General features: G+C 33.3%; 2 protein-coding genes and 1 long non-coding RNA gene across 3 annotated transcripts; 1 reads left to right on the top strand and 2 right to left on the bottom strand.

Moving 5' to 3' along the window:
* Positions 1-14,400: 14,400 nt before the first annotated feature.
* Positions 14,401-16,206, bottom strand: LOC18595729 (glyoxylase I 4). The gene is made up of 3 exons (XM_007023807.3): positions 15,830-16,206; positions 15,606-15,711; positions 14,401-14,901 (listed from the first exon to the last, which is right to left on the bottom strand). Exons 1-3 carry the CDS (start codon positions 15,982-15,984, stop codon positions 14,650-14,652), a joined length of 513 nt encoding a protein of 170 aa, XP_007023869.1. The 5' UTR covers positions 15,985-16,206; the 3' UTR covers positions 14,401-14,649.
* A 26,324-nt stretch (positions 16,207-42,530) lies between these two features.
* LOC18595728 (Pentatricopeptide repeat (PPR) superfamily protein) lies at positions 42,531-44,684 on the top strand. The gene has a single exon (XM_007023806.3). The coding sequence runs from the start codon at positions 42,919-42,921 to the stop codon at positions 44,479-44,481; it is 1,563 nt and encodes a 520-aa protein (XP_007023868.3). The 5' UTR covers positions 42,531-42,918; the 3' UTR covers positions 44,482-44,684.
* A 9,376-nt stretch (positions 44,685-54,060) lies between these two features.
* On the bottom strand, positions 54,061-55,829 carry LOC148762103 (uncharacterized). Its single transcript, XR_016026957.1, has 3 exons — positions 55,739-55,829; positions 55,043-55,118; positions 54,061-54,177 (listed from the first exon to the last, which is right to left on the bottom strand). It is a non-coding gene; the product is annotated as an uncharacterized LOC148762103 (long non-coding RNA).
* Between the last annotated feature and the right edge of the window lie 16,260 nt (positions 55,830-72,089).

The following is a 72,089-nucleotide window of genomic DNA, read 5'->3' as shown; positions in this document are numbered from 1 at the left end:
AAGATTAATTGAAGATTCTGAAAGAGCCAATATTTTACTACCAGAAAAGAACAAAGTTTGTAAAAGATGCATTATTTTCTACTAAGTCTCAAAATTTTTTTTTAAGTTTTAAAGATATTCATTTGAATGGATATCATATTGAGACGACGAATGAAAGAGACATCTAATAACTTAATATTCTTTGATAAAAAGTGTGTGTTGAAAAAATTACCTTTTTTTCTTTGGATTGTGCTACACAGATATTATAATAATTGAAACTCATGTTGTAGTGAACCAGAAGTTTACCAATGGTTCTAATGTTAAGCATGACTAGTTAGGTCGTCCTGAATTAGTAATGATGTGAAAAATTATTGAAAATACATGTGGTCATCCACTGAAAAGCTAAAAGATTTTTCAATCTAATGAATTCTCATGTGCTGCTTGCTCTCAAAGCAAATTAATTATAAGACTATCACCAACTAAAGTTGTGTAACACCTCTGATTGTCGATGTAAATTAAGTAAACTAAAGATGATTTATGAATATGTGAAGTCTTGAGGCCTTTGATGATATGTTGTGTATGTCAAGTGTTTAAGAGTGCATATATTGACACTTAGGCAAATTTTTAAGGAAATATGTGATAAATCCCATAGTTTGAGGTTTTGATCAAAGTTTAATGTTATGTTTATGAATGTATGTGCATGGAATTAAGTTAAATGAATGATTCGAGGTGTGATATTAATAACGAATGATTTTGAGGTGTTAAACTTGGATTTTTGGAAAGCTTTGGAAGCTTAAAATTACCTATAGGGGGAAATGTATCGATACATCTCCTTATGTATCTATACATTCTTGGCAAGAAGAGCAATATAAGGTGTTCTAGAGAAATTCTATCAGTACATTTTAGAATGTATCGATAGACTTGGCAAAGGATAAACATGTATCGATACATTTGAAGTAGAAAGTACCTAGGACAATTGAAGCTCGATAAGTGTGAATTGAGGTTTAATGAGGAAAATGTGAATGATAAAGGTATATTGGCCTTATTTGTGGATTTTTTTTTCCATTTAAGGAGCGAATTCCGGACGTTGATCTAATTTGTGGTGGAGTGCAGTTTCGTCCCCCATGACTATGTGTGTGCTTGCAGGGATGGTGATATGTAAGGACGATGGCACTAGTCTCGCCTATGATTCCTTTCTACAGTGCTCTAATACTATCCATTGAGATTACTCTAGCAATGCCGATGTTGGGAGATTACTCTAGTCAATGATTTGATTCTCCATAAGCTATTTCGATGCTAAGCTTGATTTTTTCTCTACCTATTCTTCGGCAAGTGTGTGATCTGTTTCTCTACCCACTACTTCAGTGTTTAGTGTGATTTTTTCTTCGTCCGTTGCTTTGGCATGTGCGTGAGCTGTTTCTCCACTAGTGACTTTGCCTTGAGCGTGATTCGATTCTTCGTCGGTTGGCCACTAAGCATGATTTGACTATGTCTAGGGGAGGACCACTCATTAATTTGACTTGCATATGGCGTGAGATAGCTATGGAGAGGCTTAGATAAATATGATATGAATATGATGTAATACTTTGGCAACTAGAGTGTGCCATGAAGAGTGATTTGAATAAATTCCATTGGTTTCAAGGGTAAGTCTAATGATATGTGTGATGATCTTTGGAGACATTAAGGGTGATGACATGCCTTCATATTGGAAGTTTTAAGGATCATGATATGCCCTATGTTTGGAGATGTTTGTTGGATTATGTGGTTGTATCAATAATGCAATATTAATTATGTGATTATATATATATGTATATATGTATGTATGTATGATTTTGTTTATCTGTACCACTCACTGAGTATTATTGTACTCACCCATTTGTGTAACATGTACATATATATAGGCTACAAAGCCGTGTGGTCAAGGTCATAATGCGATAGACCAATTTGCACATTCGGTAGGTCTCAGTTTTGATGATTTCACTCTACTGAGTCCATCACAAGCTTTCACATAGGGTTGGCTGTGGTTATGTATGTAGGCATATTGTGCCGTATGAACTTATGTAAGGGTTGTTATGTATGAACCTATCTTGGATGGCCAATGTATGGCCCTATAAACATTTGTATGAATTATATGCCATGGATAATGTATTATATTTGGTTTTATTATCAATATTTGATTATTAAATCCCTTGGCTTATGTTATATGATTTTGGATTTTAAGGCTTGCTTAGGTCAGTGGCCTTGCTAGTTAAGCTCGTGCACCAGTCACAAACCCTCAAATTTGGGTCGTGACAAGTTGGGACTGAATCCTTTACATTTTTGGAACATATTTAGAGTGATATACATGGATCCATACATCCACCATGTGGACTATTTAGATAGTTTATGATTTTAATCGATGCATTGACTAGAGGGTCATGTTTGCTTATTATTAACTTGCAATTTGGCATTTTTAAGATAACTCGCCTAAATCATTCGTTTGTGAGTACATTTTCTAGATTATGCAATCAAGACAATTCGTCTTGACAATGTTGGTGAATTTATGTCTTAAGCTTTTAATGAATATTGCATATTAGTTAGAATAATTGTTGAACAACATGTTGCTCATATTTAGACAAAAAAGGTCTAGCAGAATCGTTTATCAAACACTTGCAACTGATTGTAAGGTTATTGCTTATGAAAACTAAACTTCCCATTTCTACTTGGGTGGTACGCAATTTTGCAAGTAGCAGCACTTGTATGCATTAGGCCAACAAGTTATCATAAATTCTCCCATATCAATTGATTTATGGTCAAGAACCAAATATTTTTCATCTAAGAATTTTTGGATATTGTGGTATATGTTCCAATTGCTCCACCACAACGCACAAAGATGGGTCTTCAAAAGAGGTTAGGAATATATGTTGGATAAAAATCTCCATCTACAATTAAATATTTAGAACACTTAACAGGAAATTTATTCATGGCAATATTTGCTAATTGTCATTTTGATGAAACAAATTTTCCAACATTAGAGGGAGAAAAAAAGCAGCTGAAAAAGAAATTTCTTAGAATGTATTATCATTATCTAGTTTGATCCTTGCATAAATTAATGTGAACTTGAAGAGTTCAAAAAATAATTCATTTGCAAAATATAGCAAATCAGTTGCTAGATGTATTTACTAACTTAAAGAGAATAACTAAATCTCATATACCAGCTACAAAAGTTCCTATTAGAATTGATGTCATTGTAGGACAAGGCATGCCAGAAGCGTGGGAAATCAATAGGTTCCAAAGATAAAATCCTCGAAAAAGAGAAAGATACAAGATGGAAAAAGGAAATAGAAACTCTAAAAGAAACCCCTAACATAATTGATGAAATTCTAGAAAAAATTCAAGTACCTAAAATCATAAAAATTAAAAAGATCTTAATAAATTATGTCATGATAAAAAAAGATGAAACTGAAATGAAATAAATATCAACAATATGTTTATTATGCCATTCTTACATAAGAAAGCATATTTGCTTAGTTGGTTACCTTGGAAATTGTTAAAGGACGGTATTGTACCAAATGGTACAATTAAGTTGAATTAAGCCTCGAACTAGTCTAAATAGAGATTTTAAGATGAAATTGAGAATTTTGAAACCCCAGAATAACTTAAAATGGTGATTTGGAGTTCGAGGACCGATTTGGAGTCAAATTGGAATGTTCATGACCTAGGGGCAAAATGATCATTTTGCCACCCGAGGTTAAAATTGGAATGTTGGAAGAAGCTTTTAATCAAGATTGACTATTTAGAACATAATTTGAGTTTTGAGAAGTGAAAAATTTTAATTTCGGCATTTTTTCCAGCATAAGAGCAAAATAGTGATTTTGCCACCCCAAGGGTAAAATTGTAATTTTACACCACCCAACACTTGTCCAGCACATGGATTTTACCCAATATTATTATGGATAATTGAAGGATTTTATGTGGTGGAGAAAAAAAGCTTAATAGTTAAGAATTTAAAAATGGACCAATGGTAAGGTGACAAGTGTCAAGCTTTTATTTCTTTATTATTTTCCTTATAAATCAGCACAAAACCAGCCCATTTCTCATTCTTATGGCAGGCCAAAGCAAGAACAAAGGAAGAAAAGGAAGAACAACACCCTAGGTGAAAAAATTCAAGGGAAAAGTGTGAAAATTCAAGAAAACAAGTGAAAAAAAGGTAAGATTTTTCAATTAAGCTTTAGATCTCTCTTTCTTAAGCATTTTTTCTTGTTTTCCATGGTTGAATCAAACGATTTCATGATGAATCCCATGCTAGCCGAACACTTAGAGGGAGGTTTTGATGCTTGATTTGGTTAGATTTCAATGTATTTTAGTGTTTTTAGTTAGTTAGTGAAGTGTAGTATGAAAAGCCAACAAGAAAAATTCACTTCCTCCCATCACCCATCATTGGCGAAATTCTCCATGTAGAATATTGATGATAATTTTGATTTTATTTCAAGTGATTTGGTTAGGAATTAGTGATTTATGGTGTCAGAATCAAGCTTGAAAAATTATAGTGTTGATGCACCCACCATGGCTGAATTTTCCAAGAGAAAATGTGAGGATGATTTTGCCATATTTCAAGTTATTTAATTTGTGTTTGATGATTTGGAGTATTGAGAGAAAAATGAAATTATTTGGAGTTGAATTGGACGTATTGGCCAATTAATCGAGTGATAGATCGAATTAGGCCAATACCATTTTATTTAGGTACATAATTGAATATATATTGAACACTATATTTAAATAGTTACCCGAGTATTTCACATCCCATTTCATGCATTAGTATGGAGCCTGAATTGGTTTTATAACAATTTAGCACAAATGTAGTAAATGGCTTATTGTGCATTATGTCTAGGTGGCGAGCAATCTGGCAAAAGTAAAGAGATAGTACTCGAGGATCAAGAATCGGAGTGCTCGAAATTCGACTCCCGAAATAGTGAGTAATCTTGTTATCGTCTTAATTATCTAAAGTAGTTTTTATTCGTTTTTGTGATTTGATAGAAAAATGAGTTTATGTAAAACCTGACCCTATAAACACATGTCATGACATACATGTACTGAGCAGCATGTTACTATGCTAGGAAAGTTCTTAAGAATAGACGAAACTCGGTATTGTACCTAACGGTACACTTGAGTTGATTTAACCTCGAACTAGTTCAAATAGGAATCGTAGGATGAAATTTAATATTTTACAGTCCATGAATGACTAAAAATGATTGTTTGGAGTTCAAGGGTTCATTTGGAAAAAAATTGAAAATTTTGATGTTCAGGGGCAAAATCGTCATTTTATCATCTAAGACAATAATTTGATCATGGAGTGAAATTTTTGACCAAGATTAACTATTTGGACTATAATTTAATGATAGGAAGTGAAAAATTTCAATTTCGGTAATTTTTGAAACATAGGGGTAAAACGGTAATTTTGTCATTTCAGGGTAAAAACTGTAATTTTCACCACCCAAAACTTGTCAAAATTATAGGATTTATTTATTTTTGGTATGAATAACTGTGGTATTTCAAGTGGTGAAAAATAGAAGTTTAATGGATGAAATTTTAAAAACGAGCCAATGGGAAAGTGATACATGGCACTTTTTAATGATTTAATATCATTTTAATGAAAAGTCAGCCCATTTAAACCCTATATTAAGTGATGGCAGGCCATAAGGAAAGAACAAGAGAGAAAATAGAAAGGAAAGGAAGAAAAGAGAAAAACCAAAGGAAAAGTAGAAAATTCAAAGGGGAAATCGCGTTTTTCGTCCGTTTACGCGTCTAACGGTAAGATTTTTCGACTTTAGCTTGATTTCTACCTTTCCTATGCCTTTGTTTCCATTTAGCATGCTTGAGGAGAGAGATCAAAAAGTGATATCAAGGGCTGGACGAAATTCAAGGGGGAGGAATTTGAAATTTTTATGTTTTGATTTTTAGTTAAATTGATAGTTTTAGTTAGTTAAATGGGTATAGGAATCAAATTAGGCAAGAAAGCATGAAATTTTCACAATACCCACCCTTGGCTGAATGTTCAATGATGTACATTGATGATGAACTGATTTTTATTCTAAGAGAAATGAAGAGAAAATGATGAAAAATGGTTAAATGTGATAGAAAAATAAAGTGGAAGATTTACCGAATTAATGTCCCATTTTTGACCGAATTTTCCAAGGAGGAAAGTGAGCTAATTTTGATGATTTTAGTGAGTTATTGGCTGATATTTAATGGTTAGAAATGTTGGAGAGAAAATGGGACAATTTAGAGCTAAAATGGAGCGCGTTAGCAATTTATCGAGTAAAGTGCCAAAAATAAGTTAATATCGCGTTTAAGCCATTTTAGGCTATTGCATTTCATACCATGCATTAGTATAGGATTTAAGTCAATTATATAGTGATTTAGCATCAATGTGGTGAATTATGTAATTTTTGCAATGTGTCTAGGAGGAGAGCCTTCCGGTAAAGGCATGCAAGTCATACCCGACGAACAGTGATTGGGGCACCTAGAAAGCATTTAGTTTGTACAAACGGTGAGTAAACCTATTATTATTGTAAATTATCTAGAGTTTATTTTTAAATGCTCTTTATGTATTTTATGAAACGAAAATGAGATTAAAATGAGATTTTTGATGTTTTAGAAATAAATGTGACAAATAAATATATTGTCTTGATCTTCTGAAACAAGAAACTATTTATTACAAAATTGAGTAATTGAAGGCTGTCAATTGTCTTAAAAAATATATTTTTCTATGAATGGCTTATGATATATGAGTATATGTGGCTATATTTTATAATTGCATTGAGAATTTATGTAAGCTGTCTTTTACTATGCAGGCTGGGTAAATAAATAAAAGTCACATTATACTGTCAAAATTTTATTAAAATTGGTGGGTTTAGTCACTGCAGTGATGGATTTCTGTGGACTGCCTATTAGAGGGGCATGGTAAACCCAGTTATATAGTTACTCTGGTTGTAGAGGTGATGAGGGTAACTCCCAGGGTAGTGTTAGAGCTCACTTCACCTCGAACCCCCACGTGAATGTGTAACTCCGCTAACGCCAAGGAACGGCTTGTTTTCAAAACTAACATGTGTTTAACATGTAAATATCTTAACAACCTTGGCGGACTCGGTTAGATGCCTCGGCCAAGGTATCCCCGAGGACTAGTTTTGGCTTGAGCCCTGTTTTTAATAAAAGTCATAAGCCTTAACAATTGTTTTAGTAAATTACAAATATTTTATGGTTTAAGAAATAAATTGAAAACCTTATGAAATGGTTTGTAATTTGTTATTTAAACTTGCCTCCATTTTACTCGCCTTTAGATATTTATGATAATGTCTGTTTACTCATTGGGATTGCAAAATCTCACCCACCTCTTTTCCAAATATTTCAGGCCTATGGTAGCTTGTAGATACCGATTTTGTCGAGGATTCCAGTTGACCCCTCTATCACACAGACAGTAGGTTACTATCACCAACACTTGGTGTATTTATGGGCCACTTGTCATTGTAATTATTATTGTACATTATAACTTTGTAAATTATTGTATGTATGAATTTATTTTACTTTTAAGTTACAAAAGATTACTTACACGTGTTTCTATAAATATTGTTTTATATAAAAATGCTATATTTTTGTCTTTTGATTTACTTGAGCCGAAAATGATTGAAAATTGTTTAAAACTTATATGTAAGCCTTGCAGGATTTCGATTGGTATTCTGGGTAATGAGTATCAATCGGGATGTCGCGGCAGTTGTCATGGGCCCAAGGGAGGTTTCGGGTCGTGACAGTTTAAATGGTAAATCTTTATGTTTTAAAAACAAAATGTGATTAAATGAAATGATTTTATAAAATTGTTTTGAAATTGAAAGATGGTTTTGAAAATGGAGTAATTGGAGACTAATTGCTGTGTTATAAATCATGGTTTGAATTGAATGGCTTATGATAATATTGGCATGAATGGTTGAATTGGTAAATGTGCTGAAAATGTATGAACTGTTGATTTGCCTTGAGAGGCTGTAAAATAAAATAATTGCCATGTCATGCTGTTGAATTTTATTAAATTGGTGGGTTATAAATTGGTCGCTGCAGTGGAAGAGTTTCGTGGACCAACCTATTTGAGGGGTACGGTAACCCTATTATATTCATACATCAGTATGAGAGGCGCGATTGGATAACTCCTGAGGTTAAAACTTTAGAGTTCACTTCACGCCAAACCACCACGTGAGGGTGAACTCAGCCAACGCCAAGGAACGACTATGTTTTCAAAATAAAAACATGATTTATGCGTACATGACTATTTAACAGCCTTGGCGGACTCGGTTGGGATAGCCCTCGGCCAATGTATCCTCGATAACTGAGTATGATAATGATTTTGGCACGAGCCAAACTTTTCAGGAAATCATAAGCCTCGTTGTTTATTTTGGTGAAATGAATTTATTTTATCTTATTAAAATGAGTTCGAAATGTTGTGAATCATTTTTATGTTAAACTATTTTATCTGTCTCCATTTACTCTGCTTTAGATATTTTAGATGATATTTGTTTACTCACTGGGATTATATAATCTCACCACCCTCCTTTCCATCCATTTCAAACTCATGATAGTCGGTAAATAACTCATTTCGTTGAGGGCTACAGTTGGATTTGTATCCTCAAAAACTGTAGGTTTACCGCTTTTGATACTTTTGGTCATTCGTGGGCCCACATGTCACTGTAAATTAAATCTTGTGCTTTGGTTATCTGTATTACAATATGTATGAATTTATTTAACTTTTACGCTACAAAAATATTTACCGAGAACTCTATAAATATTATTTTATAAGAAAATAGAATATTTTATTGAATATTTTTATTATATTCAAATAGTTCTAGTTTCGCTTTAAATGAATGTTTTAGACATCTAAACTTATTTTTTATTATGAAATATGTGTTTTCCACTCACATATTACATTTTTAGCTGGTTTCGAGATTTTTGAGAAAAAATGACCAAAATGCCCTTGTGAGAAAAAAATTATTTATCTATTGTTTTGATTTGGAAATAGTTTATAGTCTCTCAAAACATGATACTTAACAATTGTTGCTCACAGGGGAGGTGCGAAAAATGATATTAAAGCCTTGCGAGGTTTCGGTTGGTATTTCGGGCAATGAATATCTATCGTGACGTCGCGACGGTTGTCACAGGCTCGAGGGGAATACCGGATCGTGACAATTTTATCTTTAACTTTGCACATTCAAAACAGAATGTCCCGTAGGCTTTGATTTGAACAGATAACTAGAGAATATTCCATTATAGGAGGATGGTCAGCAGAGGGTAGAAAGTGGGCCAAGGGATCCAAATGTGTCAGTAGGCATTTTGGAAGGCAGTGGAGAACACAACCCAATGGGGGGACAGAGTGTAAATCAGACTAATAGCTTAGTTGGAAATAATCAAGTTGTTCCAACAAGTGTATGCCCACGGGAAAGGATGGAAGACTATGTTGACATTCCTCCCACCAAAGAGTCCGCCTCGGGAAAGTACATTTACAATAGAGAGCTAAGTAACATTCCTTTTGTTTTAGGAACTAATCTCGCAGAAGTGGAAGTTCATCCACAAGTGTGGCATAGGAGACATTCAGCCTCTGCAGCTTCAATTGGTAAAATACTTAGCCTAGCATCAGAGGAAGTCGTGGATATGGGGGAAAATGATGGGGTCTCAAACGATGATTCCATCGCGGTGAGTTATGAAGCTAGAACCCAATCATGATTAGTGCATTAGTATGGAATGTGAGGGGTATTGCAAGTGCAGTAATTCAAAGAAGATTAAAAACATTACCACTTCTGCATAAAATAAAAATTCTAGCAATTATGGAACCTATGGTTGATAGTTCTAAAGCTGATTTTATCATAAGAAAATTAGGTTTTGAAAAAGTTTTCAAGAATTGCTCCCAGAAGATATGACTATTTCATTCTTTTGATTTGAGTTGTGAAATGTTGCTAGATCATGTTTAATGTCTGCATGTTGAGCTCACCATGCCATGGTTGGAAGTCCCTTTGTTGGTATCTTTTATCCATGCAAAATGCACCAGGTCAAAGAGGTTAGTATTTTGGGATTGCTTGAAAAGCTTGACAATTAATATTCATACACCGTGGATAGGTGGGGGCGATTTTAATGCAATTATACACAGTGGAGAATGGTTGAATAGAGTTGTGCCACATGCAGGTTCTATGGAAGACTTTGCTACTGCTTTGCTTGATTATGGGTTAAGGGATGGTGGCTATGAAGGAAACCCATTCACCTAGACTAATAACCGTATGTTTCAACGGTTGGACAGATGGTGTATAATCATCATTGGGTAGACTTTTTTGTTTCTACACGTATACAGTACCTAAATAGGGACGGATTATACCACTGTCCATTGCTGGTTTCCTACTCTAAGAACCAGGATAGAGTTCCCTCATCCTTTCGGTTCTTTCATGCTTGGGTTTTTCACCATGGGTTTAAAAATTTTGTGGAACAAAATTGGACTTCTCCCATTGTTGGCTTTGGATTACAAGCTTTCTGGGCGAAGCAACGATGTTTGAAACAAGCTTGGAAACGGTGGAATAAGGAGGTTTTCGGAAACATCTTCCACAATTTGAAGGTGGTAGAACAAAGAGCTGCAAATTGTGAAATAAGTTTTCAACAGGAGCAGTCAACGAAGAACCGAGCTACCATGAATAAAGCCTATGCCCAACTTAATCATCTATTCAGTGTTGAAGAATTATTTTGGCAGCAAAAATCTGGTATTAAATGGTTAGTGGAGGGTGAGCGTAACACCAAATTTTTCCACATGCGGGTCAAGAAGAAACGAATCAAAAGCCATATCTTTAAAATACAAAATTCATATGGGAGTTGGATTGAAGAACCGGATGCTGTGAAGTCTTCTGCAGTGGAATTCTTTTCCTCCCTCATGAAAAAGGGACCATGTGACATGTCCAGGTTTGATACTTCATTGATTCTTGCTATTATATCTGAGAATGATAATCTTAGTTTATGTGCAGTGCCATTAATGGAGGAGCTGAAGGAGGCAGTTTTCAATATTGACAAGGACAGTGTTGCTGGCTCTAATGGATTCTCTTTTTATTTTTATCAACAATGTTGGGATATCATGGCTAATGACCTCCTGGATGCAATTGTTAATTTTTTCCATGGAGCTGACCTCCCAAGGGGAATAACATCTACAACTATTGTGTTGCTGCCCAAAAATAACAATGCCTCGAAGTGGAGTGATTTCAGACCGATAAGTCTTTGTAATGTTTTAAATAAAATCATTACTAAGATTTTAGCTAATTGTCTTGCAAAGGTGCTTCCCTCCATGATTACAGATAATCAGAGTGGCTTCACAGGGGGGAGACTGATCAGCGACAATATCCTTCTTGCCCAAGAACTAATTGGGAAGATTGATCGAAAGTCAAAGGGCGAAACTGTAGCTCTCAAGTTGGATATGATGAAGGCTTATGATCGGCTTGAATGGGATTTTCTTTATAGAATGCTACAGCAGTTTGGATTTAATTCTCAATGGATTGGCATGGTTCGCCGATGCATATCTAATTGCTGGTTTTCTTTGCTGATAAATGGTGGTGTTGTGGGTTATTTCAAGTCAGAAAGAGGTCTAAGATAGGGTGATTCCATCTCTCCGTTGTTATTTATCCTGGTTGCGAAATATTTATCTCGGGGATTGAATGCTTTGTTTGCCACTTATCCTTCACTGCATTATCTTTCTGATTGCTCTATGCTAGTAAGCCACTTAGAATTTGCAGACGATATAATTATATTCATTAACGGTGCGAAATCCTCCTTGCAGAAAATACTATTGTTCTTGCAAGACTATGAGGCGATTTTTGGGCAGCGAATAAACCATTCAAAGAGTTGCTTTATCACTCATCGAAATATGGCAAACAGTCGCATCCAAATCATTGCTCAAGTCACTGGCTTCATCCATAAGTGCCTGCCTATCACATATTTGGGGGTGCCTCTTTATAAAGGGCCAAAAAAGGTAATGTTATTTGATGATTTGGTTACAAAGATCCAAAACCATATAATAGGATGGGATAACAAAGTTCTATCTCCGGGAGGGCAAATAACACTATTACGTAGTGTATTATCTTCTCTGCCTATCTATCTACTCCAAGTCCCTAAACCTCCTATTTGTGTGATTGAAAGAATTGACAGAATGTTCAATAATTTTTTGTGGGGAGGTTCGGCAGGTACTAGAAAAATCCGTTGGGCTTCGTGGCATAAGATCACTCTACCATCTAATGAGGGAGGATTAGACATCAGAGGCCTAGGTGATGTGTTGAAGGCCATTAGCATGAAACTTTGGTGGAGGTTTTTAACTTGTAACAGCATTTGGACGCAATTTATGCGGAGTAAATATTGTACGGGTCAAATTCCAAGGAATGTACAACCAAAGCTTCGTGATTCACAAACATGGAAACGGATGTTAGCTAGTTGCTCAGTCACAGAACAATACACTAGGTGGCGGATTGGTAAAGGTGAGTTATTTTTCTAGCATGATTGTTGAATGAATGTTAGCTTCGATTTCCACCCTTGATTCACAGACAAGAGTTTGCTATTTCTATGATAATGGCAAATGGGATGTGGGTAAGCTGAATAATGTGTTACTAGAGGATTTTGTGGTGAAAATCTTAAAAATTCCAATTGATCCACCCGGTGATGATAGGGCATATTGGGTACCTACCTCAGATGGGCAATTCACTACTAAGTTCGTTTGGGAGATAATTCGATAGTGACAGTCGGTAAATCCTATATTCAATTTAATTTGGCATAAATGCATTCCTCTTACTACTTCCTTCTTTCTATGGAGGTTATTACAGGATTAGATCCCAGTTGATTTGCGGCTGAAAACCAAGGGATTGCAGTTAGCTTCCAAATGCCAATACTGTAACTCAAAAGAGTCTCTCTTGCATGTCATGTGGGAATGCCCAATACCTACACAGGTTTGGAGTTATTTTGTGAAATTTTTCCAAATCAACATTGTTCATCCCCAGACTGTCGATCAGATTGTATGGGCATGGTTGTACTTTGGTGATTATACGAAAAAAGGACACATATGCACGTTAATGCCATTATTCATTTTTTTGTTCTTATGGGTTGAAAGAAATGATGCGAAGCATAGGGACCTTGGTATGTATCCTAACAGAGTGGTGTGGAGAGTACTCAAACTCATCCACCAATTATTCCATATGAGGCAATTCCACTGGTGGCAATGGAGGGGAGATCTACGAATTGCTCAAGTATGGGGTCTAATATTTCAGTAGGCAACCCTACATCCGCCAAAAATATTCTCTTGGCATAAACCATCAGTAAGTGAGTTTAAGTTGAATGTTGATGAGAGTTCCAAGCATAATTTTCAAAATGCTGCCGGAGGAGGACTTCTTCGAGACCATACAGGTACCATGATTTTTGGATTTTTTGAAAATTTTGGACCATGTGACTCATTACAGGCAGAGTTAATGGCACTACATAGGAGTTTACTTTTGTGTCTTGAGTACAATGTTACTAGACTTTGGATAGAAAAGGATGCAAAAGTAGTGGTACACATGATAAATAAGGGTCATCAGGGATCCTCTAAGACTCGGTATTTATTTACTTCCATTCGTAGATCCTTGAGTGGTATCTCTTTTTGGATTTCGCACATCCATCGAGAGAGGAATCAAGCAGCAAACCATCTCTCAAATCAGGGGCATACGCACCAAAACCTGCAAGTATTTTCAGAAACTGAAGGGCAACTTAGAGGTATTCTTAGATTAGATAAAGTTAGTTTTCCTTATGTTCATTTTAAATGAATGTAAAGGAGTAGTACTCCTAGTTTATTTTTCTTATTTTGTTATTCACATAGATTTTTGTAATATGAAAGTGTTTCGATTTTATGACGATAGTAAAAAATATGGTAATAAAATGAAAAACCCCATTCTAGGTGCTTTTCTTATTATATATTTTTTGTTTTAAATTTTACTTTAGTTTATTGTCTCAATGTAATAGTAGGGAATATCTGTTTTACTGTACCATCAAAAGCTATGCACGTAAAATGGTTTTCCTTAATCTAGGTGTTTCTCTTAAATTTTCCCATGATCATGTAATTTGAAAGTACGGTTTATGTCTCCCTCTTTTGTGTTTTATTTTGTAATTAATAAAATTTAACAGGATAACTGGACCCTGCGTGAATTTCCAACATAAAAAAAAAACTAGAGAATATTCCATTTAGTAAATAAATTAAACTCCTCATATAATGATTTCCCCTTAATTATTGTTTACACTGTGTATCAATTAAAACTAGTTCCAAGTTGTTTATTAAAGTAGTACATTTTGATACCCCAAATCATTCACAACAAGAAAAGGGGACCATTGATAAATACTATAATCTAAACACGTTAGAAAAGCTTTGGAGAATATTCCATTTTTAGTTTATTAAAATCAGCTCATAAAATGATCACTTCCCTTGGGATCACATCTGCCTTGTCTTTATTACAGAATTTAAAAGAAAAACCTACTAAACCAAATGAAGAAAAAACAAACTACTCATGCGTAGAGTACTTAGACAAAAGAAAAAGACACAAAAACAAAGCAGATTGGGGTGCTTCTTCTCATGATTTCGACTAAAATACACCTAAATAAAAGGACTGCTGGTCTTTACTGCTGGACCACTCGCTGTATCTGCTGATGCTGCAGCATTTGCAGATTGAGTCGAGAGCATGATCGAACCATCTCACCTGCCAGGGGGATCACAGGTAGGTTATCACAGTTGCATATCTCAATCATGAACCCATCTGGATCATGGAAGAACAGCTGTTCAACATAGATCCCACCTTCTTCCACCATTGCCCGAACGTACTCCAGTTCCATCTCCTTCAGCTTCTTCTCCACTGCCCCCATGCTCTCACACTACACACGGCAAAACCCAATTAATACTAGGATTCCTTATCAATTTATAATTAATTCATCTTGTCATCAATTCTATCACCATAATATCAAATTAATAGAGGAACGGACCCATATGCATACAATGAACCTTTCAAGCGTTACTCTTTCCTACCTACTAATTAATAATCCAACATGATTACTCTGTGAAAGAAAAAGGTAGGTAGGTGAGTGGATTTAGAATGAGAAAGGACAAATAAGATAAACAGGGTATATCTTGATTTCTTTGACTAATTGCTGCATCAGAATTCAACTCCTTAGAAGTTACCTTCGGATAACTAAATGTGAAATTGAGTAAATCTCCTAGGATTATCATCCCACTTCAGAGTATGCCTTTGAGTAAACCTCCAAAAGTTATTAAACTGAGACAGAGCACTGTCGTATATCTAGCCTCTATATTATTTTCCAGAACAGCAGGATGCCTTCCTTTTCAAAGGAGTAACGAATGTTGCCATGCATACGTCCAAGTCTCAACAAAATAAACCTTAAAAATTTTCTATTTCGATCTTCAGTTTATGAAAAGAGATCTTGTTCTCTTTTTATATTAAATCAAAGATGAATGTCAAGAAAGGTCTATTGTCCCATTCTTAAATGAAATCCTTAACAGCCCAAAGACTGGAAGGAAACACAAACCCAAATAAGGGAATAAAGGGAAAGAAAGAATTAACCTGGAAAGAAATGTGGTTGTCCTTGGGATTGATTTTCTTTTTCTTTGGCATGTTATCTGGATCCTCAGATTGCAGAAGATGAATCCCAATCCCATACCCAAACAACCTGCATAACCAAATATTCACATAAACATAGTCATAACCAGAAAAATAAAAATCAACCCAAGAGTTCTTGTGCTGTTTTTCATCAATTTGTCCCAGAGAAGAGGATCAGTTTTCATTACCAAGCGCCATTGAAGTCAAATGATCCAGGCCTCCTGATTGGAACAAAACCAAGAATATTCTGATAGAAATTGATGGATTCCTCAACTGATCTACACACGAGGGAGACATGGTTCAAAGATTTAAGGTGAAGAGGGTTGTCCACATTTTCCTTCATCTTTTTTTTTCCTTTTTTCACGACAAAAATTTGTTTCAACCAATCCGAAAGACAAACAAACCACTGAAGCGCCGGCAAAGGTTTCTTGAGAAAATATAAATAAAAAAAAAAAGAAAACAGACAGATGTGAGAAACAGAATTTATTAGAAAAACCAAATAAACTAGGAACGAGGAAACGAAGGAGAGAAAGTCACGGCACTTCGCCAGGAGAAGCAAAAGAAATGGGCTTATGTATATGGGGAGAGGGAGGTTATTAGAGGGGAACCTCTTCATGCAGAGCCACGTGTCTACTAATATGGATTACTGTGACACGAATACACCACGTGCTGACTAGGATTACCACCAAGAACCAGCAAAGAGTTTCTGGTCATAGACACGTAAGCAGTTGAATTTTTTATGGCTTGTTGTCGGGTAGTGTGGGTAATTTTTTAACTGTCTTTTCTCCAACAAATAGATTGATGTGACCATTTTGTAAAGGAAAAAAACTTAGAGAGAGAAAGAGAGACAGGTTTCTAGAGGTTTGATATGTAGATAAGTCCGGTCAATGGTAGTGATCTGATATTGATAAGTTTATGACTAGGTTTTTTCATTTTCTTGTTGTTGCTAATTAATGAAGATCAATTGTTGCTAGTCACGGGAATTGCCAGCAAGTCAATACAAGATTTGTGTCTACACAATGGGAATCTTCCAAAGAGTTCTTTTAATTAGACTCAAAAACCACAAGTAAAATTGAGCATCAATTTGAAATAATAATGACATTATAACTTGGAATTTAACTTGGGAAAGGATCATGTAGGATTTGTTTGGTAACATGGTCTGCCACTAACAAGCTGGCAGACAACCTATTAGGATTTTTAAGTCGGGTATAACCATTGTTACCATTTTGATTCTTACATGCATCCTGGTTGATGATTTTGCTAATTTTTTTAAATTATGTAATTAATTTTTTTATTTTATTAAAGTGATAAATTTAATCTTTATACAATAATTTTAAAAAATTAAATTTTTATACTTTCCAAACTTATTAATATATCAATCTAATCGTTAATAGGAATAAGAATTTCATTTTTGTTATTAATATATGTAATAATGTCCATTGCACTCTCCAACCCTTTAAATCTCTTTCATATCAAGTATACTTATTATGTAAGTACATTTCAATCTATTAAGTTCATTCAGTGTACCTACATTCTTATCTACTAAATTCATCTTCTCTTTTTGTATTCATTCTCCCATTTATATTTATGTAAATTCATTCCCCCTCCATTTATGGAAGCATATAAATAGAAACATTGTAGTTGATAATATACACACTTGAATAAGAAATGAAATAAAAAATCTTCTTACTTTATTAATATTTTTCTTCCAAATAATGCTCTTTAAAATTATTTAACAAAAATCTTTAAATTATTGATCACTATCAAAAACTACTATTCATTATGTGTTATTTACAAAAATTCTACTCAGCAATAAAGTAGTGCCACTTTAATATTAAATTATCATCTAAAATCTATGTTAGTGTATGATAAAATGCCCATGTCAATATAATTATTACATCATTTTTGAATGTTATGTCATTATTATCATGTCATCATAATTAATATCATATTAATAAGAATATGCTCTATTATTACAAATACCATAACAGTAAAAATAATGTAAAATTTTTAACATTGATTGTACTGATATTATCAATTTTGAAAAGTATATGAATTTAATTTTTACAAATTAGTGTATAGAGATTAAAATTATTATTTTGACAAAAGTATAAGGACTAATTACATAATTTGGCAATTCAATTATCTTTCATAGTCCTTTTTCTTCCCTAATCCACTTTCTTCTTCTACATTTGTTCTTTTTTTTATAACTTTTGTTTTTTATAATTGAGAGAGGAGGGATTAAAAGAAGGAAAAGACTATCTTCTACATTTGTTTATGTATACATGTTGATGTAATAAAGTAAAGTGTCCCCGCCTAACATAGAGTTGAGGAAAGAAACGGGCACTATTGATTTCGATTGACAAAGAATCCACCAAGAGCTAGAAAATCTTCACTACCCATTCTTCCTTTTTTTTTATTTTTTAAATACTCATTGTCGGAGGCTTGGACAGAGAGGAAGGGAGTTAATCTTTTAAGTTGAAGAGTGGGATCCAAGAGATAATTGCCATTTACTTAAAAGCATTGGCCAAAGCATGTGCTTTCAAGAGAGAGACTGTAATCAAAGTATAGCTACTACAAACAGATGACAGATTGCTTTCACTAACAAAGCTTGCCTTGCCTTTAACTTTCCTGTAGAAAGAAAAATAATCAACTTGTTTGCAATTTGCAATAAAGTGATTGAAAAGGACTTCCAAAAAAGAAAAAGGCAATGTTGATAAAATTGAAGAGGAGAGCTAGTAAAAGTGAAACTGATTGTGGCCGAGCATAATGTGCTAATTAATATTGATAATTCTATATAAAACCAAACTTTAAAATGTGACTAATTAATGAATGCTTTTAGGCTAAAAAAATTCTCATTAACACTTGACAGGTAAACTGAAAATGACCAATTATGCTAGCTTTCAAGAAATGAAATAATTGCTGAGCCTAGAAGACATCTGTCCGGAAGAAAACATCAGAAACGACAAGAGAATAGAAATAAAATGAAAAGAGAAGACAAAAAAAATGGAGCAACTTGCAAGACAATCTAGTTATTGGATCAATGTCCCAACTCCCAATGACAACTGATCGAGCAGCTTTCACATTATATGCATATTTCATGATTCATGCTCACTATTAGAGATGATTTTACAAATATATTGTCACGACCCAAATTCGGGGATCGTGACCGATATATGAATTTAATAGGTGAAGTTTTTGAGTTTCGAGTAAGTCTCATAATTATTAACAAATTCAATCATGAAACATAAATTCAAAGGTTTATATAACAATCACATGTTCATTTCATAACATAACTGCAAAGTACATACACATTGCCTCTTAGTACAGATATTATAACAAGGTTTGACAATAATCGCTAGCCGTACATTGGCTAACGTAGTAAGTTTGTCCTGTATGACATACTAGACAAAATATACAGCAACACAATACTTACACAAATCCCAAGTATAACATAGCTGGGAAACCAAAACTGGAAGTAGGAAATATCACAAACTCGGACTCAGCAGAGTGGACTTGTCAGATGGAGAATGCCTACCAGATGCCAAAATTATTCATCTAGAGACGATGTTAGTCACGTAAATCCCGTAATCTATTTATCTGCACAGGGTAACAATGATTGGAATGAGTCATTTAATACTCAATGAGTGGGAGCTAAACGAATGCATAATAAAATGTGTAGAGACATAAAACAAATCATAAGGCAAGCATAATTATTTGCCAAACATCTCCAACAAATAAAATGTGTAAGAGTCATTCTAATGTTCCCACACCTGTCTCATCGATCTAAGTCTTGTCATGGATACTCTTCAAATGACAACTCCACTATTATAACCAATCCAAATTTATGTCTCCACAAAAAAAGCATATCAAATAAAGGCTTACCTGGAAAGTGGTTGTCAAAGCTAAGTTCCATCGGTAACCCGTTGTTTGCTAGTGAACCATATGCAAATCAAACTTATTTTGCTCATCTCTAAAGTTTCGGAGATTTAAAGTTCGCTCATATCGCATAGACATATTAATAATCACATATTCAATTCATATAACATGTTATTCACCCAAATCAGCTGATCATATTCAAAGCATAATCAATGAGTGTTTCCTCCCTGGACATAGTCAAATCAACGTACGGTGGCTAGTCGAAAGAAAGTCAAATCACATTCAGTGCTGAAGCAATCGGTAGAAATTCAAATCAACCAAGGTAGCAACTGGCAGAGGTTCAAATCACGCATTGTGCCGAAATAACTAGTGGATAGTCAAATCATACTTAGTGTTGAAGCACTGGCGGAGAATCAAATCACCGTTACAAGGATAGGCTACCACTTAACCTCATTCAAATCAACATTTGAAATTTCCCCTTGAATGGAACACATAATTAGTTTCTAGGCTATCACGCCTTAAACACCTCATCATATTTCACATTAAAGGATCATAACTAAATGAGCCTCGCATGCTTTGCTAATTCAACACTGAATTCTATATAACATAACTAATCAAACACACTAGCACAATGCCTTTCAAATAAACTATTCATCATAATAAGCTCCTCCCACAAATATCACATAATTCCACATATACATAACAAGCTTAATAAACATTAATGCTATGCAACAGTTATTTCATTGGTCACATAATCACAAGCAGACAACCTTACGACTAAGGGTACAAGGAATAAACAGAATATATACGCCACTACATGGCTCATAAGATAACGCATACATATCAAACATAACTCAATAGCTCGTTTTCCTAGGCATAACTATCTAGGCATTAATTCACCAAATCAAGTGCCATGGCAGCGCATTAACAATTTTATGCATTACATGCATTAATTCAAGTTCTCAAACAAATAAACCCTACTCATAGTGACAAGCGAAGGCTCCTCCACAACCAAACCCAAACTTTCCTTGCTATTAATAAATTTAATTGACTCAACAATGGTTTCCAATTCAATAATGCTCTAAGAACTTCATTTCCCCCTTGTACAAATCAAAAATAATAATTATTTCTCAGCTTTCAACAATTTCCAACATTTCAAACTAGCTCTAATTCCGGTTACTCATAGTTACAAACCTAGGTTTCAAATTCTAGGTTCAATATAATTAAATTCTTACCTTTAATGCTGGATTCAACCAACTCAAATCCTCAAATCTCTAGCAACTCAAAGGGAGATAGCAACCAAAGCTGAAGCAACACAAATTTCACATTATAACCGATTAAATTGAAAATCAATTGGTAAAAGGTTTAATCTTACCTCTATACTAGTTTTCCAAGGTCTAAATCACTTTAAATGAGCTCTAATATTTAGTTGGGACATAGGATTTTAGAGGACAGTAGAAAGCTCTTGGTTCTCCTTGTTTTCTAAATGGCTGGGCAGCTTAAAGCTTTTTTATTTTTGCAATTTCTCATGCATCTATCAATAAATCCTTCACGATTTTCAACATTTTTGCCTCCATCTATCGATAGATTTGTTGAGTCTATCGATAGATGGCACATTGAACACATTTTCATCATTCTCGTGTTGCTATCTATTGATAGATTTCGCGAATCTATCGATAAATTGCTCACGAATGGACATTTATCGATAGTTGTGTGAATCTATCGATAGATGCTTTTCAATTTGCTTCTTGTGTACTCACGGGTGGACATTGATCAATAATTGCATGAATCTTTCAATAGATGTTCTTCAGTTTGTTGCAATTTGCTTTCTAACTTTCATCTATCAATAGCTTCAAAACATCTATCACACTACAAAAAAACTAACTTTTTCCAACAAAAAATTTCCATTGGAAAATTTCGATGGATTTTCGACAAAAATATATTTTACTTGTATCGACAGATTTTTGACGAAATTTTCCAATGGAAATGATTCTGTTGGAAATTTGTCGGAAATAGTTTTGGCAAAAAAAAAACATTAATCCCACCAAATTTTTCAACAAAATTTTCAACGGATTTTCGATGGAAATTTCCAATGGAATGATTTCCATTGGAAATCCATCGAAAATAGTTTTGGTAGAAAAAAATTAATCAGCCAAAATTTCCAAAGGAACTTCCAACAAAAATTATTCCATCAAAAAGTTTTAGGAGCCAAATTTTCCAACGAAATACGTCGTAGGAAAATTCCATCGATATTATTATTTTTTATTCAAAATGTAATAATAATTATTTTAAATTTTATTCATTCTTCATATTAAGAAAATTAAATATATACATAGTGAATTTGATGGCTTTAAATATTTAAATATGTTTTCCTTTGGTTATTATTTTTAATATATTTTAAAAAATTATAATTGAATCATAAATATTATATAACAGTTTCAGATTTAGTAATGTTATTTATAAAATGTTTATAAAAATAATGTTAGTTTTAAAAGTTTTATAGTTTTGATTATGACAAAATGATTAAATTTGCTTGAACATTATTTGAGTGATCTTTGACAAGTTCTTTGAAATGATTTAACTCCCACACATTTGTTTTTCCATAGTTACAAGCTTGACTCTTGAAGTTACTGAACTATATCTATAAGCTTGTATGACTTAGGTGCATGAGTGCTTATAATTCCCATTCATTAATGTCTGATTTAAAGATTAAAGGAAAATTTAGATGCACTCATTAAGGGAAAGTTTTGAATATCTTTTGTAATGATAACAAAAAAGAAGAGAAAGAAGACTAAGTTAAATAGAGTTTGATAGGTTTTCATGTTTAATTGTTGTGTGTGATGCTTAGTTATGATTTTGTTGAATATTATGTGCTAGTTATTATGGATATTCAATATATCTTGCTTAGCTACTGTGGATATTGTATATCTTGTTTAGCTACTGTGGATGTTATAAATATTTTATTGTAAATCTTTAAAGAAAACTAGATGCCTTAACCAAAGGGGAGCAACTCATTATGCATAAAGATTTGAAGCATTCATATTGAACATAAACATTGCACACTTGATCTAGGAGTATTTTGTCATCATAAAACATAAGAGAGAGAATGTTGACTTCATGTGTTTTTTATAATAACAAATCATTCCCATTCATTGGTGTGTAATTATGTTATTTAAGTGTGCAGGAGAAAGCTTAAATTAATTAATATATTTGGTATTTGAAAGCAAGTCAAGATGCTTGTTCAGTTGCAATATGGGTTAGTTGGTTAAACAAGTAAAGAAGAAAGAGCTTTAATAAAGATAGATTAGTCTTAACCGATTTACACAAAGCCTTAATCAAGTAAAGCAATTCTGGGTGCTACACTAAGGATAGACAAAAAGGTCTTAACTGGTTAACACAAGGTTTAATTAGTTAAGTCGATGCTGGATGCAAAATAGAAGCCTTTTGATCAGTTAAAGAAAAAGAGTTAATTGGTTAAAGGTCAAAGTTAAAGTGTCAAAAAGCGTCAAAATTCAAATTCAAAATATTGATGACTGTCCAAGGCACCAAACCAAGAGATTTAAAGTTAAAGAATTCTTAATTGGTTGGAGCCCATTTTAATTAGTTAGGGATGAATAGAGAGAAGCTTCAATCAGTTAAAGAGAGCATTAATCTGTTGAAAGGAGGCTGGCCAAAAACAATGCTTGAAGGTACTTGAAAACATAAAGTTATTAATCAATTAAAGCTATCGTTAATTGGTTAACACAAAGAAGCAGTGTGCAAGGTAGAGAAGACTTAATCAGTTAAAGCTTGCTTTTAAACGATTAATGAAGCATTGTCTGCACCTTGGAATTTAAGTACAAAAGGACAAAACAACTACCAGAAACGGCTAGTTTCTATCTCCAACAGCCATAATTGATTTTTCAAGTATTTAAAGCCTCTCCAGTAGTCAAAAATCATATAGAGAAGCCATCCAAAGTGATTTTGAGTTTAGAAGACCAAAAACCTTCTCTTTACACTTGTATTTCACTTCCATCATTTGAAAAAGTGTTTAAACTTAACTTTGTACATTTTAGATCAGTTAAGTGATTAATTGTACTTCATCTTTTCTTTATTTCTTGTTTACTTAGAGTGTGAGAAACTCTTTTAGGGGTAGATAAAGCTTGGGTCAGCTTGTTATTGTTATAGGTTTTAACTTAGTCTTAGAAAAGTTAGTTTTGGGTTTTGGTTGATTTCATGAAAAACCATTGTTAAAGGTTGTGGCTGAGCTTGTGAAAAGTTATTGTAAAAGCTTGGTAGAAACTTGAGAATTTCACTAATTTTAGTGAATTGGTTTGAAAATCCTTGATTGGGAGATTAAGGTAGTGGATGCAGGTCAAGGGGACCGAACCACTGTAAATCGTTGTGTTTTATCTACTTTCTTTTATTTTCTTCTTACTCTACTCTTAACACTTACATCATTCCTCCAGCAAGCTTTAAACTTTTATTTTCAAATTCCCTTAATAAGCTCTTTACTTAGAAAGAATTTTCTTGTCATTTCAAAAGTATTATTCACCTCCCCTCTAGCATGCTTTTTGGGACCAACAAATAACATAATAAACATTTTAATTTTATAAAAAGAGATTAGAAAATCTAATATATAATTAAACAAAAACAAATAATGCTTTAGATACTAATACTATAGTTAATATAAATTAAAAAGACTACCATATATAGTAAACTTTTTCAGATATAATATATTTAAAATATATTAGTTTATTATATGTATATAAATTAGAATCATAGTAATATAATATATTAACATTGTATATGTACACATATTAATATGTTATAATTATTAGACCTATCTATTTAATAATAATAATATTTCATAATAGCTAATATTATGTAAATATATATCACTGTATAATTATATATGTATTAGTTAATTATAATATACATATATGAGATTTATATGTAAGCATTAATATAACTTATAATAAATTTTATTTATATGATTATACTTAATAATTTTATAATAAAGTTATTATCTTAGTTTTTATAACATATATATTGTTTATAATTAGTTATTCATTATACAAACTATGTAATTATATACAACATTTTAACGTCATACTTTACATTGATCATATATTCATATTGGGTAATTCTAATGCTACTTTGAGTATGTCATCCATTGCGACTAGCTTCATATTATAATTTTAATAATTGAAATCATGAATATTTATAAATATAAAACTATATATATAAGTTACACAAAAATAATAATACTTGATGTACTAATATTAGTTAATATAAATTATTAAGAAGAGTGATAGTAAACTAATTACTTAATAATATACTTAAAATATATTAATTAGTTTGTTATATGTACATATACAAATCGTATTCATAACAATTTAATATTAACTATATATTTATAAACCTATATTAATGTGAAATTGCAGGTTATATATATTTTACTTGATATAACTTAATGTTAATATTAATAAATGATAGTAAATATCCTATGTATTAATATGTTATAATTATTATAGTTACATATATACTACCAGAAAATCGAGCAACTATGACCAAAAATTTTCTATTACTATTTTTCTGTCGCAAATAATAACTTATACTGATAGATAATTATTATAGTTATAATTGTGACTTATAGTTATATAGACAAGTTAAAAAAATGCATTGAAAAGAACAAGTAAGGTTTAAAGCAAACTACAATAGTCAACTTTAAAAGTAATATGAAATTATCATCTTGGGTAAAAAGAATTGAGATAAGGTTTGATTCCCTCTTATTCTCTTGTACCTTTTATATGTATAAGCAAAATAAAAGTAATATGAAATTTTTAAAAAAAATATTAATTTTAAAAATTAAATTTTACTCGATAACAAAATACTAGTATTACTTTAATTAAAAGTAAATTCAACTTGTCTAATAAATTTTCAAGAGTTTTAAGTTCAAATTATTAATAGTAAATAATGATTGATTTAAATTTTTATATATATTTTAATAATCATATTCATATCCGATATGAGATAATTTTAGTATCAAATGCATATCCGATATGAGATAGTTTTAGTTACTTTTTTTTTATGATTCTATCAATGCTAAAATTTAAGAAAATAAAAAGATAAATATAAGTGATAAAAGGACAAAAAAGGAGGAAAAGTCAATTTTTAAAATAAAATTGTTTGAGTGTCTAACATATAGTTACAAGCTTTATTGTCAGCACCAAGGACCACCCTATCAAGCGCACAAGTTGCTTCTTCTCCCTTAGTGTCTAACATATATTTTCTTTCTTTCCTTTTAGGTTTTTTTAATTAGTGCATACAACATATCTTTTCCTTTCCCTTTTCTCTCATTCCCTGATCTCATTTCTTTCATCTCTTTCTACTTAATTTTTTTTTGGGATTTTTTCTTCTTTCAAAACTCGATTGATTCATTAAAGTAATTTTTCCCCTTTCTTTTCTCTCATTTTCCTCTTTGTTTTTCATCTTCTTCTAGATTCTTCTCTTCTTTCTAAGGTTATTAAACTACTAGGCAAAGGAATCTCGTCTCTTGCTCAACAAATCGAAGGTTTTTGGGTTCGACCATGAATTGAGGTTCGCCATTTGGAGGTTTAGTGGTTTTGAATTAAATTGAGCTAAGGGCACCAAAAGTGATAAAAATTTGCAGAACTGTTTATTTTCTTTTTTTTTTATAATAAAATTGGCTCATTTTGTTTGTTTATCTTTGTTCTTTGTCTGTTCTTCTATCTTATGTATTGAGATTAATGCTACAAACTTTGCTTAAAATGCACAATTAATCAACTCCATTATAGCATGTTTAATTGCTTATGTTCTTCTATCATTGGGTTTTTTCTTGAAGGATGAAGAAAACTTAGAAGACGCATTTAACATGTGCATAATTTGAGGGTGTCTCAACTCGATACTCCCTTTGAGCCCTTGACAATCGCTGTGATGTCTCGATAGACATTCATTACCCGGAATGTCAATCGAAACCTCGCAAGGCTCTTGCATCAATTTTACATCTTCCCTATGAGCAACAGTTACAAAATATCATGTTTTAAGGGAATATAAATTATTTTTAAATCAAAACAAACAAAAAGTAATTTCTGCCGCACAAGGGTATTTTGGTCATTTTTACTCGAAAATTTTGAAACCTGGTGAAAATACAGCATACGATCAAAAAATATACATTTCTTATCTAAAAATAATTTTAGTAATCTAAGTCATCCATTTAAAATGAATTATGGCTAATCAAACTAAATAAAAATATTAAATAAAATATTTTATTTTCTTATAAAACAATATTTATAGAATCTTGCATAAACAATTTTTGTAACGTAAGAGCAAAATAAATTCATATATATAATAGCGCACTAAACCAGGTATACAACAATATTCTACAATGACATGTGGACCCCAATATAACCGAAAATATACAAGACTGTAGACCTTCGATTTCTAAGGATGCAATCCAAAAGCAACCTTCGACAAAATCAACTGTCTATAGACTGTCTTGAGCTTGAAATGGGTAAAAAGAAGGGGGTGAGTTTTTATAAACCCAGTGAGTAAGCAAGGTTCATCTACAACATCTAAAGCCGAGTAAATGGAGACAGTTAAATCATCCCATCATAATATAATTCATAACATTCCAAAACTCATTTCAATTCATATAAAACAATTACATTTCATCAAAATAATCAACAAAGCTTATGATTCTTGTAAAGCCCAACCTTAGAAAATGCTTGTCATGACATACATGTGATGGATAGCATGTTTACATGCTAGGAGAGTCCTAAAAAATTTACAAAAGTCGGTTTGTACCTAGAGGTACAACAAAGTTGATTTAAGTCTCGAACTAGATCGAATAGAGATTTTATGGTGAAATTGAAAATTTTACAGTCCAGGAATGATTTAAAATGGTGATTTGGAGTTCGAGGACCAATTTGGAGTCAAATCGAAAATTTCACTATGTAGGGGTAAAATTGTAATTTTGCCACTCGAGGATAAAATGAGAATTTTTTTGAAAAATTTTGATCACATTTGGCTTATTGAAGTATGATTTGAGGTTGAGAAGTGAAAAATTATAATCCTGGTATTTTTCGGAGCATAGGGGTAAAATGGTAATTTGCCACCCCAGTCCAAAATTGTAATTTTACACTACCAACACTTGTCATGCTCATAAAATTCATCCATTGACTTTTTATGTTATGGATAAGTGAGAAAATATATGTGATGGAGATAAAAAGTTTAAAAAATTTTAAAGTTTTAAAAATGGACCAATGGAAACATGCCATGTGTCAAGCTTAGAATATTTTATTATTTCCTTTAAAAATCAGCCTATAAACCTTTCACTTCTCTCCAAATATTCGGCCAAGCAAGGGAAAGAGGGAAACAAAGAAAGAACGAACCCTAGGTGGAGAATTTCAAGAGAAAAAATGTGGAAAATCAAGGAAAATAAGTGAAAAAGGTAAGATTTCTCAATTTAAACTTGAAATCTATTTTCTTTAAGCATTTCTCCTTATTTTTCATGGTTAAATTTCATGTTTTCATGGTGAATTCATGGCTGACCTAATGGGTATGGAGAGAGAATGATGTTAGATTGATTTGATTTCAAGTTATGTTAGTGTTTTTAGTTAGTTTACAATGTCTAGAAGTAAAACAACAAGAAAATAATTCATTTTCCCCATCACCCATCAATGGCCGAACCTACCTTGTATTGAGTGAGGATGAATTTGATTTTTTATTTTAAGAGAATTGGTTAGAAAATGATGAATTATGGTGTGGAAAAGTAGTAGAAAAAATCATGGTGTTAATGCACCATTATTGACAGAAAATTCTAAGAAGAAAAGTGAAGATGGTTTTGCCAAATTTTAGGTTATTTGACTTGTGTTTGGTGAATTAAGGTATTGGAAAAGAAATTGAGCAATTTGGAGCTAAATTGGACGCGTTAGCCAATTAATCGGGTGATAAAACGAATTAGGCCAATATCGAGTTTAGATGGTTACCCGTGCATTTTGCATTCCATATCATGCATTAGTAGTCTAAATTAGTTTAATTTCGATTTAGTACCAATGTAGTAAGTTTCTCGATTTTATAATATGTCAAGTTGGTGAGTCGTCCGATAAAGGCAAGAAAATTGCATCCGAGGATCAATAGTCAGATTACTTCGAAAATCCGCACTCTAGATATTGTGAGTAAACTTACTGTCATTTTAATTATCTAGGGTGGCTTTTAGATGATTTCATGAATTCTATGGAAAAATAGATTTAAAAAGGTAAATTTTCATGTTTTATGAATAAATGTGTTTCAATGAAATTAATTTATAAATTGTTTTGAAATTAATAATGATTTTGAAAAATAGAGTACACGGAGATTGCTATTTGTTGCAATTTGATTATTTAAATTGATTGGGTTATGATAAATCGGGCATGATTGGCTGGTTGGCAATTGTATTGAAATACGGATTATTTGTTTGCCTTGAAAGGCTATGCATTACAATAATTGCCATATCATGTTATTGAATTTTATTGATTAGTGGGAAAATTATTAGCTTACTGTAGTAGGCGGGTTCCGTGGACCAGCCTATGAAAGGGGCACGGTAACCCCGTTTATATGTGCTCACCTCAGTTGTAGAGGCGCGTAGGGTAGCTTCTGTGGTGATATTTGAGTTCACTTCACGCCGAACCACCACGTGATGGTGAACTCAGCCAACGCCAAGGAACAGTTGTGATGTCCAACGAAAAATATGTTTTATGCGAAATGTGAATTTTTAACAGCCTTGGCTGTCTCGATAGGATGCCTCGACCAAGGTGTCCCCGAGGATGGATTTATGGCACAAGCCTAGTTTTTATGAGATTCATAAGCCTCGTTACGTATTTTGAATGAAATGTGTTCTAATGCTGTGACCCAGTTTACGACGATTTATTTTATTGTCTCCATGTACTCAACTCTAGATGTTTATGATGATGTCTGTTTACTCATTGGGATTTTATAATCTCACCACCCTCCTTTTCCACCCATTTCAGGCTCAGTATAAGCTATAAATAGCTGATATCGTCGAAGGCTACAGTTGGCTTTACTTCCTCAAAAGCTGTAGGTTTGCAGCCTTCGTTCATTTTGTCATTTGAGAGTTCACATGTCACTGTAAATTAAATTTCATACTCTAGTTATCTGTACTACTGTATGTAGGAATTTATTTTGCTTTTGCGCTGTAAAAAATTATTTACGCAGTGTTCTAAAAAATATTATTTTATAAGAAAATAGAATATTTTGTTTAATATTTTTATTTTATTTTAACAGTCATAATTTCACTTTAAACGAATCTTTTAGACATCCAAATTTATTTTTGATTATGAAATATGTGTTTTGCACCGTATACTACATTATTAGCTAGTTTCGAAATATTCAGGGAAAAATGACTAAAATACCCTTGTGAGACGAAAATTATTTTTATTGTTTTAAGTTGGAAATAATTTAAAATATATTTAGAATGTGATATTTGGCAACGGTTACTCACAGGGGAAATGAGAAGCTGATATTAAATCCTTGCGGGGTTCCGGTTGACATTTTGGGTAATGAGTGTCAATCGGGACATCGCAACGGTTGTCACGGGCTCGAGGGGAGTTCCGGGTCATGACAATTCTCTTAAAAACTTGGCTTGTGCCAAAACTCGTACTTGGTGACACCTTGGCCCAGGCATCCAACCGAGTCCGCCAAGGATGTTAAAACGACATATACCCATAAAACATGTTTTTACTTTTAAAATATAGACATTCCTTGGCATTGGCTGAGTTTCATCCTCACGTGGTGGTTTGGCGGGAAGTGAACTCTAAACTTACCTTAGGGGATACCCTCCACACCTCTCATACTAAGGTAAAATATAACAAGCTTTACCGTGCCCCTCTAATAGGCTGGTCCACGGAAACCCGCCCACTGCAGTAAGCTAATCAAATAACCTACCAAATCAATAAAAATTTCGACAACATGACATGGCTAATAGGATATTACCTAGCCTATCAAGGTAAAACAAAACAGTTCATATAATCCACAAACCACAAATCTAGCCATTCATGCCATCACATTGTCATAAGCCATCAATTCAAACCATATATATATATATAGATAACACAAGTATATAGTCTCCACTTACTCAATTTCCAAAATCATCATTGAATTGCAAAACAATTTATAAATCTCATTCATTTAACCAACACTTAACTTATAAAACATAAAAATCTACGGTTTAAGTTCATTATTCTTTAAAATCATAAAAACGAATATAAACTACTTTAGATAGTTAAGAAGGACATTTGATTACTCACAATAGCAAGAGTTTGGAGTACTCCTATTCTTGGTCCTCGGGTACGATATCTTTACCCTTATCAGAGGGCTCACCACCTATACATAATACACGACACGTAATTCAATATATTTGTGTCAAACTGTTACAAAACTATTTCAGGCTCTATATGAATGCATGAAATTGAATGAGAATTGTTCGAATAATCACTTAAAGATGGTGTTCTACGTGGGTTCAATTATGATCGGACTAAATTTGTATTCGACCTAACTCGAACTATACACTGTTGAATTAACCAAAACATCTTATTCAACTTCAAATATATTCATTACACTTCCAATATTCCAAACACACCAAAGTACCTCAATGAGCTTGATTGTGACTTAATTCATCATAATCGAAATTCATTCTGATTCCGAACTAACGTGCTAATCAGTGTTAACACAGTCCAATAAATCCATATATATCATGAAGAATCAAATCCAAGTCCATTCACTATGATTTTCTCATTATTGTTTAAGTCGTTTACTAAAGGACTATACTTTTCGATAGCCGTTTTCGATATCCGATACCATAAATCATCAATTACGAGCTAAATAACATTAAATACAACAAAATCCATCATCAACATGTCATCTATAAAATTCGGCCAAAGAGGGTTGTTGAAGGGCATGTGATTTTCTTGCTTGTTTTTCGTGCCAAACATCATCAAACAACTAAAAACACTAAGATATCATGAAATCTAGCAAAATCCATCATCAAAACCTCTCTCCCTATGTTCGGCTAGCAAGTATTCCCTCATGGAAACTTGTGTTTCATCCATAGAAAATGAAAAAGAAAGCATGGGAAAGGTAGATCTTAAGCTAAAATTGAAAAATCTTACCTTTGATGCTTTGTTCTTTGAAATTCAACAAATTTCTCTTGAATTTTCCTCTCTAGGGTTTGTTTCTATTCTTTTCTCTTTGTTTTTTGCTTTGGCCGACCATGAAGAGTGAAATGGGAGAGTTTATAAAGGAAATCATAAAAATATTAAAGCTTGACATGTGTCACCATGTGATTTGTCCATGGTTAAAACTTAACAATTAAGCTTTTTTTCACCACCACATGTAATCTCTAAATTATCCAAAGTAAAAAATAATAATAGTTAAAATTCATGGGTTTGACAAGTGTTATGGTGGTGTAAAATTTCAAAAATTCCAATTACGTCCTCGTGGACACGTAAAATGACTGTTTTGCCTTTATGTTCGAAAAAATGTCGGAATTAAAATTTTTCATTTCTCAAATTCAAATCATGCTCCAATTAGTCAAACTTGATCAAAAATTTCATCCAACATTCCCATTTTGCCCTCAGGTGGCAAAATGATCATTTTGGGCCTACGTTATGAAAATTCCTAATTTGACTCCAAATTAATCCTCGAACTCCAAATCATCATAGTAAGACATTCTAAGGTTCAATAACTCTCAAATACATCCTAAAATCTCTATTCAAATTAGTTCGAGGGTTTAATAGACTTAATTGTACCACTAGGTACGATACCGACTTTTAACGATTCTTCGAGGCATCCAAGTATGCAAACATGCTATCAAGTACATGAATAACATGGCAAGTATATAATAGAACTGGGCATGACAGAGGGTCTTACTGTAACTCTGGTACAAGGCAAAAAGCCTTGTATAGTTTGATCTAGTACTAAATAATCAGGTAAATGCTCTTTATTCCTTACTTATTGTTTGAAACCAAAGAGTTGTGATATAATTTGATGAGGCAGAAAAGGGAAAAAAAGAGTTGATGTTTTCTAAAAGGATCGTTTTCATGCTTTGGCAAAGTTGACAAAACTCCAATCCTCATGTAACAAGTATGCTTAAGCATCAAAATTCCTCACACACAGTATTTGCCCTTTTCTCGATTAAGCCATCCATGAAAAGCAAGGTACCTTTATTGTTTGTAGAGGGACCCCAATTGGCTCTCTAAAGTAACATTTTTTTTATTTTGCTTTAGATCGCTTCTTTTATTTTGTTGGTATGTATGAATGTTGCTATAGGACAAAAAGGGACATATGTTTTTTGAAAAGAGCTTTGCTAATTGGTAATTGGCAAATGCTTCTTGTTTTGATTTGGCAGAACATTAGATCAATTTTTCTTTTGTATCTTTTGTACTTTTGAAAAGAAGAGATGTTTTTGTTAATCATGGTTTTGTTAATCACATTTTCTCTATTTTCCAAATGGGAAAAATATTTAGAGACACCAAACCAAAAGAAAGAAAGCAATGTGGATTGAGGACTAGCTAGGCCATAAGGGAATAGTTACTAATTAAAGCAAATGAAGCCTTTTTTATTCTTGGATTTGTTCTTTTTTCCTTTTGGGATCATTGATTGGCAAAATGGTTGAGAAAACCTAAATTGGGCATTCATCCCCATGGCCCTTTCATACTTGTTTTGAGATCCTGGTGTACTATATTTATGTCAGTTTCTTAGACAGGAAACTATTACCTATTCACACCTATTTCCTCTGTAGCCCACGTTTATTTTTTGCTTTGGCAATGGTTTCAAACAGGGAAGAAACTGGAACCCAAACGAAAAGGAAAAACAAAACCAAAATGTGAAAGAATCTTTTGCTTTCAATGTAACGTTAAAACATATTTGGGTTTTGCATTTCAGCCATAATATTATTTTTTTTTATAACCTTCTCTTTTTTTTTCCATTAACTTCACCATGCGGGTTGGGAATGCAACTGTTAGCATTAAAAGCAATGCTTTCATTTTATTAGATAATTAACTATTCTTGTCAAATGTAATGCTTAAAGAAAACATGGTTAAAACACACTAAATTATTTAGCCAGAAACATAAAAGCACTAGCTATTTATGTACATTTCTTTTAATAAAGATGAACATTTCCACACTCATCCATCTGCTCTGTATCTTAAGTTGGAATATTTTAATTTTCTGCTACACCAATACTAGATAGAAAGCATAGTAGATGGCCACTCTTAAATTGTCTGTTAGATGTTTTCGTATGAGGAATGTTATATGGCTATTAAATACTTGAGTTTATAGTAAAATGACGTTGAATGGACTAAGTAGAAATAACTTTTTTCATTCTTTCTTTATTTTTTAACCTACCTTATTTGCACTCTAATTCTTTGTTTTGGTTAGCATCATCTATAGACCAATGTAAAAAACTTTATTTTCCTTGTATCAAAATTAAGGTTAGTAATAAGAAATTTAGCTTCTAGTTTTTGTAAAAAAAAAATTATTGCTCTTGTAATATATTAATTAAATCTTTTTGGCCAATTTCTTCTTTACATTAAGTAGATTAAGTAATTATTATTAACTTCAAAGTGATTTGCCAATACTAATAATATATTATTATCTTATTTACGAACATGAAATTTTTATGTTGAAAACTATAGATAATCTTCTATATAGTCTACTATTTGAACAAAATAATGACAATATACATATATGATGGATTTTTTTTTTTTTTTTAGAATTGTGTAATCCTTACATATATGATGGATTGTGTATTCAATAATCTTTGAACTAAAAATTACTAGTTAAACAAAATTATGACTATGCATAGATTAGGTGCATGATATTTATAGTAGAGAAATATCAGTTGTATTTTTAAAGTTAGAATATGAGTTAGATGTTTATGAAAGAAAATATTTAGAGGGAGTGATGAGCAAGGAAGTAAAATTACACTCAGTTAACTGATTAGAAGTCCACGTTTTTCATGAAAATAAGATTTGTGTTGTAATTTAAAAGCATTTTGTTAACATAAGATATTCATTTGATAATGTTATTATTATTATTACTCTATGAGTCACCCACTTTTGTGCCATAGTATTTGAATGTTTAATTGTAATATATAGTTTTTAAATTTAATTTATGCTCACTTTTCCTGTTTCAGTTACATCCTTTTGGGTTGTATTGAGCTTCCTTTTATTTTTTGCACATCCTTTTCTTAGCTTCCAACTCCAAGTTTTGAGTACCACACTACCTTTAACAATGTTACATTGGGAATTGTAAGTAATTGATAAACCATATAGCATTGAAACAATTCTAAGCTATTTCTATTATAACAAGTTATTAAAGTGATATGGTTAGTGCTTTTCCATCATTTTGCATGGTGTTTAATGCCATTATAAAAGTGCTTTAAAAAGGTTGGTAAAAGGAAAAACAATATTAAGAAAAATAATGTAATAGTCTGAGAAATTACCTAGATTTATTCATGAAATACGAAAAGGCTGCTTATATGCAAATACAACATGGAAAAATAAATTAATTTAATTTTTAATTTATAGATCAAATCCAAAAGGCAATAATATATAAATGTATATAACATTTTATATATAGTTATTAATGTTGAATGCATGGCTGATCTCTTCACAAGTTTGCATTGATAATGATTGGTTTTTATTTGCAATTGTTTCTATGAAAACAATATTAGGACTACAAAATGGAAAGAGATTGATCTTGGATGTATCAACAACTAACTCCTAATGGCTTCATGAGGGATGAATTTATGAATGGAGTTCAAGAATTTATTGATTTTTCATCTTAAAACCCTACATTTATGCGAGGAAACAAAATTGGATGTCCTTGCTCTCGATGTAGCAACCCTAGGTTTCTAAGTTCTAATAAGGTGGCAGAGCACCTTTTAAAAAAGGGTTTGGCTAATGCTTAAACAATGTGGAGTTTACATGGGGAACATGAAGTTAGACAGTCATCAAGAAGAAAAGATGGGGTCAAACCATATTTTAGTCATACGGAACATGGGGAACCAATGTATGAAGAGGAAATAAAAATTCAATATATTATAATGGTTCATGATGCTATGGGTTCAAAAATCGTTTTGAATGCTAGTCATGATAATGACTCAAGATTTGTGAAGGAAAATCCAAATCCAAATGCAACGAGCTTTACTCTTTGTTGGGTGATACAAATGAACATTTGTGATTAGATTGCATAAAGCACACAATGCTCTCAACAGTTTCACAACTTTTAAATGTTAAGTCAAAGTTTAATTTGAGTGAGTTATGTTTAGATCGTCTGATGGATATAATAAAGGATATGTTGCCATAAGATGAAACTTTACCCGGTGGCTTCTATACAATGAAAAGGAAAGTGGCGACACTTGGACTTGGATATGACAAAATTCATGCATGTAAAAACAATTACATCTTATGTTATAAGGAAACTACTAGTTTGGATTATTATATGACATGTGATCATCCTCAATATAAACCAAGGAAATCAAATGTGGGAAGACAGAAGAAAATTCCTTACAAGATTTTGTGTTACTTGCCACTTATACCAAGGCTTTAAAAACTTTATATGTCAAGAAAAACTACTAAACATATGACGTGGCATACGCATAACTGAAGTGATGATGGAGTGCTTAGACACCCAGTTGATGGTGAGTCTTGGCAACATTTTGACCTCACACATGAGTTATTTGCAATGGAATCTAGAAATATCATATTAGGATTATGATCAGACAATTTCAATCCTTTTGGACCAACTAAGAAATCTTATTCTGTTGGCTAGCAATGCTCACTATGTACAATTTGCCTCCATGGATGTGTTTGAAACAACAATATATATTTCTTAATGTGGTTATTCCAAGTAGGAAAGTTCAGGCCAAAGCATAGATGTTTTTTTTAGGCCTTTGATGAATGAGTTGAAAGTATTGTGAAATGCAGGTGTTCTCACATATGATGCTTATCGAAAACAAAATTTCCAATTAAAGGTAGCATTGTTATGGACAATTAATGATTTCCCTACTTATGGTATGTTGTCCAGGTGGAGCACTCATGGATGATTATCATGTCCTTATTGTATGGAATGGTCTAAGTCTTTTATAGTGGAGCACGTCAAAGAACCTTGTTTTTTTTATTGTCATCAATAATTCATGCCACCTAATCATGCTTTTAAAAGGCAGAGAGATAAATTTCTTAAAAAAAGAGTTAAGCGTGACTTCTCAATTCCTCAACTCTGAGGTGAAGAAATGTTATCACGGTTGAATTCACTTCCTGATATCCCTATTGGAACAAAATGTGGTGAACAAAAGATTTATGGTTTTGGTCAAAGTTATAGTTGGGTGAAAAATAGTATATTTTGGGATTTACCTTATTGGCATACGCTTTTTATTTGTCATAATCTAGATGTGATGCGTATTGAATGTAATGTCTTTGAGAATATCTTCAATACTATACTGGATGTTAAGGGGAAGACAAAAGACAACTTAAAGGAAAGACAAGATTTAAAGGTGTATTGCAAGCGTCCAGAATTGGAATTGCTAGAAACTAATGAAAAAATTTTGAAGCCTAAAGCCTCGTACACTTTAAGTAAGGAGAAAAAAAATTGTTTGTGATTAGGTCAAACAATTGAGATCACTTGAAGGTTTTGCATTAAACATATCTCAGTGTTCTAATGAGATCGAATGCAAATTTTATGAGATGAAGAGTCATGATTGTCATTTTTTTTGCAACGATTGCTCCCAAGTGCCTTTCATGATATGGCGCTTAACTCAATTTAGGATGCAATTATTGAGATATCTAATTTTTTTAAAAGATTTATGTTCAATTGAAATATCTATAGATCACATGGAAACTTTAGAAGGAAAAATTATTGAAACTATTTACAAACTAGAAAAAATCTTTCCTCCTATTTTTTTTTTGATTCTATAGAGCATTTTCCGTTTCACTTACCTTACGTGGCTAGAGTTGGTGGACCTATCCAGTATCGATGGATGTATCCATTTGAGATGTATTATATCTATTGTTAGATTTCAATTATTTCATTAGAAGAGTTTAGGGTACTTATTAAATTTTATGAATATTATGTTTAGGTTTTTGTATAATTTGAAGAAGAAAGTGAAAAATCACGCCTTTATGGAGGGAAACATATGTGAGGCATATATTATTGAAGAAGTCTCCTAGTTTTGCTCTTTGTATTTTTTTTTATAATTAAGGGAAGGGGGACTTGAACCCTACTCTTTAAGCAAGGGGATTATGCACCAACTAATGAGCCAAATGCTCGAGTGCTGCTCTTTGTATTTTGAACCTACTGTGCGAACAAGATTAAATCAAGTGCCACGTAATGATAATGGGGGAGACATGGACTCTAACGATTGTCTTTTAATTTTCACTCATCCTAGGCTAGTTTTGGCCAACTAGATAAATCTCAATTTTTAGAAGAAAATGAGTTATATGCTACTAAACTATATGTTTTAATGAATTGCAAGGAGATGCTTCTGTATATTGAGTAAGTACCATTATACCTTAAACCTTAATGATTTATATAAGATAATCTTGATTTGTAATGTTGAAGTAATGTGAGGATATTTGATGAAATGGTGAAAAGAGATGTATTCCATATATCAAATGATGAATTGAAGAAAATACGTGATGCAAGATTTGCATAACAGTTCCAAGAATATGTAAGTTTATGTGCAATCTATAAGTTGACAATTAATAATAAATAGGCATTACTTATGTACATTAACAATTAATGCTCTTCTATTACATTTTGGTAGGTCGCAGAACGTAGGGATGAAATAGACCCATGTATACTTGAAATTTCTCATAGTCCAAGACTTATGGCAAGGTGTTACAAAGGATATAGGCAAATGAGATAAATCGAGATGTTACCTTTGTGGAAGTATTCAACCACACCTATAAACGTTTAAGGGGTCATGGTGATTTCACAAACAATAAGTCTAAAACAATCAGTGTACGTAAAAAATTGATTGATTTTTACTCCAAAGTTAACAATAAATTTAAATACTAATTCTTTTCACTTTTTTTATTTGTAGTAAACATATACTATTGCAATATCACAGAAGTATGGTGAACATCCTCACAGCCAGAATTTGATCCGTATGCTTGGATTGAAGCAATTGGAAGGATGATGACTACACGCACTTACATGTATGGGTTTGGTTCTTAGAGGCCTGCTACAACTATACTTAATGATGCAGCAACATCTGAGTTAGTAGCTAACCCTTGCACTAGTGCTAACATTAGGTTGGAAGAAAAAGTAGAAAATCTATCACTTGGCATGAGTCAGATGCGTGAGCAAATGGTGTAACATTTTGGAGCTATGAATAAATTTATGATGAGTATGAAAGCAATGTTGACAAAGAAGCATTCGAAAAACTGACATGTGAGTACTTCAAGTTAAGATTTTGACGAGTAAAGGTACATTTCATGATAATAGCCTATTTTCTTAATTTGACTTGGATATTTTTTTTAATATGGCATACAATAGCACATTTAGCTTTATTTTTATATTTGCATATTGTGTATTTGTAATGATTTTTAATTCTGCCAACTCGACTTTGAATTAAGTATTTTAATTACATGTTAATTGTAAGCAGCGTAGATTATTTTTATTAATTTGTAATTATGATTATTTTAATAACAAAATTTACGTTTTTTGGGATTCCTACAGAATTTTCCATTAATAGAGCATTTCCAATGTAAAATTCCGTTGGAAATTACTGAAAAATTTTTCAATGGAAATTTCCATTAGTATTGGTTTTCAATGGAAAATTTCTACAAAAAATCCGTTGCAAACTTCCAACAAAAAATTTCGTTGATAAATTCCAATGAAAAATTTCATTAGAAATCCATTGGTAATTTTCAACGAAAAATTTTGTCGGAAACTCCTTTGGAAATCCGTTGGTAATTTTCAACGGAAAATTCTATTGGAAATCCATCTATAATTTCCAACGAAAACTTCTGTTGGAATTTTTGTGTTTTTTGATGAATTTTGTGAAAAATAATATATCAAAATTTAGCTCTTTCTCGATGGATTTATGTATATTTTCAATGAAAATTCCATCGAAATTCTCGACAAAGTTTCAACGGATTTCTAATGAAAAGTATTTTCGATTACACTTTTAGAGATGAAGTTTTCGACAAAAAATTCTGTCTAAAATCCATCTGAAAAAAGCATTTCCAACGGAAACTTGACTATTTCATACAGAAAATTCCATTGAAAAAGGTCTTTCTTTTGTGATGTCAATAGATCATGCTCAGACTCCATATTTTCAAAATTCCAATCTTCCAAATTCATTTCTCTAAGTCCCCAATGCATTTTCATTTCAACCTGTATCTCAAATCACCCATATAATTCAAGATTTCCAAACAAGTACTCAAATATAATTCAAAGTCATCCTCTATGGACATACACATTATCAATGGTGTACAAGTATATACATTTAGCTTCAAATTAGCTCACCAAATAGCTTAGTTAACATTACACATAGTCCATATCAAAGTCAGGGATGTTACATATATGATCATAAGTTATGGATGAACTACAAAATTATTAGTAGATTGTATCGTTAAATTTTATTCATAATAAATTTTATATTAATTCAAGATTATTATAAAAAAATTAAAACACAAAAGTCTACTTGATTTGACAATAAAAATAATACTAATCAAATTAATTGCTGGGATTCAGTCCACTAGGGTATTCATCATATTTTTATACATAACTCTCAAATAGGTAAAATCTTATTTTATTGTAGATAGCAGAGTAGATCTAACCCTAACTTTATATAGTGTATCCCTATTCCTACCGATCATAAAATTTATGATTTCTTACATAAGTTTACACTTTTAAAGCTTATACATAACATTCGAGTCTAAATATCACTTTATTAGATCATATTATGAATTAAAATATTATTTTTTTTATCAAGATTAAATTAACTTAACTTGATTTTGATAGAATACAAAAATAAAAAAGGTAAGATCATAATTTAATTTTATAACACGTATATATGTATAAATGGAGTATAAATGGTTATGTGAGCTCCATTTATGGGAACCAAAACTGGGAAAGCGTTGCAAATCTGATAGAATGTGCCTTATAAAATTTTTAATGTGGATGCTAATTTCTATTCTCCTAGATATTTCTGTTCTTTCTTCCCTCCATTTTCCTTTATTCCTACTAAACATTAGTATAACTTATCATGGGAATGATGGTGATGATTGAAAATAATTACTGCCTTGCTTACAACATCTCAACTTTTCCACGTTTATCCTTGTCAACATGCACTAACTAAAGTGCTGTACACAGAAGGAAGTATATATAGAAAATGATATATATAATTAGGTCACTTTCGTATGAACAACTTTCATGATCAGTATTTGTTAATTTAATCCCAACCAACTACTACAAATTTAAAGTTGTCATGAAAGAATTAAATATTAGGAGAGACAAAAAAAAAAAGGTTTTGTTAAAGTTTATTAGCATGATTACTCTGTGCTTAGCAAGTGGTGCTTTTCAGATTCTTTTTTGTCTTAATTTAGCACTTGAGTTGGCTGTGTCTAGTATAAACATGCTAGTGGATGTGACCCAAGAGGTTCTAAGTTGTATTTGCCAGTCAATTACTGACCTTCAATATTTTTACAAGCTGAGATGAAAATCTATGAAAATGATTTTTGACTCCCTCTATTTTGTGAAATCATATACATCTGATTAAAAGTATAAGAGCTTGATTGAATGTAATAGGAATAAAAACTTATTTAAATTATTTTAATAGTTTAAGAACTTTTTTTATATATTACATCTGATTTATATTGATCCCTCAAGCCTTGAAATGTTAAAATGGGGCTAATTTATAATTAGTACAACATCACTCTTTTAGCTAATTACCATGAGAAAAGCATATACTAAGTTTGAGTAACACATGATATAGGAGCTAGATATCTAAATAATCAACTATACCCAAAAAGATATAGATAGATTGAAGAATTAATTGACATGGCAATGCAATTTTGAAAGCTATGTTTATTGCTATGTAGAAATATATTGGCTTTACTAAGTTTCTTTACATAACCTTAAAGTGATAATTATAAGTTTTGGTCTAGAAAAGATGGTCCCTGCCTTTCCCCATAATTTTAATTGCAAATGACTTAATTTGTAGGCCATTTTCAAACAAAAATAATGATCCCTACTTTTTGTACTTAATCTAGTTAAGATTTTAATTTAGGATCTCACATGACTTTAATCTTTTTGTTTGATTGAGTGCTCTATATGTCAATTTTTTGGGTACAATAAAGGTTTTTTGTTTAATTCTAATACTAAATTATTGAAAGTAATCATTCTCATCTCATTTTTCATTTAAAAATTTGAATTGGTTTCAAATTCTAATTATTAAAATTATTTAAAATTATTTAATGAATAAAGCTACACATGTTTTTTAAAATTAATTTAAAAAAATAATATCCAAACAAGTTTCTGAACTATTTAAGAAAATTTAAATAAATCTTTATTCTTTTATTATATTCAATCAAATCTCTGTGCTTTATTTGAGGATACTTTGAATTTTTATTTTAGACTAAATAAGTTTTTATAATTAATAGTTGACTAATTATTATTAATCAAAATATCACTTGTTATTTTTTAATATCAATGGGATGTTGATATGTCACATTAAAAATGACATAGCATGTTAATGTGGTATAATGATATAAATTTGTGATATTTTTACCATCTATGTCAATGACAAATGAAAAGACAGTTAGTAATAAAAGTCAATTTAATCTAAAATAAAAGGATAAGAATTTTATTAAATTTAATAAAAAATAAAAATTTATTCAAATTTTTTAAAAATAATTTAAAAACTCAAAAATATTATGCCAAAAATAACAAGTTACAGACTATTTTGGTGTTTTCATCATATTGGTCGAAGAACGTAAACATTTTGTTCAAAACATGGATCGTTTATTTTCCCTACTCCCTCTTCAAAGCATTAGAAAATGGAAACCAGGCAAGCCCATTGAATTCTCCATCGTCCTGTCCTATTAGGAACTGGCATGGATTTCAAATTGGGTTCCGTGGGCTAGATTTAAGCCATGCCCAAATTGGTTCTGTGGGTGTCGAGGCATTTCGAAGTGCACCATGATTGAAGCTATTTTCGAGTGTGAAAGAGGTGATATCCTTTTGTGAGCCGCCGAGATTTTGGCGAAGGACGTTTCTTCCGCTTGAGGTCTGACCAAAGGTTTAAAACGTACGCTAGTTAGCAAGGGGCGCTTACAATGTATGCTTAAATGCTCATTTCTAGCTATGTTTCAACACCTTGTCTAAAATGGCTGTTCCATCTCTCTCCAAAACCAGACCTATCCACTCTCTCTTCCGCTCTCTCTACCACCCCAAACCCTTTCTCTTCTTCTCTTCTCTCACCCAAGAACAACCCACATCCCGGCCGTTAGCAAACCTCGTAACTGAAATCTCTCGCGTACTAAGCGACCACAGGAACCCTCACCATGACTTAGACCGCTCTCTCACCACATTCTCATCTCATATATCCACTCAACTCGTCGAACAAGTTTTAAAACGCTGCAAAAATCTCGGCTTTTCTGCTCACAGATTCTTTCTTTGGGCTGAAAAAATTCCGGGTTTTCAACATAGTGATAAAAGCTACCATATTTTGGTTGATATATTAGGAAGTAGTAAACAGTTTGCTATTTTATGGGACTTGTTGATAGAAATTAGAGATGGTAAACAGTTTGAGATAAACCCAGAAATTTTCTGGGTTGTTTTTAGAGCTTATTGTAGAGCAAATTTGCCTGGTGATGCTATCAGGGCTTTTGATAGAATGGTAGAGTTTGGAATTAGGCCTAGTATTCATGATGTTGATCAACTTTTGTTTGTGTTATGTAAAAGGAAGCACGTGAAACAAGCCCAAGGATTCTTTGATAGAGTTAAGCATGAGTTTGAGCCTAGTGCAAAGAGTTACAGCATTTTAGTGAGGGGTTGGGGAGATATTGGAGAAGCATGCCAAGCTCGTAAGGTGTTTGACGAAATGGTCCAACGAGGTTGTTCCATTGATGTTCTAGCTTATAATTGCTTGTTGGAGGCCTTGTGCAAAAGTGGTAACGTGGATGAAGCTTATAAGATGTTTGGAGCAATGGGTTCGAGTAGGATTGAGCTGGACGCTTGTAGTTACTCTGTTTTCATCCGTGCGTATTGTGAGGCTAATGATATTCACGCGGCATTTAGGGTGCTTGATAGAATGAGAAGATACAATCTTGTGCCTAATTTGTTCACTTACAATTGCATTATCAGAAAGCTTTGCAATAATGATAAGGTGGATGAGGCTTACCAGCTTTTGACTGAGATGATTGAGAGAGGAATCAGTCCGGATGAGTGGAGTTACAATGCGATCCTGGCATATCATTGTGAGCATTCTGAGGTTAATAGGGCTCTGAATTTAATTTCCAGAATGGAGAAAAATGAATGTTTTCCGGATAGGCACACTTACAATATGGCACTCAAGTTGCTTATTAGGATAGGAAGATTTGATAGGGCAACAGAGTTGTGGGAGAGTATGGCAAATAGAGGATTTTATCCTTCTGTCTCAACTTATGCTGTCATGATTCATGGTTTATGTAAGAAGAGAGGTAAATTGGAGGAGGCATGCAGATATTTTGAGATAATGATTGATGAGGGTATACCTCCATATTCTTCAACTGTTGAGTTATTGAGGAATAGGTTGTTGGGGTTAGGATTCTTGGACAATATAGAGATACTCGCAAACAAGATGGCAAGAAGCAGTTCTTGCTCAATACAAGAGTTAGCAAATGCAATGAGAGGTAAAACAGCATATAGGAGAACAAGAAGTGAAGAAACAGAGCTTGAAAGTGAGTGAAAACTACCTTGCTTTTCAGTTTGGTGCCTCTCAAGTATAAGATCAATCTTAAGTTAATGACCGATTTCAACACTGTTGATGATTGATTTTTCTAGCAATATGGATTGATTGATTTCCGTACCACCTGACTCTTTTTTTCCACCTCAGTGTGTTCACTTGTATAAGAAACTTACTTCACAGATTACTGAAATTAGCAGTCTTCATTTGTATCTTATACCTGTTGTGGCTAGTTCACAACAGACCCCATTTTGAAAATGCAGATAAAAGATGCAACTCCTTTCATCTCTTCTGTAAACCAAGGAGACCAAAATTTGAAAATCTCCTCTTGTTATTATGGATGTCGGAAAAGTTTTCCTAACAATACCTAAAATTAAATTATAAGGTAAATTATACAGTCACACGAGAAAGCAAAGATAAGTAAATTACAATAGAGGAACTTCAATTAGAGGGAAACAACCAAGAGAAAAGAATACTTCATCATAGGGTTGGCTCGCTTGGCCGACCCTAAAAAAAAAAAAAAAAAAAACAAAGAGGAAAAGAATAAGAAACAGTACTTTTGTGATTGATGCATCTGCAGTCCTTATTGTTTCCCAAGGTTATAATTGCAAACATCATAGAGCATTGAGGAAGAAAGTGTTTGGAGTAGCTTCATCTTCTGATTCTAGATACTTTCGCTGCCTTTCCTCTCCAGTGCTGATTATTATTAATGTATCTACCATGAAACTAGCTATTTCCACTGCGCTTCCTCTCCTCCAATGCTGATTATTATCTAATGTAGCTACCATGAAACCAAATAGATTGTCCAAGCAGCAAATGATCTTGTTGTCCTTGGCTAGATTCTCTTTTTATCAGAACCTGCTCAACGATTTCTCTGAAAAGAAAACAAAGAAGACATGCTGATTATAGGTAGTGGAGAACTGTAGAAAATTTCATTATACTATTATTGGTCCAAAATGTTTCATTAATGTTAACTTAGACGTAAACCAGACTCAAGATTACTCAGACATTCCAGGCAGCAAAATTTCCTAGTTGCCATACCAAGTCAATTGGAATTGCAAACTACAGTACTTTGGAAAGGTTCACATTTCATGTCTGATATTCTTTCATGATTAATATGAAGCTTTAGCCTTATAGCATAACTGTACCTTAGCTTTCGTATTAGAATTCTCTATGAAGAGCATAATTGGACTTGGATTAAAGCAAGAAAAATGTTGCTTTCTGGCAACTCAGAATGCATGCTTTGCTGCAAATCTTTGCTATATATTTAAGTAGTTATTAGAAAACAGCAGAGCATGGAAGCAAACATTTTTGCTCAGAAGTAATTTACATAATTATTGATTTTACAGAAATGTCTTAATCAACAATGAAATTTTAGTCTTATTTTTAATCGAGAAATGCATCAAAGGTAGCTAGAATCAAGTAAAAAGTGAAAATAGAAGTCATTTGTTTATCTCTAAGAGGGATATAAATGACTAAATAAGTAAATGCTTAAATAGAAGTCCCAGGAGACGTTCTGGCAAACATTTGAGACAGCATCAGTCGAACAGAGCCAACAATTTAACCCTTATAGCCAATCAGCTCTGATTTTAATTTATATTTTTCACATAAATTCTCAAAGATTTCATGTTGGATGAGAAAGGTCCTGTGAGACTACAGTGCACTAGACGAGACATTGCAACAGTATGAACATATATGAGAGCAAAAAATCTAAATTACTAACGCTAGAGGTTCAAGAAAATAATAATAACAGAGAGGGAAACCAAATGAAACATTACTAGGCCAATTTCACTTTCACTCATTTAAAGATTTTCAGTTTTCTGCATTCACCAATGTTTGAAACATGGAAGAAAAACAATTTTAGTGGCTTCATCTTCACCAATGTTCCTTTCGCTTTGAAAGCTGGTTTTCTCTTTCTTTGCAGTGTCATAGCTGAGTTGTAGCTTCTTCAACTTTGGACATCCCAGTAAACACTCTTCAATTTTAGATGCATTGTTAACTCAAGGAGTTCAAGTACAACAAGGTTTTCAATCACCTTGTGTAGTTGACTTGGTGTAGACACTTGATTTTGGTTAATATCTATTCTCAAAAGAACTATTTTATTATATAGAGAATAATGAGAACAACCATTACAAGTGAAGCACTACTTTATACATAACAACTAGAATAAGTGTCACAACCCAATTCCCGAGCCATGATTGGCGCATGGGCCCAATGGGTATAGCCCACTGAGCCCAAACAAACCTTTTTGTATGATCCTGTTCATCATTCTATCCATCACTTTAAATGTCATATTCCGTGATTCTCAAGTATGATTATTTCAACAATATAACATGGTAGTCAACTACTTACATTTACATTATCCAAAATAATGTCACCTATTACCAACTCATAGTGGCAACGTTAATCAAAATAAACATATATTGTTTACGACATGTATCTTAGTGGTTTACATCACATGTACGTATACACAGGCAAAAAGACTCATTGACTTCCAGCGGAGTGACTTTGGGTGAAGGTACAGCTACTGAATGCCATGGTACCTACCAAAAGGTGAGTGTCAATGGATGCCTCAGTCTAGGTCCCAACTATCTCTAAATATGAAAAACATCAAGTTGAAAAGAGTGAGTACAAACTCAGTAAGTGAATATAGGAAGGGAACAAGCATTAATACAAGAAGTTTTAGAAAACATGATGAACTTGTGTTGAAAATAATGCAGTTTAGCTCAATCTCTTGTTAAAACCTCTTAATGCAACTCTTGATCATTTAGTGCCTTAGTATTGAAAGATCAATGATCAATAAAGAAGTTAAAGAGTGAAAAGTATAGTATAGTTCAAGCAAGGCAAGCATAGCAGAGCGAATCTCGCTACAGCGGAAAGGTAGCGTAGCTATAGCAAGAATGAATTTTCACTACAGAAAATTCAGGGAAAATTTTTGAACGAACAACCCGAGAGTTTATTGTTGCAGCGAGAATGCATTTTCGTTGCAGCAAAAATTCGAGCACACATTTTACCTAACCATCGGAGAGTTTCTCACTACAGTGAAAATGCATTTTCGCTGCAACGAGAAACAGAGCAATGAAATTAAAAGAATTTTGGTCACAACGAAAACCCATTTTTGTTGCAATGAAAATTAGTTGGAAAGCATTTGTTAAATAGTAACATTCAATGTTCAATGCAAACACATAATACTTTCTCTAACCTCTCTATGTATGTGTATACATGTATACAACTCCCATCTCACCAGCTTATGTGCACTTCCACACCACACATAGCTAGAATCATCCTGTGCATTCCCACACCGCACAAGGCAATATCATCATGTGCACTCCCACATCGCACATGGCATATATCATCAATGTGTGTACTCACATAGCACACCACTATCACGCACATGGCATATATCATCAGTGTGTGCACTCGCATAGCACGGCACTATCACACATATCATCAGTGTGTGCACTCACACAACACATCACTATCACCGTCATGTGCACTCCCACACCGCACATGCACGGTTACAATTATCACCAAATAATGCCATTCAATGCATAACATACACATCAACATAACGTAGAAACACATGAATTCATCACATTCATATTTCACAACATAAAAACGTTTCATCAAAGGCTTGTTCCCATGCAAATTTTAAAGAAAAATCAAATAAAATATTTACAAGTGGTTCAATCAAGCATATAATCATTTATTCCAAAACATTGTAATGCAATTTCACTCACTTGTCTTTGTTGATTTTTTAATTGACTCCGACTTCCACTAATGCTCTAAGTGGAGATGTGAGGTCTCGTTGGAACCTATCACACACAATAGCATCACACCAACTCAATTGACATGAATATTATTTGAAAAGCTATTTTCCTAAATCAAGTTTTGCTAGTTATTCCTAACTAGCTTCCAATTACCATTTGACTAGTCATTAGTTTACATTACTCTAGTCACACTAAGAATAAACAAACAACCCTCAACAATAAAACAACCCACAACTCTAATTATTGGCCATCATTAACAACTTAAAATCAAACCTAACTCACTACTCACCTTGATGGTTTTGTAGTTGAATTCCTTTCCAAGAGTTTGTCAAGCTATTATGGAAAACCTCTCTCCCTCTCTCTAAAACATCCAACTAGTGAGAGAAAGTATTGAGGAAAGACTTTGAGAGTTCTTGAGGTGTAGAAGGGAAAGAGCATGAAATATCCTATGACAAGGTCTATAAAAACATAAGGTTCGGGGTTACCATGAAAAAATCATGGAGGTTTCAAAGGAGGCTTGCATGGAAGGTGGGAAACGTGAAATGGGGAGGAGAAATGGAAGGAAGAAGAAGAAGCTGCTAGAAGTGAGGGGAAGGTGCTGGAAAAATAAGATATTTATACTTGGGTTGACTAAAGTTCCATTTATTTACAAAGCCATTGCATGGTTGGCTTTACCTTATTCTTCCCTTTGGCTCAAACTTTTTACTCTTTTGACACTGAGAAAAGGTCCACAATAGATTAAAGGTACTCAAGTTCATGAAAACTTAAAAATTTAAACTCGAGACCCAAAATGACCATTTTGCACCTACCGTGGAAATTATCATTATTTCTATCTTCTTCGCTTATTTCATTATTATATACCTTATTAATTTATTCCTTAGGCCTACTTAGACCTTAATAATGTTAGAAAAACCCACTTCTAGGAGCTCACCAAGAAAATGACAGAACTACCCCTAACCCACGTCATCGTGTCTACCTCCACTACATGTCTATGAAGGTCTAGGTTTCACAATAAGTGTAGTACTACTCCATGTGGAACTAATAATATTATTAGAATAACCATTTCACATGGATAGTAGTGAAAGCAACTCGGAATAAGTGACAAGAGTCATGAGTTACTTCCATCTTGGGATGTTCCGGAGAGTTTGGCTTGGTGGCTCAAATATGGAGGTAATTAAGAGGTCTTCCTCTTAACCTTTTCCTGAAGTACAAGTGTTTCACCTTCCTACCTTATTCTCCTATATCTGTTCACATACACCTTCTTCTCTTGTACCTATTCACGAACAGCTTATTCTCTTGTACCTACTCACGTTCACCTCTTCCTCTACTACTTTTTACTCGAGAACAAGTCTTATTACACCCAAATTACAGTAACAGTTACTCACATTAATGTTTTTCATAATAATGTCATTCATTAGGTGCATTAAAGCTTATTCTTGAGTAACCGTCACTTTTAGCACTATATATAGTGCCTCACAACTCATATAGAGGAGCTCTTCCCTCCCTAAAAAAAGACTAATACATTTTCCTCCATAGCTTCTCTCTCTACATTCTCTTTCTAATTCTCTTATTATTGTCTTCCACATGCCACAACACTCAATACTTCAGGAACTACTCCAATCTTTCTCTCTGCCACCTCCGGCGGATCCTTTTACTTGTTTGTAACACTTCCTCTGCCTATCATAAGAACCTTTTTTACATTTTGGCGACTCCACTAGAGACGAGTGATTGCATTAAGTAAAAGCTTACTAGAAAAACTTTGCGTACTGGAAGAGATTGATAGTTCCTGTGGTAACCATGTGATAACTCTATGATATAGAGTTTTTTGAGCTTAATTTTGATAATAATTTTGCTAGGTTTTTGTAGTAATACATAGAAATTAGTAGGTTTTATTTAATTATCTTAAATTAGTTATTTTAGGTGAGTGAATCTAATTTTGGTTAATTTTATGCTTAATTTGGTGTTAATATGATTAAGATAGGTTGCTATTGATTTATTTGTGCTTTTGTAGGTGTTTGAAAGAAGAATTTTAATGGAAGAAGGAGAGCAATTTCGAGGTGCAGACTTCTAACATATATGTTTTGGTATTTTGGCCATAACTTTCTCTAAAGAGCTTCAAATGAAGCGATTCTTAGACCATTGGAAAGCTAAGAGAAAGATCTACAACTTTTATGTTTATTACTTCACCCATTAAGGCTTGTATAATGGTCAAAATCTTGTCAAAGTTGACGTACTGTAGCAGTCCTAGAGCAATAACGATTTTTGTTAATTAATTTGGCAAAGCTGCAACTTACATAGTCTGATAAGGAAATCCTATCTGAAATTGACTTCTTTCTTCACCCAACTTGGCCTAACTCCAAAGCCTATAAAAAAAACCTTTCAGAGGACTTAAAGAGAGAGGAGACTCCAGATTGACATTTGAGAGTCAAGGCACAAAGTCATTGAAGCTGAGAAGATTTTGAAGGATTCAAGAAGACATGGAAGATCAAGATTATAATTCTTGAGTTTATTCTTTTTGATTATTCTTTATTTTCTTAGTTTGATTTTAATGTTTAGATTTTGTTCAATGATGATGTGTGACTTGATGGGGAACTAAATTTCTAATCTAAGATTATAATTGAACTCAATATATAGTCTGAATTATTTATCTCTTTTTTGCTTATGTTTGATAGATTTAAGTTGTTTATTTTATTTTGTTCTTAATGCTTCTAATTGCCTAATCACCAATGAAATTGGATTGGAAACTTAGGTTAAATCTTGACAAAGGAGATTTAGGTAAAATAGCGTATGATCGAATACACTTAGTTGGTTAGGTGATTTGATTTGCATATAGGGTAGACATACACTTATAAGCCATACGTAACAAGGATTAGAGCACAAACTTAATGAATCTTTCGTCAATTTAATTTGCATAGACATATAGTAAATTAATTGGGATAGGTATTTTTATAAGAAACTTGACAAAGACTTGTAAATAATTTAGGACTCTAGGTTAGCAATTTAATCCATTAACTGAGTTAAGAGAGAGAGACAATAATCAGATCAAGTATTGAAGGATATTATAATCTTAGGTTTGGTAGTTAAGTGAGATTTATTTAATATTTAATTTTAGTTTTAGTTTATTAGTTTTAATTTTTCTTTTTTATTTTAATTATTAGGATAAAATTAGGGTGTTATAATTTTAGTAGTTAACAGTAGGAATTAAACAATTCTCCGTGGGAACGATGCTCTACTTTATTACTATATTACTTGTTAACGATACGTACACTTGCGTGAGTAAAAAATTCAACAACAAGTTTTTGGCGCTGTTGCCGAGGAATTGATTTTTAATTCTTTTTTGTTAATATTAATACCAAGCATTCTTAATTTTAACCTAGACTTTCCTTTTCTTTAATTTTTTCTTTCTTCTTTTCTTTTTTTTAGGTACTTTTAATTGTTGAATGCGAAGAGCTCGAAATTTGGAAATTGTTCTTTTTGATCTAGAAATCGAAAAGACTTTTTGAAGACTTCAAAAGAAAAATAAAAAAGTTTCTGCTCCAAGTAAAACAATGGCTGATCAACAAAAGGAAGAGACCAAGCCTTTGAGGAATTATGGAGCCCCATAAGTACAAAATCTCCACTCTAGTATCCGAAGACCTCCTATTCAAGCCAACAATTTTGAAATTAAGCCATCAATTATTCAGATGATTCAGATTGCTGTTCTGGAACAGGTAGAAGGTAGTGGCGAACACGTTCCAATCGAAGGACAAGGTGCTAGTCAATCAAGAGGTTCAATTGGACATAACTGAGGGGAGACATTTGCGGCTTGTTCGCGTCAAAAGGTGGAAGGCCATGTTGATAATCCTTCCTACATGGAGTCAACATCAGGTAAGAGTAGAATAAATAAAGAATTGATACCCGTTCCTTACTTTCTAGAAAATTACTTTGCAGAAATGGAAGTCCATCCCCGTGTGCAGCACAAGCGAAACTCAGATCCTGTGGGTCTTAGCTTAGCCTCAGAGAAAGCAATGGATATGAGGGAAAAAGATGGAATGTCTGATGACGATTCCATCTCGGTAAACTATGCAGCTAGAACCTGATCATGATTAATGCACTTGTGTGGAATGTGAGAGGTATTTCGGGTAAGGTGATACAAAGGAGACTTAAGAGTTTAAAGCTTGTACATAAAATAATGCTTTTAGTAGTTTTGGAGCCTATGGTTGAGGAAACAAAAGCAGAATTCTTTAGAAGAAAATTAGGTTATGAGAAGGTGATAACTAACAACTCTAAAAAAATATGGATTTTCCATTCTTTTGATATAAGCTATGAAGTGATATTAAACCATAATCAATGTTTGCATGTTAGCTTGTCCTTTCAGTGGCTGGAATGTCCTATTCTTGCTACATTTGTTTATGTAAAATGCACTAGAACAGAGAGAATCCCACTTTGGATTGTCCTGAGATCATTATCAGTAGATATTCGTGTACCTTGGCTTGTCGGAGGGGACTTTAATGTGATCCTAAATAGGGCAGAGAGACTATATGGTGCAAGTCCGCATGCTGGATCCATGGATGACTTTGCAGCAACCTTGCTAGATTATGGTTTGGTGGATGGTGGCTTTGAGGGTAATACATATACATGGACAAATTCACATGTGTTCCAGCGCCTGGATAGAATAGTTTATAACCATCAATGGATGGGGTTGTTACCAATCACTAGAGTGTAGCATTTGAATAGGGATGGATCGGATCATTGCCCATTGTTAATCTCATGTTTAAAGGCCACGGATAAATCTCCTTCTTCGTTTCATTTTTTTCATGCATGGATGCATCATCGTGATTTTAAACGTTGTGTTGAAGTTAACTGGAACCTTCCGATACATGGTAAGGGATTGCAGGCATTCTGGAGGAAACAACTTAGATTGAAATAACACCTTAAATGGTGGAATAAAATGGTGTTTGGTGACATTTTTCATAATCTGAAGGTGGCTGAAAATCACGTTGAAGTAAATGAGATCAAGTTCCAGCAAGAGCAATCCTTGCCTAATAGATTGGAGTTGAATAAGTCGTATGCACATCTTAATCAGCTTTTGAGCATGGAAGAAACTTTTTGGCAGCAAAAATTTGGCATTAAATGGGTTGTAGAAGGTGAACGGAATACCAGATTTTTTCATGAGAGTGTAGAAGAAAAGAATTAAAAGTCATGTCTTTAAAGTGGAAAATCAGGATGGTGGGTGGTTAGAGGAATTGGAGGCAATTGGAAATTTTGCAGTGGCTTTCTTTTCATCTCTCATGCAGGTCGGGCAATGCGATATGAATAGGTTTAACGGAGCACTTATGTCACGACCCGACACTCCCTTCGAGCCCGTGACAACTGTCGCGAAGTCTCAATAATCATTCATTACCCGGTATGTCAACCGAAACCTCGCAAGGCTCTTGCATAAGTTTTCCACTTCCCCTATGAGCAATAGTTACTAAATATCGAGTTTTAAGAGAATATAAACTATTTTAGATCGAAAACAATCAAAATAAAATTTTCGCTACACAAGGGTATTTTGGTCTTTTTACTTGAAAATTTTGAAACTTGATAAAAATACAACGTATGGTAGAAAGATATCCATTTTTGATTGAAAATAAATTTTCGTAATCTAAATCATCTATTTGGAGTGAAAAGTTGGCTAATTAGACTAAATAAAAATATTCGATAATATATTCTATTTTCTTATAAAACCATTTTTATAGAACTATGCATAAATAATTTTTGTAGCGTAAGAACAAAATAAATTCATATACATAGTGATACAGTAAACCAGGTATTCAAAATTTTCCTACAGTGGCATATGGACCCCGAGATAACCAAAAGTGTGCAAGAATGTAGACCTACGATTTCCAAGGAAGTAAGTCTAAAAGAAATCCTTGATGAAATCGACTGCCTACAGATTATCCTGAACCTGAAATGGTTAAAAAAAGAAAGGGTGAGTTTTCATAAACTCAATGAGTAAACAAAGTCCATCATTAACATCTAAAGCCGAGTAAATGGAGACAGTTAACTTTTCATCATACCATAATCCACAACATTTTGTACTTGTTTCAAATCATATAAAACAACACATTTCATTATAATACACATCACGACTTATGATTTTCTTAAAAAAACTTGGCTCGTGCCAAAAATCGTACTCGGTGACACCTTGGCCGAGGCATTCACCCGAGTCCGCCAAGGTTATTAAGTTAACAACTACTCATAAAAAAAAAAGTTTAGCCATCCCTTGGCGTTGGCAGAGTTCATCCTCAAGTGGTGGTTCGGCGTGAAGTGAACTCTATCGTACCTTAGGAGATATCCTTCGCGCCTCTCATACTAAGGTAAATATAACGGGGTTTACTGTGCCCCTCTAATAGGCTGGTCCACGGAAACCTGCCTACTGTAGTGGCTAATTAAATAACCCACCAATCAATAAAATTTTGACAGCATAACGGGACTAACACAATACTACACAGCCTGTCAAAGGAAAACAAACAGTTTATATATTTCACAATCCAAAAACCCAGCCACATATGTCATCACATATCAGTTCATAAATCATCAATTCCAAACATAGGTACGTAAACTCAAATATATAGGCAACATCAAAGGTTGGTCTCCACATACTCACATTTTCAAAAACATTATTGAATTGTAAAATAAGTCATAAACCTTATTCCTCAAATCAATTATTAGTCATAAAGCATAAAATTCATTTAGGTTCAATATTCTTAAAATCATAAAAACGATTGTAAAAATACTCTAGATAGATAAGATGAACAGTTGTTACTCACTTTGACGGGAATTTACAACACTCCTAGTCTTGATCCTCGGGTGCAATACCTTTGCCCTTATCCGAGGGCTCACCACCTATACATAATGTGTAACGGGAAATTAAATATACTTATGCTAAATCGTCACAAAACTATTCTATGTTCTATATGAATGCATGCAATGAAATGGGAGGTGTTCGACCTATCGCGCACTATACACTATTTAATCGATCTAAACGTCCAATTCGATTCCAATTAATTTATTGCACATCCAGTACTCCCCAAAATTCCACACACTTCACTAAAAATCTATTCTAAGTGCAATTACCAAAATATCTCTCATTATGGTGCAAATTGCTAACTAACGGGAGTAAAATTTTTCGATACCCGTTTTCAATTTCTAGTATTCCTAAGCACCAAATACAATCTAAAGGGCATGAAAAACAACCTAATTCATCATCAAATCTCACCCATAAAATTCGGCCAAGATAGGTTCTATAATGGGTATGTAGATTTCTTGTTTAATTTTCATACTAAATGTTACTAAACACCTAAAAACACTAAGTTACCTTGAAATTCAAATAAATCCATCACCAACTTTCTCTCTCTAAATCTGGCCAGCATATTTCCCCTCATGAAAACATGAATTTAATTCATGGAAAATGGAAAAGAATGCATGGGCAAGATGAATTTCAAGCTTAAGATTAAAAATCTTACCTTTAGTCACCAATTTCTTGAAAATTCAACAAATTTTCCTTAGTTTTTCCTCCCTAGGGTTTTTCTTTCTTTTCTTTTCTTCTCTTCCTTGCTTGGCCGAATATGTGGAGAAATAATGGCTGATTTATGCTGATTTTTAAGTTAAATAATAAAATATCTTAAGCTTGACACGTCATTTTCTTATTGGTCCATTTTTAAAACTTTAAAAATTTTAAACCTTTAATCTCCACCACATGATTAGTCAAAGGTCAAAAATGAGGATAAGGGAAGACTATGTGCTGGACAAATGTCTTGATGGTGGAAAATTACTGTTTTGTCCTCGGTGTGGCAAAATTACCCTTTTGCCCCTATGCTCCCAAAAATATCGAGATTACAATTTTTTTCACTTCTTAACCTTAAATTATACTCCAATACTCAAATCATACTCTAATAAGTCAAATGGGGTTAGAAATATCTTTTCTAAAAATTTCCATTTTATCCCTAAGTGGCAAATGACCATTTTGCCCCTAGCTAGTGAAAATTTCGGTTTGATTCCAAATTGATCCTTAAACTCTGAATTACCATTTTGAGTCATCCTTGGACTGTGACGCTCTTAATTTCACCTTAAAATTCCTATTTGATCTAGTTCGAGGCTTAAATCAACTTTGTTGTATCTCTAAGTACAATACCTACTTTTGTAAATTTTTCGAGACTCTCCTAGCATGCAAATATACTATCCATTACATGTATGTCATGACGAGTATTTTATAAGGTCGGGCTTTACAACTTATTCCTTCCATTGTCTTGAATTTAGAAAATGATATTTTATGTGCAACGCCAACATTGCAAGAGGTCAAAGCTGCGGATTATTGCATAGGACCTATTTGAAGAGGTAGTAGATTTTTTTCATGATGTAGAAATGCCAAGGGAAGTGACTTCAACCACGTTGGTTTTGCTTCCTAAGACCAGTAATGCTTCCAGGTGGACTGATTATAGGCCAATAAGCCTTTGCACAATGCTAAACAAAATTATTACAAATGTCTTGGCAAACCAATTAGCTAAGATTTTACCTAACATCATCACTGAAAATCAGAGTGGATTTGTTGGTGGGAGATTGATTAGTGATAATATTCTACTTGCACAAGAACTAATGGGGAGACTAGACAAAAAAGTGAGGCGCGGTAATTTGGCAATTAAATTGGACATGGGGCTTCCTTTACAGAATGTTGGAGCAATTTGGATTTAGTCCACAATGGATTAATATGATCCAAAGATACATATCTAATTGCTGGTTTTCGGTGCTAATTAATGGTAGGGCAGCTGGATATTTCAAATAAGAGAGAAGGTTGCGACAAGGGGACTCTATATCTCCTTTGCTATTTGTGTTGGTAGTAGAATATTTATCCCGTGGCTTGAATAGCCTTTATACTCAATATCCATCGATACATTATTCTTCAAATTATTATTTGGTACTTAGTCACCTTGCCTTTGCAGATGATGTCCTTATTTTTTCGAATGGAGCCAAATCGTCCTTGCAAAAAATATTAGCTTTTTTGCAAGAATATGAAGTTGTGTCCGGACAACGCGTTAGCTATCAGAAAAGTTGTTCCATTACGCACAGAAATTTGGCAAGTTCCAGACGACAAATAATCTCTAATACTACAGGATTCTCTAATTGGTGCCTTCCTATCACTTATTTCGGTGCTTCACTTTACAAAGGTCCTAAACAAGTTTTTTTATTTGATGATCTGGTAGCAAAGATAAGGGAGCGCATTACAGGTTGGGAAAACAAAATTTTGTCCACAGGTGCTAGACTTACTTTAATAAGAATTCTTTTATCCTCTTTACCCATTTATTTGCTTCAAGTCTTAAAGCCCCCGGCTTGTGTTATTGAGAAAATTGAAAAACTATTTAACAATTTTATGTGGGGAGATTCCACAAATGGTAAAAAGATACATTTGACCTCTTTGTAGAAAATCATTTGGTCAACTTCTGAGGGTGGTTTAGATATTAGAAATATTTCAGATGTTGTTGAGGCCTTTGGAATGAAGCTTTGGTGGCATTTTCAATCTTGTAAGAGTCTATGGGCTCGATTTATGAGGGTAAAATATTGTGTTGGCCAGGTTCCAAGATATGTAAAATCGAGAATTCATGATTCTCAAACTTGGAAACATATGTTGGTGAGCTGCCTGCTGACTGAACAGCATATGAGATGGCGGATAGGCAGGGGGAATTTATTCTTTTGGCATGACTACTGGATGGGAGAGGAGCCTATTGTCAATCGTTTCCCAACATTTATCTCTTCAATGATTCAAGTTTGTTATTTCTTTGGCAATGGTAAATGGAATGTGGAGAAATTAATGGAGGTGTTGCAAGAGGAGTTAATTGGGGAGATTTTACAAATTTCGATTAACACATCATGTGAGGATGTGGCTTATTGAGTACCAACATCTGATGGCCATTGTTCTACTAAAAGTGCTTGGGATTTAATACGAAAATGACATTTAGTGAACCCTGTGTTTGACTACATTTGGCATAGGTGCATCCCGTTATCAGCTTCATTCTTTCTATGGAGGTTAATTCAAGATTGGATTCTGGTGGAGATGCGACTAAAAATTAAAGGATTCCAGTTTGCATCTAAATGTCAATGTTGTAACTCAGAGGAAACACTTCTGCACGTAATGTGGGACAATTCAGTTGCAAAACAGGTTTGGCACTATTTTGCAAATCTTTTTCAAATTTCTGTGATCAATCCCCAAAACATTATCAGATTATATGGGCATGAATATATTCTGGAGATTATACGAGGAATGGCCACATACGTATCTTAATCCATCTCTTTATTTTTTGGTTCTTGTGGATGAAGCGAAATGATGCTAAACATAGATCATTGGGCATGTATCCGAACCGTGTGATATGGCAGATTTTGAAGCTTATTCGTCAGTTATTTCATGGGAGGCAGTTCCAACGTTGGCAATGGCGGGGTGATATTCAGATAGCTCAGATGTGGGGATTGACTTTTCCAAGAAAAGTACTAAGTCTGCCTAAAATAATATCTTGGCATAAGCCATTGACAGGTGAATTTAAGTTGAATGTTGATGGTAGCTTTATAAATAATTTTCAGAATGCTGTTGGTGGTGGATTATTACGTGATCATATAGGTACGTTAGTATTTGCATTTTCTGAAAATTTGGGAGCTAAAAACTCCCTACAAGGAGAGTTATTAGCCTTGCATAGAGGATTATTATTATGCTAAGAGAATAATATTTCACGATTATGGATTGAGATGGATGCTATGATTGTTATTCAAATGTTAAAGGAGGGACACATTGGCTCACATGACAGTAGGTATTTATGGGCATCGATACGACAACAATTGAAACTTTTCTCATTCAGGATCTCCCACATCCATAGGGAAAGTAATCAAATAGCAGACTTGTTAGAAAATTGTGGTCACCAACATCATGGTCTTCAAGTTTTTGAGGTAGCCCAAGGAAAATTACAGGGAATTTTAACATTAGATAAAAGTAATTTACCATATGTTAGATTTAAATAAATGTAAAGGAGTAGTACTCCTTATTTATTTTACTAGCTTTATTTTGAGGATTATTTAGAATCTTGTAAAAGTGATGGGTTTCAATTTTATGATTACATTCATAGTTATGCTGTCACGACCCAAATTTCGGGCCATGACCGACGCAAGGGCCCAATAGACGTAGTCCATTAAGCCCGAGCAAGCCTATCTATCTATTCCACTCATCATTCCATCAAATATTGCTAAGTCACAATATATAACTTTAAATCAAAATATTGATAGACATTGCCAACTCGTATTGGCATTACTCATTTAAAATATACATACATTATATACAGCATGTATCTCAATAATTTACATCAAGTTTATCTATACATCAAAAAAAGAAGACTCGATTTCCAGCAGAGGGACTCGGATGAATGTACTACTGCTGAATGCCGAGACACCTACCCAAAATATGGATACAAGTCTACAAGGACACCTCGTCTTAGTTACCGACTGCCTCGTGATCTGAAAACATGAAGTTGAAAGTGGTGAGTATAAACCTAGTGAGTGAATAAGGAAGGGAACAAGCATACCATAAGAAATCTTTAATGAAATCATGATGCATTCTTTTTCAAAACAATGCAATTTGTTTCTATTCTTATTAAAAAATTGTAATAATGAATCCATACATATTAAATAATTTGAAAAATGAAAGCTTCAATATTACGCAAGCAAGTCAAATACGACAACGAATCTTCGCTGCAGCGGAAAGGCATTCTCGCTGCAACGAGAATGAATTTTCGTTGCAGCGACGTTGGGATTAAGTTATTAGCCGAACAAGGGTTTCTCAAATGACCGAAGGTTTCTCACTAAACCTCCCCATTTTAAACTTAACTCATTTAATGTTTAATGTTGGAAGTCCATGCTCCGATATGGTAGCAAAGAAGTGAAAGATAGGGCAGCAATTAGGCAAGATAGTAGACCAAAATAGAAAGTTTTTTGTTGCAATGAGATTCTTTCTCGCTGCAGCGAAATACTAACCCAGAAACAGAAGGTTTCTCGCTGCAGTAAAATTTCGCTGATGAAACAGAGAGTTTTTCGTTGCAGCGAGATTCCTTTTTTGCTTCAGCGAGAAGCTACGGTGACTATCTCGCTGCAGTGAAATACGTTCTCGCTGCAGTGAGAACCAATTCTAGTGAAGGTTCTCAAACCTGAGAGTTTCTCGTTGTAGCGAGAATGAAGTTCGCTGCAGTGAAAACAGAGCAACAAGAGAAAAGTTTCCCCTCACTCAACAAAAAGGCCATCCTACTAAACCAACAAAATCAACATACAGCACATGAAAATTCCCAAAGTGCAATGCATCAAATTCTCATATATGTCAATCATATATCACATTCATAAGTTTTCATTTCATAAGTCTAGATATACATAATTACATAGATAAACATCAACATCATCATAAATACACCCGACTCATGTACATGCCCCCACATCGTGCACATAGCCGGCACCATCATGTGCATCCCCCCACATTGTGCACAATCAGTGCCATCGTGTACATCCCCCCACATCGTGCACACGGGTACTATCATCATCCACCTCTCATGCCACCACCATCACCGGCATGTGCATCCCCCTACATCGTGCACACACACGGTTACAGTCATTATACACAATATCATTCATCATGCACAACACACACATTTATATATCATCATACTACAATAGTGCATGAATCCATAGCAATCACATATCACAACATAAAACCATTTTGCAAAAGCTTGTTCCCAAGGCACTTGTCTTTATGAAAAAATTGATAATTCATTCAAATGGGTGGCAAATACATTATATTTCCCAAAACAAGTTTGAAGGCAGTCCACTCACCAATTGATTGTAGAGCCTTTAGATGACTCCAATTCCCCTAATTGTCCAAATGAGATGATGGGGCTTCCTTAGAATCTAGGATCACATTAGCATAATCAATAGGTCAATTTACACACTATGAACCCTAAAAGCTATCTCTTAACTAGCTTTCAATTGCCACATTAAATAGCTATCTATGTTCACTATCTTAATCACTAAGAAGTAATGAACATAGTCAACAACAAAACAGCTCATAAATCCCAATTACTAGCCATTTTTTGCAGCTAAAAATTGAGCTTAGTTAATCACTTACCTTAGGGCTCCTTTGTAGTCAAATTCTCTCCCAATAGCTTCCAAAAAAATGGTGTAATTCTCTCTTTCTCTCTCTAAAATGTCCAACTAGTGAGAGAAAGTATGAAAACCAGATTTTTGAAGGGTATTAAAGTGAGAAGATGAAAGAGCATAAGGGTTTATGGAAGAGTACACCAAAAGCATGAAAATTGGAGCTAGAGAGAGAAAGTTATGGAAGCTTGAAGAATACTCCCATGGAAGAATTGAAGAAACGTGAGAGGAGAAGGGAAGAAGAAGACAGTTGTCGAAAATTTCAAGATATTTATAGGCCAAACTTATGCATTCCCATAAAATTACGAAAATGCCCTTCCACCAATTTACTTATTCTCCTCCAATCTTTTATGCAATCTTTTTGTTCTTTTGACACTGGGACAAGGTCCATAATGGTCTATACATACTCAGGTTCACGAAAACATAAAATTATAATTCGAGGTGAAAAATGACCATTTTGCCCTTACCTTGAAAATTATCAAAATTTTGGTTTCCTTTCCATTTTACCCGTAATTTCACCATCCATTTATGCCTTAAGCCTACTTAGGCAATAATATTGTTTAAAACTTACTTTGGGAGCTTATTAGAGAAAATGACGAAACTACCTTTGGCTCGTATTATTACATCTATGCTTAGTTACATGCCTATAGAGGTTGGGGTCTCACATATGCACATAAACTGAACCATTTCACTATAGGCATTTCTTTAATCTTTTCTTGGATTTATGTAATTTTGGAGGTTCGGTTGATGTCCCCCTCCTCATTGTACTTAATTTTTTCGATCATTAATAAATAGATTACAAGGTAACTGGACCTTGCGAGAATTTCCAACATTAAAAAAAAATATTACAAAAGATATTGACATTGCAAAAAATATTGGGATTACAACTTACACAAGATAGTAGCATGTTATGTCATGACCCGGTACTCCCCTCGAGCCCGTGACAACCGTTGCGATGTCCCGATAGACATTCATTGCTTGGAATGCCAACTGGATCCTCGCAAGGCTTTAATATTAGTTTTCGCACCTCCCTTGTAAGCAATAGTTGTTAAGTATCATGTTTTGAGAGATTATAAACTATTTCCAAATCAAAACAAGAAAAAATAATTTTTTTCTCACAGGGGCATTTTGGTAATTTTTCCTCAAAAATCTCGAAACCAACTAAAAATATAGTATGCGAGTGGAAAACGCATATTTCATAATCAAAAATAAGTTTAGATGTCTAAAACATTCATTTAAAGTGAAACTATACCTATTTGAATATAATAAAAATATTCAACAAAATATTCTATTTTCTTATAAAATAATATTTATAGAGTTACCGGTAAATAATTTTTATAGCATAAAAGCTAAATAAATTCATACATACTGTCATACAAATAACCAAAGCATAAAATTTAATTTACAATGACACGTGAGCCCACAAACGACCAAAAGTATCAAAAGCGGTAAACCTACAGTTTTTGAGGATGCAAGTCCAACTGTAGCCCTTAATGAAATGAGCTATCTACTGACTATCTTGAGCCTGAAAGTGGTGGAAAGGAGGGTGGTGAGATTATATAATCCCAGTGAGTAAACAAATATCATCTAAAATATCTAAAGTTGAGTAAATGGAGACGATTAAAATAGATAATCATACTGTAATTCATCACTTTTCAACTCATTTCAACCAAATAAAATCAATTCATAAAAATCGAGTAATCAACATGGCTTATGAATTTCTTAAAAATTTGGCTTGTGCCAAAATCATTCTCGTACTCATTTATCAGGGATACCTTGGCCTGGGGCTATCCCAACCGAGTCCGCCAAGGTTGTTAAAAAGTCATATACGCATAAATCATGTTTTTATTTTGAAAACATATCCGTTCCTTGGCGTTGGTTGAGTTCACCCTCACGTGGTGGTTCAGCATGAAGTGAACTCTAAAGTTGTACCTCGGGAGTTACCATACACGCCTCTCCAACAGAGGTAAGAATATAACCTGGTTACCATGCCCCTCTAATAGGCTGGTCCACGGAACCCGCCCACTGCAGCAAGCTAAACCCACCATACAATAAAACTTGCAATAGCATGACATGGCAATTATTTTATTGTATAGCCTCTTAAGGCAAATCAACAGTTCATACATTTTCAGCATATTTACCAATTCAACCATTCATGCCAATATTATCATAAGCCATTCAATTCAAACCATGATTTATAACGCAACAATTAGTCTTCAATTACTCCATTTTCAAAACCATCTTTAAATTTCAAGACAATTTATAAAATCATTTCATTTAATCACATTTTGCTTATAAAACATAAAGATTTACCATTTAAACTCATTTTCCATAAAATCACAAAAATGAATTAAAATTCACTTCAGATAATCAAGATGATGATAAGGTTACTCACTGTATCAGGAGTTTGAAATACTCCTATTCTCAATCCTTTGACACAACGTCTTTACCTTTGTTAGAGGGCCACCACCTATATACAATACACGACACATAATTCAACATACTGTGTCATACCATTATAAATCTATTTCAGGCTCTTTACTAATGCATGAAATGGGATGTGAAATGCTCGGGTAACCATCTAAATATGGTGTTCAATATAAATTCAATTATGTAACTAAATAAAATGGTATTGGCCTAATTCGATCTATCACCCGATTAATTGGCCAATATGTCCAATTCAACTCCAAATAATTTCATTTTTCTCCCAATACTCCAAATCATCAAACACATATTAAATAACTTGAAATATGGTAAAATCATCCTCACATTTTCTCTTGGAAAATTCGACCATGGTGGGTGCACTAACAATATAATTTTTCCAGCTTGATTCTCACACCATAAACACTAATTCCTAACCAAATCACTTGAAATAAAATCAAAATCATCATCAATATTCCACATGGAGAATTTGGCCAATGATGGGTTATGGAAGAACATGAATTTTTCTTGCTTGATTTTCATGCTACACATCACCAATCAACTAAAAACACTAGAATATCTTAAAATCTAACCAAAACAACCATCAAAATCTCTCTCTAAGTGTTCGGCCAGCAAGATACTCATCATGAAATGATGTGATTCAACCATGAAAAATGCAAAAGAATGTATGGGAAAGGTAGATCACAAGTCAAAATCAAGAAATTTTACCTTTGATTGCTTGATTACTTGAAATCCATTAATTTTCTCTTGAATTTTCACTCTAGGGTTTTTGTTCTTTCTTTTCTTCCTTTGTTCTTGGTTTGGCCGGCCGTAAGAATGAATGTGGAAGAGTTCAAATTGTCTTTATAAAGGAAAATATTAAATGGACAAAAATTTACCATGTGTCACCATTCCATTGGTCCATGTGTCATACTTACCCATTAAGTAATCTCTCTCCACCACTTAAATTTCCTCAATTATCTATGATAATATTGGGTAAAATCCATGTGCTGGACAAGTGTTGGGTGGTGTAAAATTATAATTTTGCCCTTGGGGTGGCAAAATGACTATTTTGCCCTTATCCTAGAAAAAATGCCAAATTAAAATTCTTTACTTCTCAAACTCAAATTATACTCCAAATGATCAATCTTAGTCAAAAATTTCATCCAACACTCACATCTTAACCTCGGGTGGCAAAATGACCATTTTGCCCCTAGGTCATGAAAATTTCAATTTGACTCCAAATCGATCCTCGAACTTCGAATCACCTTTTTAAATCATTCTAGGGTTTTAAAATTCAATTTCATCTTAAAATCTCTATTTGGACTAGTTCAAGGCTTAATTCAACTTAATTGTACCATTTGGTACATTGTCATCCTTTGACAATTTTTTGAGGCTTTCCAAGTATGCAAGCATATTGTCAATCACATGAATGACATGACAAGTATTTTATAAGGTTGGACTTGACATGTTACTACTTAAAGCATTATTGCCTAAGGTGTTACTGTCTAAGACGGTACCACCCAAGATGTTACTACTCAAAGTGATGCAGTACAATATGTTATAGTTCAAAATAAAACTTTGATATTCTAAATTAATACATAAAAATTGTTCTTAAGAATTAATTCTTATGTAGGGGGCAAAAAAAAATTATTATTAGTCATTTTTATAGCATTTTTATGCACTAACATAACAAAGAATGCATACAATAACAAAGACCATATTTTTTATATTACTATGAGTATGCTATTAAAAGACCATATTGTTGAATTGTTTTAAGATTTTATTTCATAAAGAAATATATTATCTAAAGAAATATTAAACTTCCTTATAATTTTTTTTCTCATCATCTTTAATTTTTTTGTATTATTGATTTATTTATTAAGAAAAATATAGCACTTCAAAATAAAAGACTAAAAAATCGTAAGAAATTATTGAGTAGTAAATATTATTATTATTTGTGCATCCTCGCAATACAAGTGTCGTGAGCTACAACATAATTTGCTCGCAGCACTACATCATAATCTGCTCGTGGCTTGTAATTAGTGTTGATCCCTATAATATGTGCTAGAGGGGGTGAATAGCATAATTTGACTCTTGATAAGATTGGAAACTAATTTCCATAACTTAAGAAAACAAAAACAGAGTATAAATTGCACAGCAATTTAGAATGGTTCGGTCCAAGACCTACATCCACTAGCTTGATTATCCAACCAAGGATTTTCTCACAAACTCACTAACAACCGGTGAAATTCACAAGCTTCCACCAAGCTTTTACAATGGCTTTTACCAGGCTCAGCCACAACCTTTTACACTAGTTTTTCACGGGGTCAACTAAAACCTAAAGTGATTTTTCAAGGCTCAACCATAACCTTTAATAATCAAGCTATCCCAAGCTTGAACAACCCCTTAGAGTGACTTCCTCACTCTAAGAATACAAGAGAAGTAGTAAAATAAGGTACCTATGATCACTAGTTGATTTGAGTGGTACAAGATTGAGTGCTAAATACAAATGCAAAGAGTACGCGTTTAAGTGCAGACAAGTGTAGTGATGCTTTTCTGGTTTTTCAACTTTCTATAACTCAAATCTTTTTCAAGGCTTCTAAAAACTTGTTTCTAATTTTTGGAAGACCTTTTTATACTTGGAAATGCAACTCTGATGGTAGTTTGGCAGTTTATATCCGTTGGAAACAGTTGAGGATGAGTTCTAGTTGTTAATCTGTCTTGTAGTGCTCTGGTTCAAATTGCAAACAAAGAGCTCTTAGTTGACTAACTTGGTTGACTAAGTTAGTTCTGTTTCTGGTTTGCAGATTCTGGCAGAGAGCACTTAGTTGACTGACTTGGTCGACTAAATTGATTCTGTTTCTCAAACTCTTCAGCCTGCCATTTCTCCAATTTGAAATTTGGTCAACCAATGTTCTTCCTTGTTATTCAGTTACATCTTGTTAATTTTATCCCTCTTTTTCTATCAAAAATACTCTTTGAAGAGTTAATAAATTAATTTCATATATTAATTTCTTGCACACTCAAGTAAAGGTATTAGATACAAATAAATGGGAATGTTTTATTATCATAAAAAACTAATGGAGCCAACAATCTCCCCCTTTTTTGATGATGACAAAACACTCATTGATTAACAACATAGTGTCATTTTAATTCTTTTTAGTTTTCTGCAAAAATTGAGGATTGTTCCCCCTAAGTATAAGCTCCCCCTTAATGTGTGCATATTTTACTTATTTTATTTTATCTAATTTTATTCTTGTCATATAGAAAATGATATTGTACATTTAGAGTATACATATGTTCAGTGACATAGAGTGATTTGCAACAAGTAAGCATTAGTAGATCATCATTAAACTCTCAGCTTTAAGTATTGACAGATTTTCATCATTATTCTAGCAACTGTCAATAGTTTATTGATTTCAGATTTTGTTCACATCATTCATATACTATTCATATCATATATATATATATATATATATATATATATTTATATAGAAATTATCCACAATGCCATAACAAAAATCATTTACCAACATGTAAATCAATATCAACATAGCATCGACAGATTTTGTTCATGACAGTCAAAATACCAAAATAGCAAAATATCAGTAGACTTCAATTTTTTGCAATTAAGCAACATAGTCATATCAGCATTCATTTTTCACATACAACCACATAAACAACAGAACTAAAACTGAGTGTTTAAGTGCCACCATGGCATAGATAATAGTTCATAAAAAAGTATTTCGAAATTGCCTTTGGACAATTTTTCTTCTTATCTCCTATTTTTCTAAGTTCCTGCTCCTAATTCTGCTTTTTTTTCTTTCCTGGGTTCTTGGTTCCTTTACCCTTACACATGTTTTTTTTTTTAAATTTATTCTTTGGTTCCTGCACCCATTCTATTCTACACCCCCTTTTTGTCAACATCAAAGGGAGGGGCTTTTATTCATCTGATGAGTCAGAGGGTGAGGATTTAATGTTGTAGAAAGGGTTGAGAGGAAAAGGAGAGGGCTCTCGGAGAGGTGATGACTGTCTTGGGGAAGGTTTTGGTGAGGCCTTGTCTAAGACAGGGATTGGAAAGGAGGCTGAAACTGGTTTGGATTTTTTTGCCAACCTGGAAGACTTTCTTCTCTTGAGAAAAGCTGTCTTGGTTACCATTGTCTTCTTGCCTTTGGTTTGTAGTTTTGCCTCAATTGTTGGAGCTACAGTGGCTTTGGCTTTCCCTGCTTTTGTCTTTACTCTGGTAGTTGATGCAGATTTCTTTCCTTTTCCTACACCTTCACCATCCTTTTAAGTTTTTGTCTTGGCGGTTTCTTATTTGGAGGATATCCATGATGGAAACTTCCTTTGAATTTGGAGGAGAGGCCTAGTGTTTCTCTATCTCTGAATCATTTTTGTTTTAAGGTTCAGGGGAGGTTGTCTTGGCTGGTTAATCAACCCCTTGGGGAGAGTCTTCAGTCTGCAGAGCAAGACTGACAGATTTGTAGGTGGAACCTTCAACCTGAATGCTAGAACTTCCAACATGAGGAGCTGATTTTTTTGCTGACTTAGTTAAACTTTTAGCACCTTGTTGTGCAGGTGCAGTGCTGGATGTGGCAGAACTGTCTACAGCCACAAGTTCAGATGGCATGTTTTCCTTATTCCTCAGTTTGTTTTCCAATTCAGTGATTTTATCTTCCATTTTCTGTAGCTTCACTCTTTGGTCAGTCAGCTTACTATCAATCCTCATGAGCAGATTAAAAATCACTTCATTTAAAAATCTGGAAGGAGCTTCTTCAGATTGAGCAGGCAGATTGTGTTCTTTTCTTGGGCCAGTTTTAGAGGTTTTAATGAACTTTTCTCCATCGAACACATACCGCATTTTAACCAAGCTGCCATACTAAATAGCTTGATCTCTGGTTTTTACCAAGTTCATATCATACCTCTTTGCCCATATTCCATTCTTCTGCACAAGGGATGTAATCACATTCCCATATGGCAGATTTACCTTATCTAGTCTGCAGGCACTTCTCATTTTCTCAATCATAAATCTTCCCAAATTCAGAGACACTCCATTGAAAGCATGCTCCATCAGCCAAAGGTCCTGGAGGCTGATGTAGCTAAAGCTTCCACTTTTGCCTTGTATATTTACTGCCATGAAATAGTGTAGAATTCTAATATGAGGGCTGGTTATCAAACCATAATTACTTTTTGAAGAATATTTTTCTTTCTTTCCAGTGATGATCTCCAACAATGAGGACGGATCATATTTTTCAAGTAGTTCAAATTCACCTTCTTTATACTCTATTTTCAACAGATTCCTTAAATCATCAGTAATCATAACAAACTCTTTTCCATTTAGATAAACATTCAAACCATCTTCTACATAATCATCAGAATCTATTAATTCCTTTCCTTACAAAGCAATTCCAGAATAAAACTTTTTGACCAGACTTGGACTATAAGACCTGTTCTTAAAGGTGTTGTAACCTTTTAGTTTTAGTTCATCAAAGTACTCAGATAGACTGGTTTGGATTTCTACATTTTCCTTAAAACTCTTCCAGTCAATGAATTTTCCATAAGAGATTGGTGCATTCTCGATATTTTTGAATCCATACTCATGCAACTTATTCCTAAATTTTGAAGAAGAAGAACTGGTACCTTTGTGGAGTGAGGGCTTTGTTTCTCTCTTCTTGCCAGTTTTTTGCTTCTTTTCTCTAAGTTTCTCGGTTATATCTTTTAGTTCAAGGTTCGATTTTTCCTGTCTACAACTCTATTTTGCTGAGGTGTTCTAAGTGCAGAAAAATTATGATCCAACCTCTTTTCATTACAAAACTTTTCAAACTCATCATTTTCAAATTCTCCTCCATGATCACTTCCTGTGCTACTTATCGCTAGTCTTTTTTCATTTTCTACTTTCTTACAATGACTTAAGAATGCTTATAGAGGATCATTCTTATGAGCAAGAAAATACACCCAAGTATATCTAGAATAGTCATCAACTATTACAAAGTCATAAGATTTTCCTCCTAAGCTAGTTGTGCTTATTGGACGAAATAGATCAATATGAAGCAATTCAAGAGGTCTCGATGTTGACACAATTTTCTTAGACTTGAAAGATGTCCTAACTTGTTTTCCTAGTTGGCAAGCATCACATATCTTATCATTTTCAAATTTTAACTAAGGCAGTCCAGCAACAAGATTCTTCTTAATTAATTTTGACATAGTATGCATGCTCACATGTCCTAATCTCCTATGCCATAGCCAACTATCATTTTTAGCATTTGCAACAAGACATACTTCACTATTTACTTCAAGATCTTTAAGAAAGATTACATACTTATTCTTTAATCTATTTCCTATAAATGAGATTTTATTTGTACTCATATCTATCACTTCACACTTAGTTGAATCAAAGCACACTCTAAATCCTTTATCACATAATTGACTAATACTTAGTAAATTATGCTTTAACCCTTTAACCAACAACACATGACTAATTTAGGTTTGGGAATTCTTACCAACCGTACCTATACCATGTATTCTTCCTTTTGAATCATCTCCAAAGGATACGGTTCCTCCCTTTCTCTTATCCAGCTGAGCAAATAGCATTTCATGTCCTATCATATGCCGTGAACAGCCACTGTCCAAGTACCAAGGCTGTTTTTTCTTGAGTTGAGCTTTCTAACATATCTCCTTTAAGTCCAGCTCAACCTACAAAACATAATTTTAGTTTTTCTTTATAGGTACCCATACTTTGATGGGTCCTTGAGTGTTAGTTGCAACAAAAGATCCCTTAGGAACCCAGATTTTCTTAACTTTCTGCACTGTTCTTTTCTTAAAACACTCATATGATAAATGACCGTGTTTACCACAATTATAACATCTAGGTAATGCTTTAGCTGAATTTTTATTGTGGTATACATCTCTTTTTGAAGATTCATTTTTCAAACATTTAAGAGTTGTATTTTCATCAATAGTTATTTGCAGAGCTTCAGACTTGTTTTCTAACTCTTGTTTTAAAACCCCAAAGTCTGTTTTTAAGTGTTCTAACTCAATTTGCAAAATATTTCTTTGCTCAAAAATAGAAGTGAATTCTTGTTTGATTTGTTCCAAATCATTTTCAAGTAATGCAACCTTTTTCTTTAATGATTTGTATTTTGAAAAAAGTTTTTTAAATTCATCATACAGGCACTCATACTCATCTTGTAAATCATCATAAGAATTAATGCAGGGGGATGAGGGTACCTCTTTTTCATACGCTTGTGCCATTAAACAGATGTTTGCTCTTTCCTCAAATTTTTCATCATTAGTTTCAAAGCTTGATGTGTCACTGTCCGACCATGCAGCAGCCACCATTGCTTTCTTGGATTTCTTATTTTTCTTGGGGGTTTCATTTTTCAGCAATAGACACTCGAACTTGAAGTGACCAGGTTTTTTGCATTCGTAGCAGATCATCTCCTCCTTTTTGTTAGTCATTTTTGTTCCTTATTTTCCATAAAGCACCTTGGTTTTTCCTGAAACCTCTTTTAGTTAGCCTTCGATTTCTTCTGCTCATTAGCTTTATGAATTTTCTTGCAACTAGAGCTAATTCTTCATCATCATCACAGGAAAGCTCTTCCAACTTTTCTTCAAAGATGCTGGCTTTAAGTGTGATGCTCTTTCTCTTTTCTTTTACTTCATTTCGGTCTTCTTCTTCTTCTTCCCTAAGCTCCAACTCATGAGTAAGAAGAGAATAACAAATATCATCGAGTGTTATGATGTTCAGATCTTTAGCCTCTCTAATGGCAGTCACTTTTGGCTTCCAAGATTTTGGTAGGCATCTAAGCAGTCTCTTAACTAATTCACATTCAGGGATAGGCTTGCCTAGTTGACTTAATTTATTTGCGATGTTTGTAAACCTATCAAACATGCTGGTGATGTCTTCACCAGGCTCCATTTTGAACATTTCATAACTATGTGTTAAGAAAGCAATTTTGGACTCCTTTACTTGAAAAGTCCCTTCATGGATTATTCTAAGTTTTTCCCACACTTGTTTAGCTGTTATACAGCTTGAGACTTTGTTAAATTCAGTGGGGGTCAAGGCACAATGTAATGTGTTGATGGCCTTAAAATTTATTTAAACTTTCTTAGTTTCAACCTCAGTCCATTCAGACCTTGGCTTGGGCATCAACTCATTTGTCACTACATTCACGATTGAGGGCATAAATGGTCCATCAGTTATGACGTCCCACATTTCATAGT

The sequence above is a fragment of the Theobroma cacao genome, chromosome 6 (assembly GCF_053813885.1).
Source record: "Theobroma cacao isolate CCN51 chromosome 6, ASM5381388v1, whole genome shotgun sequence".
In the NCBI taxonomy this organism is placed as follows: Eukaryota; Viridiplantae; Streptophyta; class Magnoliopsida; order Malvales; family Malvaceae; genus Theobroma; species Theobroma cacao.
This window is presented reverse-complemented; position numbering and strand designations above follow the sequence as displayed.

Excerpts from the sequence above, each read along its gene's own strand:
- LOC18595729 (XM_007023807.3), bottom strand. The coding sequence starts at position 15,984 with ATGAAGGAAAATGTGGACAACCCTCTTCACCTTAAATCTTTGAACCAT. Across the intron at positions 15,712-15,829 it reads TTTGACTTCAATGGCGCTTG|GTTGTTTGGGTATGGGATTG; the intron begins GTAATGAAAACT and ends TTGGTTATGCAG. Across the intron at positions 14,902-15,605 it reads ACAACCACATTTCTTTCCAG|TGTGAGAGCATGGGGGCAGT; the intron begins GTTAATTCTTTC and ends TGCCGTGTGTAG.
- LOC18595728 (XM_007023806.3), top strand. The coding sequence starts at position 42,919 with ATGGCTGTTCCATCTCTCTCCAAAACCAGACCTATCCACTCTCTCTTC.